At 40.3% G+C, this 72,089-nt stretch overlaps 1 protein-coding gene across 3 annotated transcripts; it reads right to left on the bottom strand.

The window, feature by feature from the left end:
- Nucleotides 1-16,501: 16,501 nt before the first annotated feature.
- ntf3 (neurotrophin 3) lies at nucleotides 16,502-70,182 on the bottom strand. Of its 3 annotated transcripts, XM_020714204.3 has the most exons (3): nucleotides 36,703-36,842; nucleotides 36,354-36,469; nucleotides 16,502-18,194 (listed from the first exon to the last, which is right to left on the bottom strand). In XM_020714204.3, the coding sequence occupies exon 3, from the start codon at nucleotides 18,171-18,173 to the stop codon at nucleotides 17,358-17,360; it is 816 nt and encodes a 271-aa protein (XP_020569863.1). In that variant the 5' UTR covers nucleotides 18,174-18,194; nucleotides 36,354-36,469; nucleotides 36,703-36,842; the 3' UTR covers nucleotides 16,502-17,357. The 3 variants fall into 3 exon arrangements, with proteins under 3 accessions (XP_020569863.1, XP_011489177.1, XP_020569862.1); XM_011490875.4 differs by lacking the exons at nucleotides 36,354-36,469; nucleotides 36,703-36,842 and adding an exon at nucleotides 69,797-70,182; XM_020714203.3 differs by lacking the exon at nucleotides 36,354-36,469 and having other exon boundaries at nucleotides 36,703-36,818.
- Between the last annotated feature and the right edge of the window lie 1,907 nt (nucleotides 70,183-72,089).

Raw genomic sequence — 72,089 nt, 5'->3', positions numbered from 1 at the left:
ATAGTCATAATTATGCAATTTTTAGCCAAAATAAAAAGAAATTTGTGTTATTTTCCTGCACTACTCACTACCTAGTGCACTATATATAGTGGGTTCGCCATTTCGTAGTGCTATCCGAATCTAGAATTCCAAAATTTCCCAGGAGTCTCTGTGAAAAACTAGGGTGCATCGATGCTCACTAGATTGGCGAATATAAATTCGAATTCAAATTAATTTTATTTATAAAGCACCTTTCATGTCAAACAGACAGCTCAAGGTGCTTTCCATAGTAGACCATGATGCATTCCGTCTGAACAATTTTTGCCCAAAAAATGTATTTAAATGTATTTTTTTAATAAACCATCAACATTTTTATCTTCAGAAGACAGTAAACTCATAAATAATCATTGCAAAACGCTCACATTAATTAGGTTTTAACTTCGTGAAATCGATGATGTCATATTCGTTTAAAACAAACAAACAAAAAAGTGGTGAGCGTGGTGTCTGATTTGCTCAGACACCACGGTGGATGCATCAGAATAGAGCAGAGCAGGGAGCGTGAGGCCTGCCTTTACGTCACATCTACAAGCCTTTTCAAACTGCATTTTTTTCGTCTGCTCTTGATTTCCAATGATTTAAATAAATAAAAACTCCGAAATGTAAAGTGAAGTTTAAATTTCTTTATTATTCACGTCCTCCATCATCAGAAAACGGCTACAAGAACATCTTTGAACCATAGAGACTTCAGTGCGTTAGTCATTTTTAATTTAAAGCCAACAACATTAGAATGTATTGTTGTTGAAATCTGTATGACAACAGTAGAGTATTACCATCAGGACTGGAGCTTTCCAAAATCTCTTTGTCTTTATTCTTTTTTTCAATGAAGGTGTTTAGTGAGGAGCTTTACAGACTCAAAACATCTGTATTATACTGATTATTCATGGAGCGCATCCCCAGCGATAAACAAAGAAAAACGTTCGTTTTTACAACTTTATGCACTCTTTCTATATTTATGTTGTTTTAAATACATTTTTGTATTAGCTTTAAGCAATATGAGATACTAAAAATGTTGTATTTATATTCTACATTGACATAAATCTTCCCAATGTGTCTGGTAGCCAAAACTCAGTGATTGATGCTGCCACTGCTGTGTGAACTGAAGCTGAATGAATGCCTGTTTCTGCTGTCATCCATCTGTCCCGGGACCCACGTTGTCATTTTGTGTTACTCAGAGATAAACACAAAGTTTTTAGGACCAATACCGGGGCATCCACGCTATGAGAGAGTCCAGCGAGGTGCTATTTACAGCCCCCGGGGTTATGGCTCCGCTCTATCAGGGCCTGAAATAACATTATGTCAGAGACTTGTGGGAACAGGGCTCAGCCTCCGTGCAGCAGCCGAGCGCCGACGTTCCCGCCGAGGGTCCTGTGTGAGGCGGGAAAACCACGTGGGAAAAAGGCCCACTCGTGCAGGACTTGATCCAGCAAACATGAACTCAAGGTTTTTCATGTTTGACAGGTTCTCAGCAGCAGAGATTTAAAAACAACACGGCCATCAATCTCCAGGTTTCAACGAGGTAAAACACACGATGTCCTTGGGGTGATGGATGGTGAAACCCTTGTTTAAACAATGTCATGTTTTCTTACCATGGATGAATCAGCACCAACAGTTTTAGAGATGCCACATAAATGAACCCTTTTAAAGCAACTTTAACAGAAAAAAAGTGTTAAAATAATCAGCATTGCTGTGTTTAAGAGGAAATACCCAATAAAGGTCCTCATTTGGAAAGAAATCCAATGACAGCTGAGTCTTTTAGCTGCCAGTCATAACTCTGTTAACTGTTTTCAAGCAAAACTACTCAATATTATTAAAGAACTGTGGTTTTGTTGAACAAATGAGAGTTCTTTTGACAATACAGACTGCATCTGAACTACTTCAGTTGTTAAAAAAAAGTCTTCTTAATCGCATTTTTAATTAAAAAAGGCATCAAATAAAAAACACACAGTATGAAAAATCAGAACCGGTTTTGTTCAAACCTGTAGAATCCCCCCCCCCCCCCCCCAAACTGTTTTGTTTTAGGTTGTTTTTCAAGACACAGTTACGATGTAATGGAGCCTTAAAAAGCTTTGCAGAGAAACAGAAGCTGTGACTACAAATCTAAATATTGTTGCCTCCATCTTTCAGAGATCGGAGCGAAATCCAGCCGTTTCACGTTTCTTCCTTTCACAAGGTCCGCAGCCCCAAGCCGTGAATTACTCATAAAAAAACAAACTCAAACTAGACACAACGGGACTTGAAAACATCCTCACATTTCGCTTTTTAAACATCACGAATAGCTGCTTTCATATATTTGCCCCCTGCACTAATCTTTTCTGAAAAAGAGTATTTAAAGCTGCTCTAGAATCACTGCTGGGTTTTTCTGGTGAAAACGCTTTACTTCTCACTGAAGCTTTAATATCTGGTTCCAGCTGACTATATTTACCACAGAAACATCTGGAAACAGACTTGTAGTTCTTCATTTTATTTGAACTTATCAAAGTATATTTTTATGGGAAAATGAAACAAACATGTTTACATAAAATACTGGATCCTACCTGTAAATACACCTATAAAAACTAAAGAAAAACAATCGTTCATTCATTCTCAAAGACCCACTCGTATAAACATTGTGGTTTTTGGTGTTTTTAGCATGTTCTTATAGTGTTTTTCTGATGATGGCGGAGATTAATTAAGAACATGAAGCTAAAAATGGCGTGTCTGAGAATTTCTTTAGTCAAATTGTTCAGGAGCAGAAACAGAAATGTCGTCTGAAAAAAGAGCTCATTTGCGACGTGGAAAAGACGGTGGGTGGACCACCAGCTCCCTGCTCTGCTCCATTCTGATGCATCCACGTATTATGTAGAAAAAATATACAATTGAAAAACGTTTCGATGTTTTATGGAGGAAAAACATGGGCAATCTCTGTTTAGGCCAACAAGCCATGATAAGTTCAGGAAGCCTCCAAACCAAAATGTGAGATCAGACGATTTTTAAACTCACACTTAAGACCCACGCTATCATGATGCTGTTTTTAGCTCAAATAAAAGAATCCTGTGTCGTTTTCCAGGACATAGTTTCTACAGAAATGCACCTCTGATGTGTTGGCGGCTGTTGGCAAGAAGTAAGCCCACCCACACTTCCCATCATCCATATGACAAGAGAGAGATGATTTTACCACATCTTCAGATTTTAGACCATCTCACTGTGAGAAACCTGGGCGTACTTTTTGACTCTGAGCTTAAGTTTTTTCCTCAAATCCAAACTGTCGTTATGACAGGATTTCACCATCTTGAAAACATTGCTAGAGCCTGTTCCTCTCTCTTGCCAGCACAGATGTAGGTGCCCAGAATTAACTTTGTTTTTTTTTTGGTTATTTTTTGTTTATGCTTTGATAGGTTTGATTTGTTGATCGCTTTATACTCTTTTTTGGCTTTTTTTGATTCTTTGTTTTTTCTCTTTTTGATCACAATATAATAAGTTGATTTAACAACCTTCTTTTTTCATTATTAAAACTTCAAATCACAAACTTCGTTATGCTTCATGGTTTTTTTGAGCACGTCATTCAATCCCTGGACCCAGCATCAGCCTCTCAGCGACTGTTTGGTTTTGAAGTCGCTACAACAGAGATGCTAATGTATGCTTTTATTATTAGTGGTTTAGCTTATTGTAATGCCCCGCTCTCTGGTTTACCCAAAGAGTCTCTTTCAAATTTCCCACTTCTACAGAACTTGTCGGCACGACTTCTGACGAGGGCGGGAACACATTACACCCACCACCACCACCACCCAGAACTCCTGGGGGGCTGGAGCTGCTCTCCTGGCGGTCCTGCTGGCCCTGGCCTGGGTGGCGGATGTGATTGCCCGGGGGGCGCCTGTTCTCTATCTGCTACCGTGTGGGTGTTGGGGGGTCTCGGTGTGGGGATGACTGGGCACTCTCCATCCTTCTTTTCACATTCCATCATCCACCTTAGAAGAACAGAAACACTCACTCGAGGACATGTGCTGTCTGACCTTTGCACAGGTGGTTGGTGTGACTGAATGAGATGTTTCACATGTGTTGGTCTGAAGGCTCAAGTATGCATGTGTGAGCATCGGTTGTATGGTGTACATGTTGCCATGTCTTGTATGTGAACATTTTTGGAGCCAACAGGTTTGTTTGTAACATTTGAGTGTGTGTGTGGACAGGCCCCGCCCCCTTTTAGACTTGTATGAAATCTGAACCTGGCTGTAATGATTGTGAACATTCAGCAACTTGTTGCTTAATTCCGGTGTGTGAGAAGATTCATAACCCGTACTGTAACAGTAAAATATGTCTAACAAAAGAGGCTTTCAGCTCTCATCTGTATGCTCAGCTGTTGGACAGGACAAGTAGAAAATAAATGATTAATAAAAAAAAAACATTGCAGCCTCACGGCTTTGATATGGACCCCTTGCTCTCCTGGTTTGGGCGGGAGGGCACTGTGGCCATGTTCTTACGGCCGAGCTGCTCCTGGTATGAAGAGATTCTCAAATACAGTTTCCTCACAGCAGAGTCAAGCCTTCAATTTCTGTTAGTAGTTACTTTTATCAGCATTCATTGATTGTGGGGTCATGGGTCGTATGTTTTAACGGAGCGGAGTGGGTGAAGGATGGGTTGGGTTTTTATTGTAATATTGTAATTTTTTTTCTAAATGTTTTTTTAGTGTTGAAGCGTTTTGTTGCGCAATGTATGAGAAGCACTTTTGTTTTTATATATAAAGTTTGATTTTTTTTTTTTTTAAGGATGGGTAGTTTATATAGCGTTTCATCTCTGCCATAAAGTGAAATAGCGTAAAGACAACTGAGCGGACGTATTCAGGAACTGAGTGGGCGAAACTCACAACCGCGCAGGCGCAATTCTAACCGAGCGACCCCGCATTTTACAACTGCACGCCTGCAATCCTAACTGAGCCGTGATCCCGCGCGGTCAGTTCTCCGTTGCGCCCTCACCAGGATTTGCGCACAGTGTTTAGGGGGCGTTTCTGTCACTTGGGGGGGACGGTATTCAGGGGTGTGTTTGTCACTTGGGGGCAGTAACCTTTCTGGTTGATCTGATTGGCCGAAATTTGAATGACTTATCTGATGGGGTAGGGGGCGGGACTTTCATTTTTCAGAGCAGGGGGGGGATAACAGGCGGCTCTTGAGCTGCATGCAGCTCTTTGCCTTATATCATATTTTCTATATACAGTACTTTCACGTTAACAAATGTGATTTTTTACATATAAAAATCACTAACTCACGTTTTTTTTGTGCTATAGGTTTTTCTCTTGCATGATTTATGCCTTTATGCGTCAAAAAAAACTGCTGCACTTTCCTACATTGGTCTTGGGTCATTGGTTAAGGTTTTAATATATTGCTTATAACGTTATATATATAGGACACAAGCCTTTTTGTTTCAATAAATTGGAATAGTTAAAAACATGAATCGTAATAACGTTACAGTTAGGTAAGAAATATCTTTGAAAATGATCTTTTCATTCTGCTTAATCTGCATTTATTGATTCCTTTTCCAAACTTTTTGGGCTGGAGGAAACCTCAGCATTTAAGCTTTTCTTTTTGGTCAGATGCATTGTTTTGTTTGATTTTTAAAATAAAGCATTATTTTACGTTGTGTATTATTGCAATGTCTTACTGTTATTGATAGGTATTATTAGACTGTGCTCCATGTAGGTGAATGCACACAGAGATGCCTGCAGAGATGTAATTGAAATATTTACAATCTTTATGCCTTTATGCTTCCTGTCACACATTTTGACCAAGAGAAGTCTCCCAGGTTACACCCTCATTCATATCTAATACTGGATGAATTGGTCTACATGAGCTGCCTTTTAACTCACCAGCGGTATCTTGTTGAATGACAGCCAGGGAGTGGAGGCAGCATGAAGATGGATCTTGGTTGCTCCTTTGTTATGCAACAGCTGCACAAAAGTGCTTTTGAATCCCGGCTCTGCTGTTTGCTGTCTCAGGTCGTGACCTCCTTGCTCTTTCAAAACGCAGCTGAATGTAAAGCAGGCGAGATGAGAACCAGCACCTTCAAGTTTCTCTCCAACAGAAGTGGAACACACTCTCTACGTGAAGGAATGAGCCTTTAGACCTGGTGGAGGAGCTTAAGTTTCTGAGTGTTTTGATCACAAGGGAGAGAGGGGCAGGGCGTGTCACCGACTGATGGATTGGTGTCGGATCTGCAGTAATGCAGATTGCAAATCAGTTCCTCAGATGATGAGGAGTTAGAAGGCGAACCTCTCAATTAACCTCACAGTTTGCGTCCTGGCCTCATCTTTGGCCTTGAACTGTAAAGCTATGTGCACACTGGGCATTCGTTTAGCCCATGTTGTTCACACTGGACAGGCAGGGAGGGGCTTTTTCTTCTTTTTGTTTTTGTTTTTACTGTTTACCAGCGCATATCCACCACCTACAGTTGGAAGAGGCTTGAAGTGAAATGTCAAAGTGATGCAAATCTGGTGAATCTAGCTCCTGTTTTTTTCTTTGCCAGCTCTATTCCGATACATGAAAGACTTTGTGTCATAGAATTACAGTCGGGCACAAAACGCAATTATTCATTTCTCCTCCATGATTTATTTTCAAACGGTTGGTACTTCCGTGAATTAAAACAGAAGTCATCGATATGTCACTACCCAATCCGAGTCCCTGTTTGGTCAAAGTTCGACCTGGTTTAACTTTCAATGCGCGTTCAATCGCCACGCGTTTTGTACTTAGAACCCGAAAACTGTTGAAAAAAACTTGAACGCTGGAGTTTTGAATGCAGAAGCCCCAAACGTGCGTATTCATTGGAAGTGGTGGCTTGAGCGCACGTTGCTGAGGCCGGTGTGCACGTGGCCTTAGAAAAAAAACATCAAAGGTAGAAGCGATGTCTTGTTTGTGGCCTTGGAAGCAGTGGTGTACTTTTTCTCCCTGTTTCCCCAACATTTTTTCCTCTCATTTTTTGCCGGTAACCACGTCCATGGAGCTGCTGTGATGGACTGTCCCTCGGGTAGGTAAGTTAAAAACTTGTTATGCAGTTGCAGACCTTTGCAGAGAGACGGGGGATTCTCTCAGAGATGGGTTCTACATAGCAGCAATGCAGAAGGATCTCAGGAAAGAGCTGTTACTCTTCTCCACTGACAGGATAGAGTTGTAGTCACTGGACTTGTGCCACACTGCCACTGAAACGCTTGTTAGTGAGGTGTAACTGCCATGAAGGAGACCCCAGTGAAGATGGAGAGATTATATCTTAGATCAGGAATAAGGAAAAGTCTGGGAATCTTTGCTGTTGCCCCCATGATCCAAACCCAGACAAGTGGGAGGTTATGGATTGATGGATAGTCAGTGGCGACCTGGCAGGGTGTAGCCCGTCTTTGCCTTACAGTAGCTGGGATAAACTCTGGTGACCCTGAAAGGGATTAAACGAGTTTAGAAATGGATGAATTGATGAATAAATATACACAGAGAGAGTCATGACGGGTTCATAGGTGTTCGAAGTTCAAAAGTGAGATGATGCTAAATGGTCATCTAACAACAAGCGACGGATGAGTCATAGTTTGTCTAGAAACCTCTTGATCTGCATCTACCATGTTTCCACATAGATTTTCTCCAATTCTTTTTGGTTGTAGCTCATAAATCGGATGGTTTTCTTATTTATTTTTTTTACATTGGGCCTTCTAGTAGAAACTGTCCATATGATAGATTCGACTGCCCAATGACCCTACACATATCTCTTCCCAGTAAACCTTGAGTTCTTTCCAGTTGCAGAGACCCATGATCAAAAGCTAAATAAAAATCTTGAAATAACACATGTGGACTGCAGCAAAGTTTATTCGATTAGATGGGCTTTACGTCTGGATTCACATTGGTCCATTTGACTTTGATTTAACAGTTCAACGTTGCAACACAAAGCCAGATTTCATAAAGGGAAAACTAGGGAGTGTATATTTGTGTTTGACTGTGTGTACACACACCCTTCCTGCAGTAAGAGCTCATTATGACAGAAACAATGTTTCCTATGTAGTCAATGTGCTCTGAGAACAGAGCAAACACACATATGCACAGGCCAAGTGGGTGGTCAATGGTGCCTTTAGCTCCAGGTGTTCAATCGTCTGCAAAACTACCTTCACACCTCAGAACATTTCACCTGCCAATCAACCCGGCGGTGATTAACATGCCATTTCCTCTTTTTTTCATTTGTCCTTCATGTTTATCCACATCGGGAAGCTCTCACCCTCTGTCATTTCCACATGTTCTACTTTCATGTCTGAATGTGGTGCAGCCTCTTACAACCAGGGCCAACGTCAACAGCAACTGCAGTGCTGCACTTAAATCCCTTAAGACTTTGAGCTCTTTTTTTCCACCTCTAGATCTGTTCTTTGGCAGCTGCTCTCTTTTCTTCCGCCTTTCAGTGTCAGCGACCTGCTCTGCTGGACACACTTAGGAGGAAAGCCCTGCAATACTCATTTCTAACTATTACACAAAGTTATCTTTAAACTTGGCACAGGTCGTCAAAGTTTAGTCTGGTTAATTGGAAGCAGTTTAGCACCATTGTAACAGCTAACCCGAATGGGCTTTATTTAAAGTTGTCAAACATATGAAATTAGATCCTACCATCTGTTAATTAGAAGGTTTTTGGCAGGTTCTAGGTGACCTAAAAGCCTTTTAGTAGGCAACATTCCTACACCTTTCATAAATTATGATGTGTTTTTCTCATCAATGGGCTTGTCTTTAAGATAGTGCAATGTCAGTCCCTCATAAGCATTCCAAGACGGGGGGATGAGTCTGCTTATAGAGACGAGGTGGATCAGTTGACGATGTGGAGTAGGGAGAACAATCTGCTCCTCAATACCACAAAGACCAAGGAAGCATTATTGACTTCAGGAGGAAGAAAACCGCTGTTTCTCCACTGTTTATCAGCGGGGTCTGTGTGGAGAGAGTGCCAGACTTCCGCTTCTTGGGGGTCCACATAGAGGAGGATCTAACCTGGGGAGTAAACAACTGTGAGCTGCTAAAAGAGGCCCAGCAGAGACTGCACTTCCTAAGGGTGCTTAGGAAGAACAACATCTCCCAGAGATTGCTGGTGTCCTTTTATCGATGCTCCATTGAGAGCATCCTCACGTATTGTGTTTGTGTGTGGTTCAGCAGATGCACAGTGGCTCAGAGGAAAGCTCTCCAGAGGGTCATTAACACGGCACAGAGGATCACCGGCTGCCCTCTCCTCCCTCTTGAAGAACTCCACAGCTCGCGCTGCCTCAAAAAAGCCCAGGAGATTCTTAAGGACACTTCACACCCTAGACACTCCCTCTTTGAACTGTTGCCATCAAGGAGAAGGTTCAGGTCAATCAAAACAAGGACTGACAGATTTAAGGAAAGTTTTTATCCCGTAGCAATAACTACATTAAACGCTGCAAAGAACAAGCCATGAATGGAAATATGACAGAATGTTCACGCGTGTGTGGGTTATGTCTGCTGTTTAAGTCAGTCCGTATTTTATATTGTTTTTATACTATTTATTGTGATTTTATTTTTACTATTTGACTATTTTGCACCTTAATCTCGTTGTACAATGTTGCAATGTCAATAAAGACTATCTATCTATCTATCTACATATGCCAGACCATAATGGTGTGGTGTTCTATTGGCCCGACATGCTCAACTAACACGGGACAACCAAACCCAAAACACATGTAAGTGTCAACTAAGGACAGAGGAATAACATCTTGGCAATAAGTATGTCGTCTTTAAATCTACGTCACTCAAGATAACAATGCAGAAAGTTAAGAATCTTAGATCGTAGTGTAATCCCAGGTCTTTATATTTTTATCCAGCATGCATGATTTCCAGTTTTTTGTCTGTTGGGGGAATTTCATTCCTTTTTTTTCTATCCTCCTATAAAATAAAGATAAACATCACTTTCTGGCTGCCCTTGTGCTCACCTTTGACACAATCCCTAAGTAAAACTACCTGCAGGCGATGCTGTCATCACATCACCCATTTTAAAACATGATTTATGCTCTTTTGGAACGACCTCCAGAAACATAAACTATTGGAAAGCTGTAGCCTGCAAACAATGTTTCTAAACCCTACTTATCGTAACTTTATTGGCTGGACACAATGGTTTTTAATAGTGACAAAAAAATGTCGTATTTGTGTATGTTTGGCGCTTTATTGTAGCAGTCTCTTTCTTTATAATTAATTCAACTGTGTCCTTCATAATCAAGTACACCCAAAGCCTTTTAAATGTAAGCACCCATCTCGTCAACTCATTGGACGTGTTGCTTATCTGCTTTCCTCAGTAGCCTGACAAGTGTAAATCTGCTTTCATAATAGGGGATTATCACTCCTGATCCAGGCTTTGAGTGAGCATTTCCTTAAAACAGCTTTACACTTTGTGAAATCCCCGGGTCACTTGAAGCCACAGCCTTTCCTGATCCATTCCAGCCTTTTCCCAACACTGCCTGGCGGTAAACCAAACCCATCGGCACAGATTGGCTGTTGTATCACTTATGTGACTGAATTTATCACCATCCCCTTAGTAAAGGACAAGGATAATAGGAATAAACAGAGTGGCTTTTGAGAACCTTAATGAATTTTAAAGAGACCATCAAGTCAGTAGATAAGATCAGGAATTGTTACTGCTATCACTGCTGTCGTTGGATAAAAGACACAGGATTGTTCTGTTTATACTGTAAAAACTGATAAATAAGTCCTTAGATACTGGAAATTAGGGCTGCGGATTATTACTTATATGGTGATGCGAATTGCTTGACGTGTCAAGATCAACGATTTAAAAAATCCAGCCCGAATTCTTTCTATTTATTCTAAATATGTATGCATGGTTCCTTTCAGGCTATGTCTGTCCGTTGACTGAATGAATGGAAATTAAAATATATATCTAATCACCATCATTTATACCTTTATCTAGAACAGGAAATCAGATTTAACAAAACATTACAAATAAAAACATAAAGATTTTAAAGGAAAAGTCTCTGCTTAACAAACTATTCTTCACTTTAGAGCCATAATTACATTGCCTGAAATTTATTTTCAGTACAATATTCTATATTTATACAGATTGGAAATCCGCGATCTCCAACCTACAAAGATTCGTATTAAAATTTTCTGGAATCGATCGCAAATATTGAAACATTCAGAAACTCATTACAGACCTACCGGAGATGTTGCTGGTGACACGAAATAAAACAAGCTGATAACTCTAACTAACATACTAACTTCTCAACCGTTTTAATTTCCATGATGACATTGGATTCTGAAGCGGAGTAAAGCAGCTTTGCGCTGACATTTACGCTACAAATCAGCACAGTAGTTCTTCTAAACTCAGGATCAGTTGGAATCATGGAAATTGTGTTGAATTAAAAAAAAAACCATCAACCCCGGAGCTAGAGCTCTGAGGTTGAAGGGTTACGAAACAACCAAGAACTCTTTTAATTTCCTTTTGCAGAAGACAGGCTTGGTCTAGTTTGTCTCCTTAAACATATTGTAAATAGTGAGTAAATTGCTAACAATTAATGCATCAATACTTTCAAATGGAATTTTTGTATTTGCTGTTTGTGTTTTCTGCTCACCAAATCTTTAACAGGTTAGTCCTGCTATCACCAATCGCAGTGACCTAATTGTTACTGACCTGGACCACTGGTTCAAGTGTCAGTGGTTCACAGGACCAGCCGCATCAATCCTGGGATGGACAGAAGCTCATCAACATTTGTCCCACCCTCATTAGCCCTACTATGGTGCCCTTGAGCAAGGCCGTTGACCCCAATTGTTTCGTTGGAACTTCAGAGTGGGCACAGGTGTGTCTGTCTTGTTGTGAGTAGCTCCAAGGCGTGAGTGGGAAACTGCACACGTCAACAGTGTCCTCAATAAACACAATTTCCAAGAGGACATCCCCTGAATAAATAAAGATTTAAAAATGTGTTACAACAGTGGGTCCTAAATTACCCCAGCCGTATGGCACGAGGCCAGTCGATGCATGTGTGTTGCTAATCGGTTGGTGTAAAGACAACTTTTATGTCGTTCACATTCCACTGACTTTTACAATGCAAAAGAGCATCAATGTCAGCAAACGGGTGCTTGGCTTAAGCCCAGGTGTTTTTTGGGTGTAACTCAAGTATGCCTTGCTGCTTGTCAGGTTTAGATCCCAAAAAAGGTTTTGTGGCAGGCATTGGGTTTTTAATCAGGCTGCTTCAAGCTGGAATACTGCTAGTTGTTGTCGTTAAAATGATAGTTTTCCAGCAATAACTGGGTAGTGGGTTCTTTTAGGCAGTCTTGACTATTCCAGAATAACCTTTTGTGAAAGAGAAGTTCATATGTGTTACGAACTGCTGCGGAAACAACAAGGAATAGTGAAAAAAAAGTACTGTAAATCAAGACTTTGCCCACTGTAAGCACATTGGGGGTAAATGCACTGTAGAATTTTACTCTTTGTCATTGTTCTCTATTAGTTCTTGTTAGGATTAAACTACGTTCATTTAGTTCATGTTAGCCATACCTTATTGTTAAATAATGTGTTGTGTTGTTAGATTTTGTGTTTTTGATGCCAACACCATGAGTATGATGAGAGGGAATCTAAGACTTTACTTCAGCGTACATCTATGGTACAGCACCAGAATAGAGTACTTCGATATTTCTTAATTTTTTACATGTAAGCATTATTTACAGGTCTGAATTGTATCCAAACACAAACTTTGTTCATGTCTAGCATTGAGTGCACCCTCCCACTTCAAACTTTTCATTGACATGGCAAACATTCACATCGTACAGAGATCTAGCTGTCCTTGCTCTCACAGGGATTCCTAGTGGGGGGCCATTAGGAAGTGTGTGGCAGCCATAACTGGAGTAGATCTGGGCTGATCTTCAAGGAGCAATACAGGCTCTGACTCTTGTCGGTTCACCATCTGCAGGAGGGGCCGCAGGCTGTGTTGTAATGTGGAATCGGAAGGCAGAGGTTTCGCTGTTTCAAATTCCAGCAAATAAATGGTTGGCTGGTTTCTTCCATCCATCTTCTGGACCCGCTAAATCCTTTTTTTTTTTGGTTCGACCCAACTGCTGTTGAGAAAAGGCAGGGTAGAGTTTACCAGTGGGTTGTAGGACCACACAAACACACTCACATTCAGGGACAAATGAAATCAGTCGATTACTCTATGAGGTAGGTTTTTAGACTGTGGGGGGGAAGGCAGAGAAAACCCTCACATGCATAAAGAGAACATGCAAGTTCCACTCCGACAAGTCCCAGTTGAGAAATGAATCTGGGCCTTTTCGCTGTGAGGCAAGAGGGCTAAACACTAGCACACTAGAGCACAGAGAGGACAACTTTTGATGCAACTCTAAAATTTTATGTGAATCATGGAAAACCACAGTTTTCTCTCTCATTGTATTAGCAGCATCAGACTATAACTCCATCATGCTGCAACTGAAGTGTAAAAAGTCTGTCCAGGAAGCAAAATAAATGATTATTGATTCACCATCTAATTAGTTATTGCTGTTGTGTCAAACACTGAACATACCATTGAGTCCCAGGCAGAGTTACACTTCCTACTTTGGTAATCCTTGTGCTATCCTAGGCACTTTAACATTGGGAGTTGGGTCATCTAGACCCACTAGACAGTCCTCTGAACCTTTTTTCTTCAATGATTTGTGATCTTCACTGGTGTCCATGGATTACATGAAATCTTTCCACCTTTATCCACCTTTGTCATGGTAGGGAGAACACGTCAATGCAAGGGTGGGGTCATCTAAGATAGCACAAGGGTTAAAAGAGCTCAAGGAAGGTTGGTCAGTGTTGCCAGATAGAGTCACAGCTTTCCAGCCCAAAAGTCATCTGAAAACCACCAGACCCAGCCAAAACCACCCAACGGGGTGGGGGGTGGGCACACACACGCACATATTTATATATAAAACGGGATCTAACTGGACTGCTTTAGCACCCGATCTGGTGATTTTTCAAAATAAAAGATTTCTCAAAATAAAAGATATTTCAGACTAATAATAAAAGCAGTACAGTATTGTATATTTCTTCAGCGGACCGGCCTTCTTCCATTCATTTTCTTAACCCGCTCTAACCTGCGTGCGGCTCTTTCATCCTTGTGCTGCTGCGCTTGCGCCAGAGCGCCCCGACTATCGTGTCAACCTGCTGCTATCATGACTGTATTTTGCACTCTCTGTGTGGAAAACACTGAGGAGCGCGGGGGAAAACAACTCTCAAGTGCAGAGGAAATGAACAACAGGTGAACAGGTAGAGAGGAAAAACAGGTAGGCTTCAAACTCTGCAGAGATGGAAACACGGGCGTCAGATTCAGACGCAGCTTTCACTGGGGGAGTTGAAGCAGAGACTTTCTCTGGGATGATTTAATGAACTCAAACATGGAAACATGATTAACAAATAGAACTCTTCAAAATAATAAACCTGATCTCTCCACATTCTCCGTGTCTACTATGCATTGAAATACACAGACACCTCTCCATGTAGCGATCACACGATAACTTTAGCTGGTAGCTCCGCCCACACGCGGCCGCTGTATCAATCTTTAAAGAACACAATTTTTAAGAGACGGGGCGTTGCACACCCCCAACAACAGGTCAGATGACAGAGCAGGAAGCAACAAAGCAACACAAAGGCAAAATATTGGATCTGGTGGCAGTAGAAAACACTTACTGGGGTAAATAGAGCCCCCCTCTCACCCAAAAAACAAACAAACAAAAAAAACAATGGAAGATGATTATTGTACCAAAAAAAATACATTAAAGTTATTCCAAAAAGGCCTACCAAAATCAAGACCGCCATGGGTTTATGTTGGATAAAAAATGTCATTATTCAAAGTGATATTCATTTAATATTCATTTAATACAGATAACTGGACAGTCGTTGTTTTGTAATTTGTTTGTCTAGATTGTCCCATGTAATCATCCTTATTTATTTGATTAATTCAGTTGTGCCACCATCCAATGCACACGTTCATCAAGCTCACTGACATTATAGTAGGAGAGGAAGAAAAAATACTGATGCACTATCCTCCCATATCATTGAGGTAAAGGTTTTTGCCAAATGTTGAGTTCTGGTTCCTTTGGCTAATGGAACCTTATGCATCTGCGAAATAAGAGTACGCCTGTGGGTAAACCTTTACTTAGGTCGGTTGACAACAATTTCTCATTTACAGGTGCAGAGATAGAGCTGCCAACCTCTGATGGGAAGATTGCAGATTCGGTTCCCGACTTGCCTGCCCATGTGTTGAAGTGTCCAAGACCCCATATTGCTTCCTGGTGGTAATAGGTCGGCACCTGTGTCAGGCAATGTAACCGCCATCAGTGTGTGTGCGCATAGGTGAAGAAGACTTTGACCGTAAAGCGCTTCTAAGGCGGTAGTTCCCATAGTTGAATCTTGCTCTCGACTTTTTCTGCACCACATTCAATACCAACATATGAAAGACTTGGTGTCATATCACTGGCGTCGGACACAAACTGTAACTATTGGTTGGTACTTCTGTGTTTTGTATAGGACGCTACTCATACGTAACTATCCAATCAGATTCTTTGATTAGTCAAAGTTCAACTGGTTTAACTTTTCTTACGCTTTCAATGGCGGCACTTTTGTATGTAGAGCCCAAAAATGGAAAAAAAATCATATACTCGTATATGTACAGACTTTATAGGAAGCAGGCAGAACGCGCATTGTGTGAACGTAACATGAGACATAAGTTTATTTGACCACAAAAGAAAAGCAAGCTTACGTCAGTGGGTCAGTCCTAATGTACTTTTACAAAAAATGTTGTTTACATCCTTGGATTTTACATTTATGCCAACTGTAAACAGGAATTTATTTTTCTCTGCTATTCTGTTTTATCTTATAATTGTCTAAAAAATGACCCACTAACTTTAGGTATGGTCTTTTAATTGACATGTTACAGATTTTCACATATTTGGCGTTACCCATCAACTGCAAGGTTAAGTTAAGTCATCTATTTATACATTTTTCAAAAGCATTGGTTGTATATGTGGCCAAGATGGCAAATGTCTCCTGCTAAAGTAAGAAACTGGTTTCAAATCAGCCCCTCATATGGTCATGTGACCGCATACAAACATCCATTTATCGTTGAGTCATGTTTCTGATTTTTTGTGTCAGCTTGGAGATAGTAGTCCATACTAGTCTTTTGATAGAACAAAGAAACTAAACATAGCAGATCAACATTGTTTTGGACAATGGGTTGCCCATAACTTGTCATAAACTTGATTCTTTTGAATTAGTTTGCATTCGGCCCGCCCCCTGAGGGAGCCATGGGCTACAATGGCCACAGCTGTTCCATTTGGGGTTATGACCCCCAATCCAGCCCTTTCATGTTGAACTTTGACTGAGAAGTCTTTGGGTTTACTTCTTCAGTGTTTGGGATGACACGGCCATTGATTTGAGCTGGCTACCAATGCACAAAATCCTTAACATTTGAAATAGTATTAGATTAAATTAGTTCCACTTTATGAAATAGAGATTTTTATTAGAAGGAAGAAACAAAAATAGCTCATGACAATAGGTGAAAGTAATAGGACAAATCCAGGCGGTGAATGGAATAATCAAAGAATGGCGTTTTCCTGAAATCCACCGGTCACCAGCAAATAACTCCACAAGAGGAATTTTATTTGGATTGGTTTGGTCAGCCCTGCCTCCCAATGGAAGGAAAGCGACTCTGCGTAACACAATAAAGCTGTCGTCAGCTGTGAAAACGGTGAAATTGCATAGCAAGACAGTTTTTGCATTTGGTGGTACAAGTCTGGCAACATTCTATCCAGTCCCACGTCTTTTTAATGCTTGGGATTTGGGCTTGATATTTGACAAAGGAACACTTTTTAGGTTCACTACCACAACATTTATGGCAACAGTTTTTCTTACCATACTCTTGCTCTGCAACCTTACCACTTAAGGCACATGTAAAGTTGAACTGTGAAGCACCTTTGCGTTGCGGTCTGTTTCATTAAGTTTGTCTCATTCCTTTTTCTAAACATCTGTCCTTTGGAAGACATGTTATTTCAATAAATAACACAAATATACATCCTATATAGATTGATAAACATGTATAAACTACATGCATTTCATATAATTTAAATAATTTATATGTACACTTCTCCCTCACATGCTCAGCCCCTCGCAGGTCAGTTCTTCCTCAACAGCCTTTTAACAGAAAATTGAAATGGACCCAAGGTTATTTTAGCAGCACTGTTGTAGCAGAGTGTCGCCGTTAACCACACTGTCCTGTACATTGAACAGGAAATGGAATTCCTAACAGGAAGTCCAACCACAAACTGGTAGTCCGTGTCACAGTCTGTACCGGTCCTTTATGTCTTGCGACGTTTCTTTGACAATGCACAGACACAAGAAGTATTGATGCGTATCCAAGTCCAGCTTGGTCTGTTATTAGTCTGTGTGAATGCTCGGACATATGTCTGTGTGGTCTTGCACTTTGAGTTCCAGTTCTTGTTATCAATGCCTCTGCACACATTGTGCTTGGAAGGGTTACAGTACGTCTCATAAAAATACTGACTGAAAACCTTTCCTTTAGGGCCTGTAAAAGTGCGTAGAACAGTTACACGGTTTCCTTTATCGTCCACGGCGTCAGTTTTATTTTTCACCCACTCGCTTTTGCTGTCACAAACAGAAAACTCGGCACTGTAGCTCCTATGTTTGATGTCACGTTTCTTTCGCGCCTTGTTAGATGACGGACTCCTGTCCATAACCCCACTCACAAAGTCATCCGAGGGGTACAGAGGCGGCGGGTGCAGTGGTGGGTGTTCGCTCAGCAGAACCCGAGATGAACTGTACCGCCTCTGCTTCCTGAAGAGTTCTGAGTTCAACAGCATCACCAGCTGGTCATCGTTCTCCAACGTCTCCACATCGACGCGCTCCTCTGAGGGGAAGTTTTCGTCCTGCAGGTGAGGTAGAGTATCTCTCAAACCCATTTCTCTGCTTCTCTCCTGCTGGCTCTGGTTGACCCTGGTCTTCCCTCGGGTCAGATCTGCCTGCAGCAGCTGGGTGATGAGAGAGTTTACAGGGTCGGGACTCGACTGCTGCTGCTCCTGCCGACTGCTGTCCATGTTGGTTGCCTGGATACCATATAGGTATACTAGGACCATCACATAGAGCAGGATGGACATCACTAGATTCACCTGTAGGATCTGGAAAGACAGACACACAGAGACATTTAGGGTTTCAGCACAAGTTTTTTTATGATTCAATCTCAAGAAAATCTCATTCCGATCATCTTTTGATCTATTTTCAAACGGTTCCCAGTGGTCTTTTAATTATGGTTATGCTGTTTTTAGGCAAATTTAAAATGACAAATGACTGTTTCGTTTTCTAAGACAGTTTCTGCAGAGCTGGAGTAGCTCAATAGAAACTTGCCTCTGAGTAACTTCCCGTCATCTCTTTTAGGGTTGGGCGATGTCCCCTAATTTGGCCGTTGACGATGTTTGCTGTCAACCATCGGGATGGACGATGACATCGTCGGGGGGGGGGGGGGGGGGGGGGGGTATTTTTACATTTTTCTTTCTTATATAACTGCTATTCGTTATTTTGCTTTTTTCATTTTATTTCCCAACTAATGGTTAATCCGCGATGATCCAGTATAAACTGAGGGAAGTGACTTTAACAGAAAAAGTAACAAGCAAAATAGAAAAGAAGTGGTCCGCTCCCGCACTTAACTAGCGAAGTGGACCGGCGGAGGGCGGAGTTACAGCTTTATGTTTGATGGGAAGGGGGGGGGGGTACATGAGCGGTATGTGTGGGAGATTTAAGACTGCGATCCGTCCCGCAGCTCTAGGGGTACGAGCTATCAAACTCAGAACCGGGTCTAAACGTGTGTCTGAGCACAGCTCGGATCGTCAGCAGACACACAGCGGTTTGAGCTTCAAAGCAGAAATTTCGCTCAGTCCTTAGAAAACATTCAATCAATCACGTGGATTTGTGTTTCCAGTCGTGTCCCGACTAAATAAAGGCTGATGTTATTCACAGGATGCAGCGCCACCCAAAGCTAATGTTGTTAGCCCGTGTTAGCATACTGCTAATCCTGGCTACGTTCAGAAAAAGCACTGACCACACGGATTAAAATTCAAATGATGAGCGAACAGGTGTTTCATAATAACCGTAACATTATTAAAAGCATGTTTAGAAGGTCATCTTGTATTTTACCGAGCTGACATGTCAATGTATATAGCTGCTCGGTGCTGTTATCGTTTTGTATTGAATTGTTACCTTCAATAAAGTTTGGAAAAAAAGCCGCTCGGCGGAAGTTGTATCCTCTTCCGGTTTTCAAACTGCGCATGTGCGAATACAGCGCGTGTGCGAATGATTTATTCCGACCGAAATTGTGACCTTAGTGAACGTTTTTATATTCTGAAAACATTTTTCTGGGCCCATGTACACGGTTGGATTCTAATCCGACCATTGATCCCATCAAGATATTTTGTACATGTAACCGCGGCTTATGGTGTCGACGCGCAACGTGGCGGGGGCGTGGCATCACGATGGTGGTCTCTCCATCGGGATGTCAGTCACCCATCACGATGGACGATGATATCGTCCATCGGCACAACCCTAATCTCTTTGTTTATATGCTCTCCCGCTAGCTTACAGCCCCCTCACAACCCCAACCTAACATTAGCGGTGCAACAAAAATGACAAGCAACGTTGGAGCTATCCAGCCGTACAGTTTAGATCTGGATTCCAGCTCAGACGAGGAAAACTAAGATGTTAATGGATCTATTTGTCTGCAGATGAATCAATCAGAATGGAGCAGAGCAGGGACCTTGAGGTCCAACAATTAGACCACCCACGTAGAAAATAAGATCGATTTCATCATCAGAACAGCATGTTTAAAAAAAAACAAAAAAAAACAACCATTTTCATTAATGTGTTTTTTTTAATGACTACCACTAAGTGATTGTTTTGTGTAAATTCACCAAAATTCTGAAAAATACTCCTTGAAAAAGTTGCAACAAACACATATTGTGATTTTTGAAAATGTTTCTGGTTATGGCATGACAAATGCGTCCTTAAATAATGACCGGGGGTTTAAGGGTACCAAAGTGTCCTACTTTGAAGCTCTTAATCCCTTAACCTATTGTGAGGGAGAACTTTGAAAACACGATGTAAATACCTGCAGTTCTTCTCCTGTCTGAGACCCAACATGCACTTTTATGAACTAACAAGTTGGAGCTCGAACAACATACCTTTCTTCCAGAGAAGACCAATGGCTCTACAAGTTTCAAACTGTCTGAGAGACATCGGTGACACGAACACTTTCCTGTTCTCTACAACTTGTTGACACTGTTGGTTTCACTGTTTTAACAACTCTGAGAGCTTCTCGTCCCTGGGGGCTGTTTACCATCCTGCCTTCACCCTGCAGTCATTCAACTCTTCTCCAGAAATGCATTTTTAAAGTATTACAATTCATTTTCCCTACCTTTTTTTTCTGATGGCATAAATTTGAATAATAAAACTCTTATGGCTTGCAATCAAAAATGATGTGCTTGCAATGGTTTTGTCCCTCCAAAATAAACATTCTTTAATATTTTGATGTATCTTTACAGAGTCCTCTTATCTGCAGACAAATGCTGTTTTGCATGCTTGCACAAGTCAGGGTGTTCCTGAGAAACGCACACCCTTCTTTCACTGCACGATTAGCTCAATTAAAAGGACACATAAGTTGCCATTTTCTATTGATGCTTTACTAAAGATTTAATAGGCTTATGAATAACTGGGAATTTTTGCTCCTTGAAACCAGTTTTAAAATAAAAAAGACAGATTTTCTAAGATGCAGACAAAGGTCAATAACTTCTCTGTACCCTTTTTACGTTTTAGCCACATTGTTCAATCACTCCAGTCCTGTTTGGTCGTATTGAAATAATATTGATCATTTTTTATGTATTTCTATATGCATATTTTGTAAACCAATTCAATGTAACATTTGTTAAAATGCAAATCAAACTTCAGGAAGCTATAGCATATTACAAAGCCTTAACCCCTGAACACTTGGCGTCCACATGTGTGGATATCACATTTTGGGTTATAGAACCAAAGTAGACCTACATTATTTTTTGAAGTATACGTTTTTTTTATTGCATAGTTTGACCAAGGGTGTAACTTATACTCATAAGGGACTTATTTCTGATGATTTTTACATAAATAGGCCCATATATTCATCTTTTTCACATTAAACACCAGTCGCCCTTTAGCGGTTGTTTCCCACTAACAACCACTAGAGGGCACTGTAGGTGTGTGTATCAGTATTTGCTACTGACTGCAATGCAGAACAAGAGACGCCGTCAAAAACAAACAGGATTGAGAATTTGATCGTTCTCCTCCTGAACCTTATGATATTTTTCGTATTTGCGTCGAGACATTATTATTATTAAGTAAGCCATCAAACTGGGTCAAAGAGAGATAGAAGTACCGCTGAAAGCGCCGTCATTCAGATGCAACTCCTGCACTACAAAGTAAAAGATCGCATTAAAATCAAGTTTGAATGATGTCATGGAGACGTGATTACTGGTGTTTTTGTAGAGCTCTTCAAAATACATAAACCTCATCTCTCACCATCATCCATGTCTGCCATGCATTGCAAATGCGATATACAGTCAATCCTACCGTGTGGTGATGAGGCTAAAAGCTTGAAAGTAGCTTCTTCCCCAATTGATGAGTGCATCTAGTTCATGAACAGATTTTTGGTCAAGGGTTGAACATTGAATTTGAGTGTGTCAAAAGGGGTAGCGGACATGAATTAGACATGTGAATCGTGTTTGGTGAGAACGTAACATTACGCCGGGCTTGGCAGATTTGTTCAGAAGCATCGACCTTTTCTCCTAAAAGTGCTACTTATAATCTTATTTATGTTATTTTTTTCTTCTTTGTTATGCATTTTCTGGCTCCTGCGATTTATACTCCAGTACGACTTTTACTCCAGAAATACGTGTGTTCAGGGTTAGCTCAACTATTACCTCGGGTCTTAACACATTAAAGAAAAAAGTGAGCAAAAAATGTATTTCTATGTAGAATTTAACGGCAATTTGATCCTTTCATTGTGTTTGGAGAAAAGGTAGCCATTCCCTAAACGTCATCTTAAGAGACAATTAGTTTCTCCACTCTCGCTGTGATAACCAGCCATTTATTTATGTCAGTCTGGAAAGATAAGACAGTGTGGCCAAACAATTTTTACAAGAGTGTTTCAAACTGTTTTTATTGAGCGTTGCCCTGTAATTACTTGTATTATCCAAGGAAATTGCCAACTTGAAAAGACCTTTTCTTCACACTGTTGTTTTAAAAGAGAGGCTCAGATTCAGGAATGTACTTGTAATTGGTCAATAACTAACTCATCTCTATGGTTTCCACATGATATGACTGGGTGGTCATTAAACTGTCAGATATCACGACTGATTGACAGATGTCAAAGTTTTCTCTTCTCTACTTTGGTTTGTTAGATTTGCCTCTAGGCAATCTATTAAGCTGTCACAGTAGAAGTTATTAGCAAAACTCAAAATGTGAAAGAGTCCATCATCAGAGTCTTAGAACTGATGTCAGGAAGGTTTTCTAGGATGTTATGCAGGAAAAACGAAGAAGTGTCCGTTCTGATGTTTATGTGTATTTATACTAAACTTTATGCACACATTTACTGGTGGCTTAAAAATATATTAGGTGAAAATGTTGACGTATGCCACATTTAGACCTATCTGTAAACAACAGATACCCAATGACTTTGGAGGAATAATTTGTAAATTCGGGTTTCGTTATACCCCAGAATTATGTAATGTGAGGGTTTTTTTTTTTGGTCACAGATGCACACGGGGTTTTCTGCTGGTTACCAGGACTGCTCTAGCTCTTGTTTATTTTCTTAAAAGCAAGTAATGCATGTTAAAAAGGTTAAAATAAAGTAGATCTAATAGTTTAGTGGTGCATTTTTAATTTAATTTGCACTAAAATGAGCTCTGGGTGCCTAATTATGAGCTCCAATGGCAGCTGCTACAGACAGATTCTCTCCACCTCCATATGCACCACAATGCAATCAGTGTGGGGATGACTGGGCTCTCCTTCTTTTTACATTGCATCATCCACCCCAGAAGAACAGAAACACTCACTCGAGCACAGGTGCCATCTCACCTTTGCACAAATAGTTTTTGTGACTGAATGAAATGTTTCACATGCGCTGGTCTGAATGCATAAATATGAGTGTTTGAACGTAGTTGTATTATGTCCATGTCTACCCGTTTGAATATGATTTTAAAGATTTGAAAGAAACTGAATTGCCACAGCAGGATCTCATCTGGATATCTGTCTTCAATCTTTTTATGATGACTGTTTCTCATCTTAATGAGGGAAATCCTGCCCCAAACCATTATACTGCCACCTTCGTACCACTTCTCTACCGGTGCAACAGTCAGCACTATGTTCTCATGCTCCAAGCTGTAGACAGTCAGGTTTCACTCTCAGAGCCTGGAGGTACCAAAAGCTCAAAACAAGAGCCAATAGCAACAGTAAAAACAGACGTTTGACTGAAACAGATCCGCCCTGTGTTTCTCACAGATGGTAAACGGCGTATACTTATATAACAGCAAATTGCTTTACGGTCCTAGTCCCATTCACCCGTTCACACACACATTCCCACACTTATGGCAGCGTCACTGCCACCAGCCCTTAGCCACCAGGAGCAATGTGGGGTTCAGTGTCTTGCCCAAAGACACTTTGACACATGGACAGACAAGGTGGAAACCGAACCTGTGATTTTCCAATCAGAGGTTGACCACTGTACCTCTACACCACGACCACCCAAATGTAAGTCACACCCCCAAAAAGGGAAACAATTAGACCTTATGATAAGCTTTCAGCCAAGAAACACAACATATTTGACACTTTGGTCCTCTTGGAGTGTCATAAAGTGTTTTCTGTGGTGTTACCCTCTAATGATGTTTTTATAAGACTCCCCAAGCGATGTCATGCCCAAAAAGAAATCAGAAGGCTTCAATAACAAAACAGCAGGTTACAGGTGAAGTTAAAAGGGAAAAATTCACTTCGTGGCTGCAGTTCAGGGTCTTGCCACTGTCAGGACTGACAGACATAAATTTATAAACAGTCTTATATGCCAACGATGTCAGAGCCAGTTCTCACCACTCCGAGGCTTTGTTGTGACAATGATCAAAGTGTTGGCTTTGACTCAAAGCTCGCTAGCTACCTTCAGGAGTAACGGCTCTGTTGCTCGAAGAGTAAGTCATTACGCGAGCAGGTCAGGGCAAGACAAACATCCAAAGCCTCGGGGAGCCACCAAGAGCTTCCTTATGCTCATCTATGTGAGTCACAAGGTACGCTTGGCCCTTTTCTATGGGACAGGAAATTGTCAACTCTTGTTAGGCCTAATTAAAGTCATTACGGAATTTGACATCAACGTGTTTACAACAATCTCACAGTGTGCCTCCAATCACTGTTCTTTATGCATAACTGGATTCAAGGAAAATGTGCTTCTCATGTGATGTCATGACGTGAATTTTTATGAGCTTCGTCACACAGAAAAATGCCGCACATGACCAGGTTTAATGTGACGCTCCATGTCATCTAGAATTCTTTGTTCCTGTTAAACATGACTTACAACAGTATTAGTAATTGTTTGAGGAAATTAATAAAACCACAAGTTTAACTGACATAATTTCATGAAAATGTCATACAATCAACACACTCCCAAAAGTATTTTCTATATGTACACATCTGTAAAGAAAATTCAGATTTGTCAGTTTTTTGTAGCAAATATCTCTTAATTTTATGCGAAGTTCACACCGCTTCCTACGAAAAGTCTATGGAAACACGCGTATGTGTGCTTTTCGAGCTTCTTAAACGCATTCAGGCATCGCTACGCAAGTTTTTAAGTCAGTTTTGGCAACAAGTTCTCACCCCAATTCATCAAAAATTGACGCACGGGTAGGGATTTCCCCCTTTGCGTCACATACTGATGGTTTGGGCGGGCCCCGACTATTGTTTTCCTTGTGCTGCCGGCTCCAATTAAATCACTTCGGTAAAGTTTCACAACTTTTGACTTCCGCCTAATTAGTAATGATAATAGTGAAAATAAAAAGAAAAGAAAAATAACCTTTTTCAACGTATAGTTTGAAAGTAGCACTTGATGCGTTGTTTCCACTTAAAATAGCTTTTTTTTTGGAATATAAAACAGAAATTAAATTAAAACTAATTTAATGGTTGAAAACGAAAATCAACCACTAGCGTTTCGAGATTTTTAGCACATTGAAAAACGACGAGTTGTGCTCACCCTAAGCATCAGTATGTGACACAGAGGGGTCCCTACCCATGCATATGTGACGAGCTGGGAGGACAATATGTTGGTTTTGGGCACTATATGTTTTTTTTTCTCTGGAATTCTATGATACCAAGTCTTTCATAAATTGGAATTGAGCTGTGAAAGAAAGCAAGATTCACTTCATATGCTGAAAGTGTGTTGAAAAACCCATGCTCAGCGCGTTCTTGAATGTGCCACGGTGTGTTCTTAGTAAAAAAGGCAACACTTGGAATCACTTTCTCACACCTTATCGATCTACTTCAAACACACGTCTCTATGACCATCACTGACAACAAAGTCTTTAAACCTAAAGCAGATTTTACATCATCAGTGTAGGTAAAAGAGAACCTGCGTTAAAAAGGGCAATCCAAGCAAACGTAGAAAAACTCCTATCAATCCAGTTCTGACGTTTTCACGATCATTGGAGGTCAGAAACTATAGACGTGTTTTGTCCTATATGCAACTTGAGCCAGAACTTTACAGGAAGTGGCCAAAGCTTCCTAAATATAGCTTCTCTTTGACACAGCTCCATTTACAAAATGCTCCTTCAGATGCAAAACATTTCTGCTGCCAAACGGTAACTATTAGAGTAACTTTGGTTGAGCGTGTCTTGACAGAGATCTTTTTGACCTAGTTAAAGTCTCCAAAGGTCAACTTTAAGCCAGACAAACTGATGAAAAAGGGTCATAAGTGACTCATTCACCACAAAGACGTCAGAAAAAACACATCTAAATCAAATGTGTTGGCAAGCAAACCCCAAAAACCAGTAAAGATGATATGACTCTTCATTTTAAGCTCACCAAAAACATATGCCTACAGTAAAAGTAAACTTGGTACTGAGTTCACACCTGATATCATATTTTGGTTTAAAAATAGGAACTTTTACTTTAAAAAAATATATATAAGTAGTAGGCTATACATTAGTTATACGTTGTGGGTGTGAATACATTCTTGCAACACGGTAGTTTGTCTTTCAAAAAAAAGTAAAATTAAAGCCGCAAGCGGCGTTGTACGGTCCGCAGACGCAACCCGCCTTTCACGGCCAACTCAATGCGCAACTGCCGCCCTCACCGCCCACCTTTGATCAAGGCTAGTCAAAGCTGCAAATGCTATTGATGCTAACAATGCTAATTATGCTATTGTGCCTAAAAGTGCTAGCATTGTGATCAGCATCATCAACTCACTCAGAAAATCACAGTGCTCCATTGGTGAGAGCTATATGTCATAAGTTGATAAAAAATAAATAAAAAAAATTTCAAAATAGCGGCTTCTCTGTTGATTTTATCTCCATAGCAACCATTTTATGTTTTGGTCGCCTCGGGATGATGAACAGATCGACGTCAGTTTCAGACGTATCGGCAGAAGTCAACTTTTTGTTGTCCTTAGCAACAGTGTTTTTTTTCTAACCACGCCCACATTATTTATATGTCCATATCCAGTGTTTTTCATTACGTTCAGTACCTGACATGGATTCATGCATTCACTTTTTACAGTATTCCATTGAAAAATAGAAGTCATAACAGTGTGCCACTTTTGCTAGCTCGCCACGCGCACGCCGTTCAATATCTACAACTTCTAATTGCAACATTTTGTCCACATCACCTTGCTATGAATGCCTGAGAATTTACGAGACAATCGCAAAAAATCCCTAAGACATGTTTTCGTTTGTATGTGGCGCTAGAGGGGCTTTTTAAAAAAAATGCAAGATGGCGGCCTTCTCCCAAGGTCAAAGGTCAACGACACTTCTGCGGTGTTTGTAGACTGGAGCTGGCAGGAAGTGTGAGCAATTTCGTGAAAATCGATCACACAAAAGTGTTGTTCTCCCATTTCGGGGAAAAACACAAAAATTGCCAATTCTCAGAGTTTGGCACAAAATGGCCGCCAAGCCGTAGGTAGTGTGGCCGTCCCATTATGATTTCAAAACTTCTGTGGGATATCCCCAACACGTGTGTTTTACATTTGTAACTGTATTTTGAAGTAAAAAATGTCGGCCTTTTTCGGCCCATAATTTTTTTTTGACGGGATCGCTGGCCGTGATGTCATCGTCTTCAGGGCGGTGACGTTGACTTTGTGGAAAATTCATTTTCAATTTATCCGAGGTGTGTGCACATTTTGGTGACTTTTCGAGTATGCGGCGGGGGTCAGATTTTTGCTGAAAGGCGCCGAAATGTGGTCCTTGCAGTCGGTGAATGCTGCTGCGGGCCAAAATAAGGTATTTTCAGTCACTTTACCGCACATACACGACTTTTAATCTGAACTGTAACCTCATAAAATTTGCATACCAACTGTCTAGGGAAGCTTACAAAATAAAATACTCCGACAAACTCAGCTGTCATGTCACATGTTCATGTGGTTTGTTTTGCTTTTACACTGAGTGGACTGAATCCAGGCCGAACAAAACAGGCAGTGACGGCAGGTTCTTCAATGTTTTTGCTCATCTTTTGTCCTCCGAAAATTTGAAAGTAAAAATGAGTTTAAAGTCCAAGTCCAACTATACTTTTATCAATTGTAAAGACCCAGTGGTCTTTAATTCATTATTATGCCATTTTAAGCCAAATTCTAAAAGCCTGTGTTGTTTTTTTTAAGACATAGTTTCTGCTGAGCGGCAGGAGTTTATCAGAAATTGGGTGGGAAATGTGAGCAGGACTGTTGGCACGGTGTAGGTACCAAAACTATTCGGCCTGCAATAACCCTTCGGGGTCCTTCGGGGTCATGGGACTAGTCCTGACGTAACATTATGTGATTGGCTGTCTGTTGGTCCGATGACGTGTCAGATAGTGATTGGTCTGGACAAATGACGATACCACCACAGAAGAAGATATTCTGCTGTCCGTTGTAAACAAACAGAGCTCCAACATAGAGCAAGATTATCTTCATAATGTGCTATTATTATTAATATTAACTTCATGTTCGCTTGTTGTTTTTTAACTGTGCGCCCAGTGCTTTATTATTGGCAGAACAGAACCGGAGGAAGGATTAGGATAAGGTTAATATGTGCTAACAACATTTTAGTGCAGGTGAACTTAAACTGGAATAACATCAGCCTTTATTTTGTCTGGACCCGACTGGAAACACAAATTCACATGACAGTTTGCACGGTTTCTCAGGACTGTTCATTCAAAAGCCGCCTCCACTAACGCACACACCATCACAAAGCTTTTTCTCTGCTTGGAGATACAAATCTCCCGGGAGACACGGTTCTCCTGAGTCTGGCAGCTCGCTCACACAGAGCAACTGTACGGACTGCGGTCCGAACCCTTGTCCTGATCGCACACTATAACAAAGCCCCAAGACACGGTTCGCTCGTGTGGAGCAGCAGGTTCATTCTAACAGCCACAAATCTTTTTACAAAGTGGGTTGTGGCAAAATCTCTCTGTAAATATTACAAAGAATAATGTCAGACACAACTTATGAGGGAAAAGAACTTTGGGTTACAAAAGGAAACGTGAAATGAAAATATGTAGAGCCCGCGCAGATCTCCACGTTACGTAGTTTGTCCAAGTGGGGCCACCGTAGTGTGACGTTACCCTCAGTTTAAAGGACCCCGAACGGTTGTTGCAGGCCGAATGGTTTTGGTATCTACAGCGGAAGTAACTCTCCGCTAATATCCCATCATCCCTTTGTTAACACTAACACCCCTAACCTAACATTAGTGGTGCAACAAAAATGGTGAGGAATATCGGAGCTATCCATCAGTACAGTTTAGATCCAGATTCCAGCTCAGACGAGGACAACTAAGATGTTCATGGATCCGTTTGTCTGCAGGTGGAGGATCAGAATGGAGGGAGAATTTGCTGTGTTCATCTGCTCCAGATTCCACCAGGACTTGGATAAAGAAATATTTTGAAATGCAGATTTAATCCTTAATTATTTTAGTAATGCCCTCCATCATAAAAGAAATGCTACAAGACCATGTTAAAACACGATTTTCCTCAAAATGAGTCTTTAAATGTTCGGTTTGTTCCAGCATGGAGAGCTCCTTTGACCGCATGTTGTCTGTTCACAGCAAAATCATCAAAATGCAAGCACGAGTCCTCTAATCAACTCCAGGCCTTTTATCTGCTTCACTCATAGTGACATAACAAGGGAATTGCCCACACCTGCCCATGCAATAGCATGGAAGTCAATTGTCCAATTACTTATGAGCCCATGAAATGCTCTAAACTAAAGCACAAAAAAGCTTTAGTTTTTCACATTTTTATGCTATCTTTTTGTTCAACCCATGGAACAAAAGCTGTAAGTCTGCACTTCAATGGCATTTGAGTTGTTTTATTTAAAATCCACTGTGGTAATGTACAGAATCAAAATTAGAAATAAATTAAATGTGTCTGTCATAATATTTATGGTCCTGACTGTATATATTTTATTGTATCTTTTTCTCATCACATTAAAGAAATACTATGATATGCTAAATCAGCTCCAGCTACAACAAGAAAAAAAAATCATTTTTTCATGAGTCATTTTATTTAGAATAAAATCTAAAAGGATTCATCCAGACCAATGGACCAATCAAACGTTTTTGCTTCCTTTTTTTCCACCATGTTTCAGATCCAATTAACCTGGAATTACCAAATGCAGCAGATCCTCAAAGAACCACTCAAGGTCTGGGAGTCATTTCTCAGTAACTCTTAAGCTAAAACGTCATCTTTTACACAAAATGCATTTAATCCAGAGGATTAAATGAAGTAGCTCCGGCATAACTAACTTCAACTGAGCTGAAACTTCATGAACCATTTTTATCTTCTTTTGGACTCAAACCTTTTAATGGGAAGACTGTAAAAATAGACTGGAATAAGGAGTCATTTGAAAAAAAAAACCTTCACAATGAGAAGCTGTGTAAATGTTTTCAATGGTTTTGTTGAATCCTCAAAATTGTAAGAGGTGAATCAAACGTTTAAACTCTTTCAAAAGGAGTCATAGTGTTGAAACTGAAGAATGAGGTCAAACTTTGAGAACGTTGAGAATTTTTCTTTCTGCAGAAAATTCTAAACATGGATGCTTTTGGCATTATGAATTCCTTATAAAATGAGCAAAGATCAGGTCAAAGGCAAGAATAGAAAGAGGGAGAAAGCCTTTTCATGCAGCTTTAACCCTTGTGCTATCCTAGGCACTTTAACATTGGGAGTTAGTTGGGTCATCTAGACCCACTAGACAGTGCACTGAACCTTTTTTCTTCAATGATTTGTGATCTTCACTGGTGTCCATGGATTACATGAAATCGTTCCGCCTTTATCCACCTTTGTCATGGTAGGGAGAACACGTCAATGGTCATCTTGACCCCATAGGATAGCACAAGGGTTAAGAAAAGTAAAATATAGCTTCTGTAAACTTTCACTTTCAGTCACATCTGTCAAAAATGTGGTTTTAATTTTACCTTGAAAGGAGAAAACAGGAAGTGATCATGTTTAGTCAGGCTTTGCCCACCCAGTTTTTGAGTCAATATTAGTATAATTATTGATAAAGATTAGGAAATCATCAATAAAAGCTTCTTGAAGCATTGCAAAAAAAAAAAAAAAAAAAAAATATATATATATATATATATATATATATATATATTTATAAATGTGTCAAAACATTAAGGTGATATTTAAAATACCGGTACACTTTCACATAATTACTGGTGTGGATTCAGTTCTAAATATTGTTGCAATGCAAAAACATTTAACTGAAGCTGTGGATGACTCATTTTGTTGACTGTTTTGACCTCTTTGGAGCAACTTTTTCTCTGTGCTTAGTTTTGTTTCTTGGTTCAAAACTGCACCTTTGGCATGTACATTAATGAGATATTTAAGGGACTGAAATTATACAAGTTTGTATTATTTGTAGATGACACCAATATATTTTACCGTGATGTACATTTTAAAAATCTTATTGGCACTATCAATAATGAACTAGATATTATAAAAAAAAATGTTTTTTGGATTGCAAACAGTTATTAAATATAAATAAAACGAAACTCAATTACTTTTTGGTAAATATAAGGAAAATTTCAAGCAACAGTTAAGAATAACACTAATTTAAAAATTAAAAGACAATAAGTTTTTAGGACTAATCAATGCTAAACCTTCTTGGCAAACACTCATCAGACATATAAAAGTAAAAATCTCAGAAGATCTTTCATTAATAAATAAAGTAAAACCTTTTGCTTGATTGCAATTCACGACTAATATTGTATAGCTGCTTGGTGCTTCCCTACCTTAACCACTGCCACGAAATTTGAGGGAATAACCATAAATCTTCATTAAAGACATTTTACATATTACAAAAAGTCAGAAATATTCACAAAGTAGGATATTTGGAGCATACTAATCCAGTATTTTTTACAGTCAAAATTACTAAAATGACAGGACTTAGTTTAAAATCAAACATTAAAAATACTATGTAAAACATATAGTAATGCGTTGCCAAATAATATACATAAAAAATATTCATAGTAAGAGACACTTTCAAAAATTAAGAAGAACCGAAAAATTCCAACTTCCGATGAACAACACGCAGAAGATTTTGTGTCCGTGTACGGAGTAAAACGGTGGAATCATTTAGGGCTGGAATCTAAATATGTTTCAAACTTGTTATAAGCGGTATGGACAAATGATAAGAATGTATAATTTTTCTGACTGTAAATTCTTTGGGAATTAGCAGCAATGCATTATGGGTTAGAAGCTACCATTGTATGTAGAGGATGATGGTAATTACTATATGATCTGAGTACAGTATTGTAATCGGTACCTAAGGGGCAGGCTTATTCTCTTTCAAACGTGATATTTCTGTATTGGTTTTTTTTTGTTTGTTATTTTAACCCGCCCAGTCCAACAGCTGAGCAAACAGATGAGAGATGAAAGCCTCTGTGTTGGACTTATTTGACTTTTACTTTGTATTGTATTGTTGCTATTGTTATTGATGTCATTGTCTGACCTACCGTGTGAGACTGATTGTTGCTGTTCTTTTAGACAAGTTAAAACAAGTTGATCGCATAAACAGTCAAACACTTACAGTAGTTCAAAGAGCGTTTGTTGCTCTGGAATTCACCTGCAAAATCTCCGATTGTTAAAGGGTTAAACAAGGTCGCATTTGGTCTTGGTGCTTATCAGCAGTCCTCCCCTGCATAGAATCTTTGAGAGGATTGAGTTTACATCTTCTGAGCTTATCACACCTGAGGGATTGATGCAGGTAATCCGCATCTTAACAGGAACGCACACAGGTGGCTGCACTCCATGTGTCAACACGGCGTCATCACACCAAAGTCCGGCATGGTTTGATGTCTTCAAGGTGTTCATGCGTTCGTCCAGAGGTGGATGGAGGTGTGCAGACAGAGACACATGCGTCATGCGTCATGTCCAGTGACCAGCAAATGGTAGCGGGAGGTTTTTTAGTTATTTCTATTTTCTACCCTTCAAAGAGAAGATCATCGGACGCGCGCAGCTGCTCTCTGAGTGGCGTCTGTGGCAACAAGACGTCATGGCACATTGACTTGTCTGTTTTTTTGTTTGCTTTCTCTGTAATCTGCCTGGTTTTAGTTCTGTGTGTCAAGTACCTGCGAGGCAGAGCCAAGATAACCAAACTGTGGTAAACAGATGAGCTGCTGTTTGTTTTGGGCTCTAATGCATGTGAATGCGTGGCTGCATGTCACTGGATGTTTGTGTGTGCTCACTGGATTAGCACTAACATGCAGCACGACTGCTGGCCAACTTCAACAAACGGGAAACTGGAACTCCAGCCATGATGCTGAGAGGGAAGCTGCCAGCACTCGAACCGTTCACATGACCACAGCAACACAAAAGACACACAGTTGGGTCATGACAGAGGACATTTGCTGCTTTAAGTTGGCATGTGAACTATGAAAGAAAATAAACACTTGATTTAAACAGTACATGTGAATGTATAGAGAGTGGCTGGACAGCTAAACATTTTATAGAACCATTAAATTCAAATTATACACTTTTTTTGAGTAAAAAACTTTAAAAAAACACATCTTCTTATTGTACATTTAAATTGTAAAGTCTTTCTGAAAATATTAATTATATTATATTTTGGAGGCCGTGTAAAATAAGGAAAAGTTATTCAGCGAGCAAAAAGAAGAAAACAAACAAAAAAAAAACAGGTTGCTTGATATAAAGTGTTTGAGGTCAAATCTTTTGATCAAACATTCGAGCGCCACATGTTCTTGTGGCATTTTTCTCTGGTGATGGAAGACTATTAAGGCTGCATTTTGTTTAGTTTTTTTCTTTTTTTTTGTGTATTTATGTTTAACAGAGTGGGACTTAAGGATCTTTGTGTGTCGGTCTCTGATTACATTCAGGCGTGGTGCTGGAAAGGGTTTGGCTCCCATTGGACCCAAGATGATGGAGGCAGCCTGTAACCCTTGTGCTATCCTAGGCACTTTAACATTGGGAGTGGGGTCATCTAGACCCACTAGACAGTGCTCTGAACCTTTTTTCTTTAATGATTTGTGATCTTCACTGGTGTCCATGGATTACATGAAATCTTTCCACCTGTATCCACCTTTGTCATGGTAGGGGGAACACGTCAATGGAAGGGGGGGGTCATCTAAGATAGCACAAGGGTTAAAAGCACCGTGTGGACCTCCAGCCTGCGAGAGGGGAGCTTTCCTTCATCCTGTCTCCACTGCCGCTTGGTGCTCTTCTCCACCTTCCTATGTAGTCTGAGTTGCACTTTGTAGTTCTTCAACCATTGACCCATGTGCGTCTCTGTTGTACTCTGAGCTGGTATCTGGATCGAAACTCTTCGGCTCAATAGCTTTAATATTGCTCGCCATTTTTAAGTTAGGATGGGGGTGGGAGGGGCTGTAAACTAGTGGGAGAGTGTTTACAAAGAAGGGAAGTGGGGGCGGGGTTGCTCTACCCAATAGTCCACAACTCAGATGAGAATTTCTAAGGAACTGTGTCCTAGAAAACGACACAGGTTTCTTAATTTTTTGGCTAAAATCTGCAAAATAATAATCAAAAAGGCACTGGAAACACTTTTGACAACAAATCAAAGGATGATTGGAGTGGAATTTTAAAAGTAGGTCAAATTGCACCCTAAATATTTGGAGATTTAGTGCCTCAACACAAAATATCAATTTTTGAAGATAAAACTACCTAAACTGCATGTAGAAACATCAAAATGCTCTCACAACACATATGAATACTATTTATATCATAATTTTTGCAAAAGGTCAGGTCAGATTAAGATCAATGACATTGTGCATATGACAGACAGGTGCTGCAGGTCATTGTCGATGCTGTCCCATTGCCTCCTTTTACACTGTAACTGATATGAATTCAGTTCAGCTAAATCCATTTCAACCAAAACCTCAGTCTAGTTACAAAACTCGGCACAAACCAGAATATTTTCTTTTTCAAATTGCACTTTGTTTGGCCGTCTGCCATTTTTGACGTGTTGCTGGAGTGGGCGGAGCTAACGCCACTCAAAGCACAGATTTCAACTTCAGCCCAACTTTTGGAGAATCAAGTGGTGTCACTCCAAACTGAAGTCACTTCAGTTTAGGTTGGTGCCAAAAAACTGTTCAATTAGTTGGTAATTAATTTGAATTAAAATGCATAAATTAGATGATTAACTTATATTGCCTCATTAATGACTTGTATAAATCTTGTACATTTAAGTACATTGGATACTACAGACCAATTTTAAAGGTTTATTTGAACAGAAATGTACTTTTCAATTAAATTAAAATTGTTTAACAGAATATTATATAGCCAACCACAGTTCACAAAAATGGACAAAACTGTGTGACTATATCAGAAATATTATACAAGCAAATTCATGCAGCATAGAACAGACTGATTAGAAATCAAGACACAACAAAAGATTTATTCAATACTTGCAAAATAAGTGCGGCTGATGTAAAAAAGACATATGTGCTGAACTGCGTTCACTGCATAGGATGTTTTGAATGCTTTAGTAGGACACTTTTCCTGAAAACTTTCAACTGTTTTGTTTCATGGTTATTTATCATGTGTCTAATTGTGCAGCTTTTATTTAGAATTTGACCAATTACGACAAAAGAAAGTTCATCAACACGCTGACTGTGTGTATTCCCACTGTGGTTGCTCATTAGTGAGCAACCACACTGCAGAATAAAAAATACTGCAGAATAAAAATAAAAAAAACAAAAAAGGTTTGAAAGTAAGGCTTGAACTTTGGTGTTAAAGTTGTAGTTGTTGTTTACCTTTCGGCTAAGGGGTCACCACAGCAAATCAGCTTTCACCGAGTCACACAGGTTCTTTTGATAGAGATTTTTGCGCCAGATGCCCTTCCCTATACAACCCTGTGTTCTATCCAGCAGGGGACCGGCACAGAGAGACCCAGACTTGGGCCCCCTTGTGGCTACATAGTTTGACAGTAGCGGAGAGAGTCTTGCCCAAAGACCAACACTGGAAGAAGCTCATCCTCAGTGATGCAAACCCTGGTTTTCCAGGTCCTACACTCAGCCAACTGAGCCACCCAGCCGCTCGTCAAACTTTGATGTTAAAGTACACTTCATAAATGCTCATTTTTATCTTCAAAAACAATTACAAAATTCTTGAATTAGATTCAAGACCGAAACCTTTCAGGGATAAAATGGAAGTCCGGTTTTTGCCTGATGTGATCTTTCTGAAGCATTTTTCTCAAACTCCTTCTCAGCCAACAGCTATTTAAAACAAGTTCAATAACAGATGTAGCCACAACTCCAGGCTCTTTCTGTCTCCTGTCTGACATTTCAATTAAATAAGAGTCAACAAAATGCCAAGCCGGTTTGACACACATCCCATCTGACAGACCTCTCCGAGGATATGCTAAGATCAGGACATAAAGTCATCACAAAACAACAGGCTTGGTTATATCAGGATAAAGAGCTAATTAACTCGTGACACTGAGGTAATGGCATTACAGAGCAATTTTAAGTATGGCTGCTCAATAAGAACAAGTAAAAGAGGATTAAGGGATTTCAAGATGGATGAAAAGAACTGGGACCAAGAAAACACTTTAATTCCCAGCCAACCTGGCAGTGTCCTGTCAGCCTGCACCGGTGTCTGTGACGGCTGATGCCGAGAGTGCCATCTACTGCCAGGCTGCACCAGTCTACGGCAAGATCTTCATGGTTTTTAGGCTCCAAACCTAAATCAAATAAAAACTACTTGATGGATCGGTGCCAGAAATGTGCGTTTTATATATTGTAGAGAGAAAGGAACAGGCAATGTTAGGCATTATTTCTACAGTTTTCTTCGTGAACTTGAAAAAAAACCTTCTTTTTTTTTGTGGAAAAGGAAAGCTTCACAACATGATTAAAGCAGCAAGCGGCGTGGTATGGCCCATAGGACCGCCCTCGCCATTGCCCCCTTTTTACCTACCCTCACTGGCTGAGCTGCTGCTTCAGGCCTGTCGCTCTGCCTCTATACATGTGACAAATCCATGAAAAAATAGTTTTTTCAAAATGGCAGCAGTTTTTCTGTTGGTTTATCTCCATAGCAACCATTCCACGTTTGGTTCCCTGGAGGTCACAAACATGTCGATGTAATTTTCAGAAGAATCAGCAAAAGAAAAAATTTGGATTTCCTTAGCAACCAAGGTTTTTTAACCATACCCACACTCCTGATAGGTTCATTTTTTATGTTATATCGTTATTTCATTGAGCTTGACCCAACAGTTTATCTATTACAGTTTCACAGTATCCTAGTAAAAACTGTGCGAGCAACAGGGGAACACCAATTTCGCGCTAATGGCTAATTCCAACATATTTTCCTAGGAAGCTACCCAACAATGCTGATGGAGTTAGGAGGTGATAGATTAAAAGTCCTAAGAGAAGTTTTAATTTCTAGCCGATACTAAAGATGATTCATTTTTGGGAAATTCAAAAAAGCGCCCACTTCCCGAGGTCAAAGTTTGACTCAGGTTGAAGATTTAACTTTGTGGTTTGTGTGTGAAATTTTGTTAAGTTCTCTTTGACAAAAGTTTTTATTTCTCATATTGTATGAAAATGTGAAAATCGGCTAATTTCAAACTTTGGAACAAAAGGGCTGCCAAGCAACAGGTCCTGTGGGCAAAACTTCCTTGAGAAATCCCCGACACATGTCTTTTGGTTTCATTGGTGGATTTTAAACTATTTTTTTGAGTCCCATAAGAGATTTTAGCCCTCATGCACTACGATGACAATGATTTCTCCTTTTTAGATTATTTTTTACAACTTAATTATACAACTTGGTTTGATTCTTATAGATGCCAGGTTGGTTTAAAAAAAAAACTACATGTTTGCACCGTTTACCCTGTTTTAAAGGCGTGTCACACAGCCACAACGTACGTTTTGTACATTTTCCACATTTTCCACTTATGAAAGTTTATTCTTTCGAGATAAACAATGTTCGTCATTTGTAGATGTGCACAGATGTCTGTCGAGGTTTTTCGGCCAGCGGGTCTTTACGTGAATTCGGTTTTGAGCCAAAATTCTCGATCGGTTGAGAATTAGGCAGTTTACGCATATTTTATGTAGTTTACATGGAATCATTACATTAATTTTTTTTCGATTCTGCAAGATGCATATGTAAATTTGATGGCTTTCCACAACCATTTCATGGATGTTCAACGGACCTATCGTACATGAACCATTGATATATACCTTTCATATCACGTATACGGCGCACATATTACATAAAGTAAGGTTTAATGGCCTACGAAGTACGCATTATCACCTTTTTCTTCCCCCTGTTGGACGGTTGCTCCCGCGAAGTGCGTTAAAAAGTGATTATGCACACTTCGAAAGCTATTAACCTGCTTATACCATGGTCACTTACAAAATAAATAAATAATAACCACTTTTTAGTCCTTAATTCTTGTTTTTATTCTATTTTGGATCGCTTTTTTCACAAATAGCGGACTTTTTCACACGTGGTGCAGCGCCTTGTCATGGTAACGTGACAAGGAGTCAAGATTCTGCGATATAAAGCGATATATATATATACATATATATGTATATATGTATATATATATACATACATATGTATATATGTATATATATATATATATATATATATATATATATATATATATATATATATATATATATATATATATATATATATATATATATATATATATATACATGCTGATTGTCCCAATGGGTTGAATAAAGCATCCGTTCAGAGAAAAAGTTCACGTCTTACCGCTTGTTTTTGTCCAGATGATGAAGCTAAATGTTGTTTTAAAGAAGCCAGCACAGTGATACAGAAGATTTAAGATAGGTGACCGGAACTTCTTTTTGGGGCGTGCGGTTATCACTGTGTGTTATCACTTTTTAATGCACAACCAGCAGCCAATCAGAATCGAGTATTTACCCGGCCCATGGTGTAAAGTCACGTAATTGACGCACAAATCACTAATGAATTGCGTATAAACGGCACTAAACAGCAATAATCACACACAGTTCTACCCTGATTTTTGCATTCTTTGCATGGTTCATCTGTGATGCATCTATGAAAATTTCACGTACAGACGACAACCTTTCTCACTTTTTCCACGTATATTCACATATGACCAATTTTCATCTGTTCAATATGCGCAAAATGTTTATTGTGGCTGTGTGATACGGCCTTTAATCTTTCATTTAATATTTCTTACATTTAAACTTGGGACCACATAAATGTCTCTTCAAATTCTAAAGTCTTTCTGAGTTGCATCAAACGTTGTTAGTTGTGTTTATAATGTTAGTTGAAAAAAAACTCACAAATAGCAGGAAAGCCGGAGTCCAACAGAGTCATCATGGCTGGAAAGAATGTTGAAGGCACACTAACTTAAATTCCACGTCTTAGAGACCTGACATTTCCTTCCTGATAAAAATGTTCTGTATGTCACAAGCTGCTTTTATGGTCTGTGTCACATTCAGATGTTTGACTGTTTTGAATTTAGATGTGAAAGTTCTCCAACCAGATTCCAGAGCAGGAATGTATAATATGTTCCTGTAAGTGTTTTCTCACTTACCTCTCTGTTTTATCATACATGAACAGTTATTTTAAGAACACCTACAATAACTGACTTTGTGTAACCTTACTTACACAGACACAGCCAGGTAAATACTGTCATATCTACGTATGTATGCATATGTCTACACTCAACCGGCCAGTTTATTAGGTACACCTTGCTAGTACCGGGTTGGACCCATTTATGCTTTCAGAACTGCCTTAATTCTCGGTGGCATAGATTCAACAAAGTTCTTGAATTATTCCGCAGAGAGTTTGTCCATATTGACTTGACAGCATCACACATTTGCAGCAGATTTGTCGGCTGCAAATCCATGATGCTGATCTCCTGTTCCATCACATCCCAAAGGTTCTCTATTGGGTTGAGATCTGGTGACTGCTGGTATCCTGCTGGAAGTAGCCATCAGAAGATGGTACACTGTGGTCAGAAATGGATGGACATGGTCAGCAACAATACTCAGGTAGGTTGTGGCATTGGAACCATGCTCAACTGGTACTAAGCCGGAACTGTTGATACAAGGCAGGATGGATCCATGCTTTCATATTGCTGACGCCAAATTCTCCAGGTTGGACGTGTTGCGCATTCAGAGATTCTCTTTTGCAGAATTTGGTTGTAACCTGTGGTTGAGTTCATGTTGTCTTTCTATCAGCTGGAACCAGTTAATCTCCTCTGACCTCTGGCATCAACAAGGCATTTCACATCAACTATGCATTCTCACTGGATAGTTTCTGTTTTTCTGATCATTCCCTGTGAACTGTAGAGATGGTTGTGGGAGAAAATCCCAGTAGATCAATTGTTTTTGAAATCCTCAGACAATGCCACATTCAAAGTCACTTCCATCACCTTTCTTCCCTGTTCTGATGCTCGGTTTGAACTGCAGCAGATCATCTTCACCATGTCTGCACGCCTAAATGCGTTGAGTTGCTACCATGTAATTAGCTAATTAGACATTTGCATCAACGAGCAGTTGATTGAGATAATGTATGTATCTGATCTGTAAGACTACAGCAGAACGGTGCACAGGTACCTTAGCAGCTAAAGTTCAACACCCTCCGGAAGTTGATCATTTTTTTAAGCACTGAAATGCTGCTATGGAAGCACCAACATTACATTTGTTTTACCGGTAATCTGTCAGTTAAAAAGGGTTTTTATGAGGCTCCAAATGAAAAAAATGTCATTTAACAGAAAAACTTTACTGGGCCAAGTCGCTCCTCTTTATTCCCAACCAATATTGATATTATTGAAAATAACCACATGTTTACCCCATTCATTTCTCCCCTGTTTGAGACCAAAAATAAAAAAATAACTACACCAAAGTGAGACTTTGAGAAGTTTCATAGAAACCAGAGTGGTAAAGCGCTCGGGGGGGGGGGGGGGGGGGGGGGGGGGGCGCTTAGTGACAGGCTTAGTGGAGCAGTGTGCCAAACCGGCAAATCCTCTAGAGGGATTTTCGCCCAGTAATGTCTGAGCCTTAATGCTGTCAAATTGAATCCAGATGTTTCAGGAGAGGCCGAGTAAGACATCCAGATAAGGGTGAACAGTTTTTAGTCAAATGTCTGAATTTGATTTATTTACACACCAACAACAAAAACATCAGAGTACGGGTTTTTTCCAAGTTCTAGGTCTATGCACTGGACTGTTATAGGACGAGTGTGACGTTAGCTATATGCTAAACATGCGGCCCCTTTGTGGTCCACAAATGTGTGGAAAAGTTTGTGTTTTGTTCAGAGACGTCAAAGAAAAAAGGAGGAGAAAGTGTTCAGTGTTCACCATCTGGCAAAGAGGACCTGCCTGCAGACAACAAGATGGCGCCGAGACATCATCGGCCATAACTGGGCTCGTATCTGAATTCCTTCACTACTCACAACATAATGCACTATATAGGGGCTGAATCTACAATTCTAGAATCGAGTGCCCAAGAAATCTGCCAGAAGTCTCTACAAAAACCAGTGTGCATCGATGCTCACGAGATTGGGACAAATATAGACCACAATGCATTGGGTTTGAACAATTATTGTGAAAAAATTATATAAATGTATTTTTTTTATAAACCATCCACGTTTTCGTCAGCAGAACACAGAAGAGTCATACATAGTCTACATGAAACGCTTGTGTTGATTAGTTTTGTTAAAAAAAAAGTAGTGAGCATGCTGTCCGAATTGCATATAAGTTACAGGGCACTAAATTGGTCAGCACTTTATAGTTTTTTTAGCATTTAGGGGGTAAGTGAGAAAATTTGGTCATAGCCTGAGAGTCCTTAACTTCCTCCCCCCTAGAAAAAAAAACGTAACTTTAACTGGCGACTCTTAACAGTTACGGTTTTTACTGCTTCAAGCTTTAATAAAAGTTTTTACTTTTATCAATGTCAAATTCGGAAGGAACATAATGTTTATTGTTTTTGCCCCATTTTAAGCGAACCCTGCTCACTTAAACTTTATTTTGTACTGACGACCCCAACAGTTACCATTGATTCACATTTTTAAGCCTTTGACAAAGGGTGTTACAATTCTGGAAACTTTTTCATGTTAACTATGGCATTTAAAATCTAAACCTTGACATTTAATTGGACATATATGGTAAATAACCTTGGAAATAAAAAGCTGTTTATGTATATTCAGTGTATTCATCGTTTTCCTGCATTATTTGAAAAACTAGAACTCGTCTGATAATTATTTGGCTGCCTTATTCTTAACTTCTGAAAAATAAATAAAATATTTGAACAGAAAAACATAAACCTTGGCCTAAAGTTGTACAATTTCCACTTGATGCCAGGCGCCATCTTGTTGTCTGCAGCTGTCCTTCTTTACCCGGTAAGCCGCAGAGGGTGCACAGGTTGCCCACCCATAATGCCTTGTGATGCTCTGTAATTTTCTAGAACTAGACTTCATAAAGCAAAGATAAAGAAATTTTCTTTGCGATCTAAGTTGCTCAGTTTTGCTATAGTGTAAATGAATGGAAGTTGAAACCCACAGGTACGTTTATCCAGAGTTTGGGGAAAGAGGGTTTGTCGTCTCCAGCCTGTCTTTCAACCCCTGCAGGTGTCAGAGGAGGGAAGGGCAGAATTCCAGTAATGACAGTGAGTAACCCTCTGAGTACTTCTGCGCCTCGAGCTCGGTGACTCATTTGTATTCAGCGCCATGATTGCTTGAGAAAATTAGTTTATTGCCCATCGATGCATTGAAAGAAAGGTATGCGGCTGCAATGGGGACACAAGGTGAAGAGGGTGAAGTAACGAAGGTTTGGAAGCGTGTATGGACACATGTCTGGCTCTGAGCCAAACCACATTATACTGAAAAGACACTGACCTTAACAGTGCGTCAAAGAATTCCAAACATTTTACAGTGTGCAGGACGGGTAAAGGAAAAAGAAACGAGCAGGGTGCAGACGGAGTGGAACTACAGAGTTCCTGACTTCTGTTTTGTGTCCATTAGTAAAACCTCCATTAGCAGAACCCCAACAGTAGAGAGTGACAGCCCAACACGGAATTTTTCATAAACATCACAGACAAAAACACAAATAATCATCAGCCATTTTTTCCCTGAAATGGTCTTCTTCACAGTGAACCCTGTTTAAATGATTCAACCTGTAAAGAACAACAATCAAAGCAGGTTTGTGCTTCCAATGTATGACTTTGATATCAGTCAAATGTGTCGAAACACTGACCCTAACAGGAAAATAATTACAGGTTTAGCATGGAGGCCCCTTCAGGGCCCGTGCTGGAGATGAATGGTTTCATGCCTGTGGAGAACACATTCCTGTCTGCACCTCGACACAGATGTAATGATGTGTAGAATCCAAAGAGTCTGTCGTCTCTGGACTGGAGTGTCTCAAGCCCAGGAAAGCTCGCTGGTCTCATGGCAGAATCCTGTGGTCATAAACCGTCACCACAGCAACAAAAAACACTGACTGTTGCTGAAATGTGCTGTGCCGATGCAGACGTGAAGTTACAGAGTCCACAGTGACACCAGTGCACTGGTTTTTCAGGCTCATGTTATTGCATGAGCCTGCATCAAATCCTAAGGCACACCATCAATGAATGGTCTGTTTGGGAACTTATGTCATGCATAAGGCGCACTGAACTGTAGAGCGCATTAAGCGAGACAAAAGAGTCAGAAATGAGTTCATCAATCAGTCAGATTTATTAACTGCGTTCACAGTAACTCTAGAAATAGTTTATAACACTTAGCGTAATCACAATACCTGTAACTCCCAACCTTGTTTCCTACACGCAAAAAAACAGACGGTTACCGCTAAAACGAACATTAATGTGACTACCCTAACTCCCAACCTTGTTAGCAACGCACAAAATAAAATAAAAAGCACAGAAAAAAAAAAAAAAATAGATGTAATACAAAATAAATGTGATCAAACCCCCCCAAAAAAAAAAAAAAAAAAAAAAAAGCACAGTCCAACACCATTACATGTTAGCCACGTTGGCGTATTTACAAAAACGCCCAACCTTGTTTGGAATGCGTTAAAAAAAAGACTGATACCACCAAATCAAACTTTACCGTGACAAACTACCAACTTAGTCCCCAACACTTAAAATACAGTCTGGCCCCACTACATTTTATCCATGTTAGCTTAATGACACCCAACCTTGTTTGTAACATGTGAAAAAACAGACTGATACTGCTTAAATAAACTTAACTGTGACTACGCTAACTCTCAAGCAACACATAAAAAAAGCAAAGTCCAACCCCGCCACAAGTCAGCTACATTAGGGTAGTTACAATAACGTCCAACCTTGTTTGTAACGCGTTAAAACTACAGTCTCACACCTCTACACTTCAGCTGGGTTAGTGCATACAATAACACCCAACCGTCTCTGCAACACATAAAATAGCAGACTGATACCGCTAATGCAAACATTACTGTGACTACGCTAACTTGGATGTAACACGTGACACAAACACAGTCTGACACCGCTATGCATTGGCCATGTCAGCGTATTTAAAATAACACCCAACTACATTTTTACAGAGCGTCTTGTTCCCCTCAAAATAGTTTTAACATCAGTAAACAACAAGAAATATACCATGGTTTGGGTGAATTCTCGATTCTGATTGGCTGCTGGGTGTGGATTAAAAAGTGATAAAACCTGCTTCTTTGAAACAAACGTTTGCTTTAAGATCTGGACAGAAACAAGCGGTAAGAGGTGATCTTTCTCTCTGAACTGATGCTTTATTTAACCCATCCTGATGATCAGCATATTTATCGCTTTCCTTTGCCGCTGCAGTCTAGATCGGAGGTTCGTAACAAATAGTCCTCTTTTTTGGAGAAAAGCGATCCAAACCCAAAAAATAAAACGAGTAAAGGACTAAAAACCGATTGAATGTTTAAATGTTTTGTAAGTGACCATGGTATAAGCGGGTTAATGGCCTTGGAAGTGTGCATGATCAGAATTAACGCACGTCCCCATCTTCTCAATGCAAAGAGAATGTAAACATTCTGTGGATGCACAACACATGAAAGTCATTTAGACTATGCAGTCAAAGACCACAACACTTGATTAGAGTATTTCCCATTCACAGGAAAAATGTTGTTTTTTCTGATTAACGGCTGTAATCAGCGTTCCCTTTAAACTCTGCTTTCAAGCGGACTGACTCTAATTCTTCCTAATGAATGTAAATGGGTGGAGTTTTGCCTCCACCTCTGCTCTCCTGACAGGATACGAGTTTCTAAACTTTGGCCTTAATTTTGCAGATAGGTAGAAAAAGCCTGGAGTAACTGGAATGTGGCCAGAGCATCTCACAATGACCAGTAAGTCAAAAACCAAAGAAAGCAAAAAAAAGATCCTGTGTTTGTGTGCTTCTATAGGTCAAATGGGAAAGAAAATACTTTGCTGGGGCACTGTCGAGGGTCCCTCCGGGAAATAATGCAGAGGAGCCAAGGTGAGAGTGTTCTTTCCTTCCATCAAGAACTTTGAGCACCACAATTGCTCCACGCAGGGCACAACAGGTCTTGCCACCTCCATCTCTCTCTCTATTTCCCTTCCTGTGACACTTCCTTTTAACCCATAAGCCCCTCCTACTGGGCGTTGATCTCCATTAGTCCACAGGTAAGGTCACAGGAAACAGTCTTATACATAAAGTAAATAAACGATGTGGGCCCCACCACCAGCTGACGGTGGTACACCGTCACAGGCACAGAAAACGGTTACATTGCTGTCTTTTTCTAAACGTTTATGTCATTGGAAGTGGCTCCAACTGCTGTTTTTTAAGGAGCCCCAAACTGGACTTTGGAGTTCCCAGTCATGAGACATCTGACACAAATGTACGAATTAGAGAAGAATTTGTGTTTTTTCACGAAACATCCTCTGTCCTCTGAAACATCCTCACCCTGATTGCAGTTGCTTCCACATGTACACAAATGCAGCACACGTGAGGTGAGACATGAATGCCCGCAGAACGTCCACACAAACTGCACTCGGATTTTCTAATTGCCTCATTTCAGCCTTGGCAACATTTTGTTTCCTTTTTTTGAGTTGAAATATTTGGTTCAGCTTCATTTTACCACTCTTTTACAGCTTTTACTTTTCTGAAAATCTTTCTCTTTTCCCCCTGCTTGAGAATCTTTGGTATTCTTGGTTTCCCCGACCAGCATCTTTTATAAGGCGCCGACAGGAGTTTTAATCACAGCTGTCTCTTCTTCCGTGAGCAGGGGGAGCTGCTCATCCAAACACGCCAGGAAAAAACGGCCTCCGCTCTGCAGCCTCTGCGCCGTTAAAATCGGTTCTGGAATTAAAGGTCCGATCCAGTCTTGTCCAAAAACAAGTCACCACTGGCAGCTAGGGCAAGGTCGCTTCTCTGTGGTACATTCCATTCCTGTCTTTGTCTCAGAGGCTTTACGTTTATGTGCGGATGGTGACACGACAGGAAATAGCATTTTTCTTTTTTTGGAAAAAGAAATGCACTCTTTTGAAAAGAAACTTGATTTAATGTGGCTCAGATTACGAAGAAATCTGCGGATTTTTGTTGACGTGAATCAGATCAGCAAATCTATCAAAAAACAATGAATTATGATCTTTAATTCGGCTATAAATTCTTCCTTAAAAAATAAATGAAAACTACAGTTTGAATGTATAATTATTCCAGGGTATAATAGACAACCTTATGATAAAAAATGATCTAAATAAAATCAAAACGTTTGCAAAATTCATAATAATCCAGACCTTTGGAACAGGAAATCATTTCTGAAAAGTATATTTTTCCTTTGTAGCTTTTGGCTGGTTTTGTTAATCTGAGATTTATCTCTTTGTGAAAGTTTATTTTCAAAGAGCTTGATGTGAAAAACCAATATTCAACATCATATTAAATGTTTTTTTAAACAAAAACCATAAGGTCACAATTAGGTCAATGTTATAAAAGGCAGCTATTTTGGGAATTCTCATTTATCCACAAACCTAAAGTAAAGATAAAGAAAACACATCTTAGTCATGTCCTTCTGCAGGGTTTGGTTGAAGATTGTTTTTTACATCTTGTAAATTGAAACTCAAATCTCAGAAACAAAGAAAATGCTCTTAAATATTATAATAACTGTTGGCAAATTAAAAGCGTAAAACAGAACAACAGAAAATTTTTAGTCTCAGATTATTCAGTCGCCATTGTTTCGCATTATTTTTCGCATAATTAATCTATTTTCAAAAGAGGTTTGGGACAAAGCACAGCTAGGGCTTTGCTGGGTCCACCCACCTGCCAATCAAAGGCAGAAGGCACAATGATTCACAAACTGAAGCTTGCATGAAAATAAAAACATTTGATTAAGAAAACATTCCAGTTGCCATGATAAAAAAAGTAAATAAATAAATAAATAACGTTTTTGACAGGAGGAGAAACACAAGTTCACTTCAGGTGTAAAGTTTGAGCTCTAAACACAGGGGTCAATGGGAAATCCCAATTAATTTCCAGCATTTATTGGAGGAAGTGCAACATTTAGTATACCCTGAGGCAGAAAGAATTGCCCGTCATCAAGAAGCGATATGAAGGGACCCACAGTAAAAGGGCAAGAAGAAAGAGTGCTGGACTTACTGAGACTTACCACTGCATCTGCAAAAACACTTTATGACCTAGAAAATATATATAAACTTATTAAATATACTGTATTCTGTAAAACTTTACAGATAAGTTCATGGAATTATTTTTAACACTGTTGAGTTTTTATTTGTTTAGTTTTTTTGGATTTGTAGTTATCAATTGATATCTTGTGATTCTGTGCCCTTTAATTAAAGTTTTTTTAAATTGAAAGTCCCACTCCGCTCATCTTTTGATCTATTTTTAAAGCATTTCCAGTGGTCTATTAAGTATGACTATGCCGTTTTTAGAAAAAAATTAAAAAACAGTGTCATTTTCTAAGACATAGTTTCTGCAGAGCGACAGTGTTACGGTTTGCGTGTCTTTGCTTTTGAGTTTTGTTCTCTTTTTGTTCTGTCATGTTTTTAGTTTCGGTTTCCTGGGGGGTATTCCAGGAAGCATGTTTAAACTAGCCTGACTTTAACCCTGAACTCTGGCTGAAATCCGCCTGAACTTGCTTACTCTGGGTATGTCGGTTCCAAAAGACCGGGTATGAGTTAGCGTAATTACGCTCGACTTGGTAACCCTGAGTTAACGCACGTGCACAGCAGGTACATAAAGACATTCTCAATGGATCGCTGATTTCTGGAGTCACCATGGAAACGCGTGGAGAAAAAAAAAGAAAGCGCGACACTTGAGACGGAAGTGAGACGGAGTCTGATGAGATTTTAATGACGCCGTATGAAGATTATAAGTCCATCAAAAAAGTAACACGGCTGCATCATCAAAAAAAGAGTTTCTGCTTGGAGAAAAATAACAGGCAAAGTAAACGCACGAGTTTCTGATCTTGTTTAGCCACCTTTTTGACGCATATATATATATATATATATATATATATATATATATATATATATATATATATATATATATATATATATATATATATATATATAAACTTAAATAAATTACTTCTATTGGTAACAAATAATTTAGTTAAATTTATTCAACTTAATTTCTTACGTCTATAAAACTCAATAATTGTTTATACAACTAAAATTTACGTATTTATCTAACTTAATGTCATATTACTCCATTAATCTTTTTTCCATCTTAATTACTTATATCTCTTGAACTCTCATGTCTATGTTTGAGCCGGCAGATATGCTCATTTTTATAACAATAAAAAGGACGGGGAAAAAAATGCACAAAGTGCAAAACTTCATTGAAGAATTTTCCATTATTGTAATAACAACATGTACATGTAGGGGTGCTATATAAACTCATCATCCTCTCCTTCACTCTCACTCATGGTGCAGAGACGTAAGCAAAGTAGGACAAAATAACTCGGCAAAACACAGTAAAACAGCTAAACAACTAAACACATTTGGTCAAAAAGCCACACTTAAACCCAAATCCGTCCAGACAGGCAAAGGGAATGATATCCCAGAATCCCTTGCGGTGCCGATCTAACAGCAGCACCAAAGTTACACCTACTTAATTGAATCAATTTGAATGACAGCAAAATAACTGTCTGAAAACTACGTGTTATTTTTAAACTGAATTACCAAAAAAAATGATTTATTTTAACTGAAGCAAATAATTAAGTTAGATCAAAGTAAAAAAGTCTTTCTATCTTTCCAACATCCATATGTGGTCTTATCACCCTCTCACGGTGGAAAAAGTATTATCTGAGCTTCTTCATCCACTAAATTATCTTCAAATGGACACGCCATGCTGCTTCACCTCTCTGTAAACAAACTAACCTTCAACTAAACCTGCTCAAGACCAGGTTATGTTCAGAGCATGAGTTGCTATGGTAACTTGACATACCCTGAAACATACCTCCATTTCTGGAACAGAAAGCTGAGGTTATCAACTTCCTTAGCCTCAAACTTACCGTGGGAGCTAGCATAACCTGCTTTCTGGAATACCCCCCTGTTTCATCTTGAAAGGTTTCCTGTTTTGTTTTGGTATCGAACTTTACTTTGAACCCCAACTGCCCTCATTGTTGTCACCTGTGTCTTGTTTGTCTGTATGTATTTAAGTCCCGTCTTTCCCTTCCTCCTGTGCTGGGGGGGTATTCCAAAAAGCAGGTTATGCCAGTGATAGTTCATCAGACATTTGCCTCTGAGTAGTGGGAGGTCTGTTGGCATGGAAGTAAGCCTCCTCTGCTTTCCCACCATCCCTTTGTTTACACTCCAGCTTACAGGTCCTCACAACCCCAAGCTAACACTACCAGAAAAACAAAAAGTGAGCAATATTGGAGCTATCCAGCCGTACAGTCTTGAACCACATGGCAGGAAAAGGAAGCCGTTAATGGATCTATTAGTCTGCAAGTGGATGTATCGGAATGGAGCAGAGCAGGGAGCTTGTGGCCCACCCATTTCAGTTTCTACATCACAACTGAGAGCTTTTTCAAACAGAATTATTCTTTTGTCTGCTTCCAAATTAATACAATAAAGAAATGCTCAGAAATCCAATTTGAATCCTAAATTTCTTCATATACATCCTCCATCATGCTACAAGAACATGTTAAAAACACCATTTTCATTGGAGTGAGTCTTTAAAGTCACAAAACAACTTGTTTTTTAAAGCAATTTAAATAATAACAATGACAAAGAGCATTAAACCAAGCAGCAAGATTTTGCACTTTTCATTTCTGGATAACAACGACCACTTGCTTTCATCATTATGCTCTCATAAACAATGCAAGAAAAGGCCCCATAGAAATTATTGCAAAATTCTGATCCCAATGGTAGATTTCTTTCAAATTAGCCACGCACACACAAAAAAATCTGCCAATGGGGTTGTTTCTTGAAACAATCTTTTTTTCTTTTTTCTTAAGATTCAGTTTTTGCCGTTTTGAAGCTCAAAGAGATGATTTTCATTTGTAATCTGGAAGAAACTGGGGATTTTCTGTTTTATTCTGGGTCACTGACAGTCGTTTTTAATGTGGAATTTTGTTTATCATGGTTCACAATTAAATCGGGGAACTCATAAGTTGCTTTTTCTGGTGGAAAAATGCGGTGAATTTGCTCTGTGGGAAAGCTTTGTCTCAAGCTTCTTCCTCATGTCTCTGGCTGGTTTTCAAACCGGCGTCTTAATTGCATAAACGACCGTGAACATGACTATCACACATGGATCTGGACAAGAATGGGATGTTTTTGCTGAAAGCCTGATGTCCTGAGCTTAAGATACACACTCCATCATAGAGAGAATTTTTAACTTTACTAAAATTCTGAGAGATTTAGTGTTTTCTGGGGCTGACAGGTGAGTTTTCATTCGTTTACAGAGAGCAGCTGACTGGAGAACAGGTCATCTGCTCACTCTGAGGGGTAAACAGTCGTGGCTTTTGGACTTTAGAGGAGGATGGAGGCATCAGCAGGCCGTGAGTCTGCTGACTCGCAGTGGTGAAAGCTCGCCTCTGCCAGATCTGCAGGGCAAACAAACACACTGCAAGGTGTAAAGAACGTCCTGCCACTTCTTCTGAAAAGAAAACAGGTCCAGTACATCAGTAGAACTCTGCTGAACAAATGATTGAGCTCCAGCTTTTGTCGTTTCTTGTACGTCTCGTTGGCTGCAGAGACTCTTTGGTTACATTTCCATCTCGTGTTACCACCGGTACGTCCTTTAGTGACGGGGAGTTTGTAAAAAGAACGTTTGCTTAAAGTAGCTGACATATCCCAGAGCAAAAGAAAAAGCAGACTCCTGGGGCCTCATTTATAAAACTTTGCGTAGGATTTGCGTCAGAAGTGGCGTACGGATGAAACATAGGACGTGCGTACGCACAGAAATATTCGGATTTATAAAACCGTGCGCACGCACATCCTACGCATCTTTCCCTTTATAAATCACAACCGATTCTAAATGCAGCGCAGCTTTTGCGGCTACATGACACGCCCATAGTTGCCCATAAATAGTCCGTGAAACGCCCACAAATTAATATTCATGGCTTGCAAAATCATGGCAAACACAGAGGGGAAATCAAAAAAACGTAACTTCACTCAATGTGAAGTAGAAGTTATCGTTGGCGAGGTGGAAAAGAGGAGAAAAGTGTTGTTTGGGGCACAGTGTGGGCATTACTAATGCCAAAAAGGCACGTGAGCGGCAAGCGGTGGCAGACGCCGTAAATGCTGTAGCCTCACAACCTCGGACGTGGCCGAAATAAAAAAGAAATGAAAGAAATGATCGGACATCAAAGTCGAGGCAAAAAAACGTCTAGCGCTGCATCGGCAGAGTGTGTCCGCTACGTAGGGGGGGGGGGGGGGGGGGGGGGGGGACCGGAGCTGACCCCTCTTGATGAGAAACTGGCCGCTATTATTGGGGAATCCCTATTAAGTCCCCCTTATCGGCGTCCTCCTCCGCCTCAGTCACCTGACTGAGACGGAGGGGACGCCGACGCGCCAGGGTCAGGCTGACACAGGTAAGAGAAATAATTAAAATGAATGCAGTCAAGTCACATGTATGCAGGCTACACAATTACAGATTATTAATATAGAAAATTTTTATTTTAGTTGCTGGGTGTTCCAGCGGGGCCAGTGGTTACGATGCTGCAGCTGAGCAGCCGTCTGGCCCCAGCGTCTCCACGGCACGCGGCTCTCAACCCTCCAGCAGTGGACGCGTCCTCACCGATGCAGTCCTTGAAATGCAGAGGGAAGTCAGTAGTTCAATCAGAGAGGTGGCCGAAAATTGGGCGAAAATTGAAAGTTGGGCGAAATCAAGATCGCCCTGACTGAAATAAACTGCACGATGAGGGAATTCTTAAATAAATAATATTTTCCACACCTCTTTTTCTTTACAAGCGACGCATCACTTCCAAACGCTGGCGCACAGCAGCAGCAAATGGCTCAAATGCGTGGGGATGGGGTTCAGGGTCGGGGCCAACACAGCAATCAGCGCCAGGGGGTAGAGGCACGTTTTTAAGCTGTGCCACATTGTGTAGCACAGCACATGCCAGCACGATTTGGCACACACTGTCACTTTCACGTGTTTCTTCCATCTGCCGACGGTGTCGCCATTTCTCATTTCACCCGTTTTTGTGCGTACGCCTGGGTCAGAGCTTGCGTGAAGGACCGCACATTTTCCCGTCAAGTTTGCTTTTTATAAATCTCAACTATTGCGTAGAGAGTGGCGTACGCCTTCTTTTGTGCGTACGCAACGTTTATAAATGAGGCCCCTGATGTTTTCTGATTTAAAGTCATTGTTTTTGGTAAAAATGAACTAGAATGGGTTTGATTTCTTGTTATGCTGAACCACATCCAGCACCAAACCTGATCTCCGCCTCCAAGCGTTCACCAACCTATCCACTGGAACTGACAGATCTGAATAGCACGCATTTTTAAAACAGTTTCTCATGTAAATGCCCAAAGAGCTGCGTTTTGGCCTTGTCTGATGATTAGATACAAATAGTGGAAGTGAAGAAATGAGGTAGTTTGTTCAACCGGCCGCTGAGAAATGATATCCGGCCCGCCAGATCTTTTTACATTTTTTACATCAATGACCCCATGAAATTTTACAGTGGTAATATATTTTATTAACATTAGATTAAGGAGGCTAAGAGATCAGTTATCATGAACTCTGGCTCTATTTTTGCACCTTACATTTGTTCACAAGGGGCTTGTGATCATCCTGTCCCTCCCTCTCACTCATGGTGCAGAAATAAACATAACAGGAATAATTTGTCCCAATGTTTCTGTGACCATTCTCTACAATATTAGCTACACATCCTATCATGCAGTGCATCCGGTGCCGTGCCAAACACCATTGTTGCCAGAGTGGGTGATGTCCTGCCCAATTGGGGGGGTTTGGATTCTAAATTTGCGGGCAAAAACAGCGTCGGGTGGGTTTGGTTCTATAGTGCCTTATTGAAACCCGTCACAGCAGGGACATGTGGTCAGGAGAGGCAGGTGAGCCAGTGCCTCACCTGTAAACGATCCTCTCCATCGTTCTTGTGTGTGTGCGCATGTGTGTGTGTGTGTGCGCGCGTGTGTGCCAGTGCCTCTTGGCCAGGTCCTTCTCGACTTCCTGGTAAAATTATGACAGAGTTTTAGGGCCACCAAAAAAAAAAAAGCTAAAACAAACTATGTACTGGTTTTTTCTAATAAATTTACAAGATTTAAAGTGTAAGTGAGCGTTCAGAGCAGCAGGTGAACGCTGTGCAGCAGCAGAGCAGATCAACTAAATTTAGTACAGGTTTAGCTGAATGTTTATTGATAACGTTCCAAATGTTTGGAAGCTCATTTGTTTGATTTACGATTTATGAATGTTTTATTCATTGATTGGCGGCTTTCAGGATCTCTGCAGCCCGTTGATGAAGACGTCGGTGTCCGTGCAGATGTCCACTTCCATCCTTTCTTCCTCCATGAAAGACCAGATCTATACGTCTGTGTGACGCTTCCATCTGTGGAGGAGCACTGTTTGTCATTTTCAACGTTCTAATGCTTATATAACAGACTATTTTCATTCCTCTTTGTTGTTTTATGTTGAAATGGGACGTTTCATCTGGAGGAGGGGGCGTATGGAACTGTTTACACATTGGTGTTCTGCACATTGTCAGGTTCATGACGTAATGAGACAAATGGACTTCTGAGTATGTGAATGAACAGGAGAATAAAGTATTGGTCCTCTACACCCAAACGTGTCTCCGAGCTCCTTATTTTACAGATGACACTCCGCTTTACCGACACAGAACCCCGGAAAGACGGCTACACTGACAATAATCTGGTTTTGAGTCGTCAAAAAAAACCTATCCGGAAATAAAGCTTCACAAAATGCTCCACATCTTTTATCTTCAAGCTTGGTTCCGATAAATAGAAAACTTTGGTGTAAGGGGTTAAATCGATTTCGACTTTAATCTCGACATTTTTTTTCGAAACTTCATGTCGACTTTATTCTTTTTTTCTTGTTAGTTAGGAACAAGACAAAAAAATTATCCTCCCGAACTTTTTTGCTCACCGTGGCCCTAAAACTCCATTGTATAAAATAAAGGTTAAATAAAATGGTAAATTGTGAATAGCTATAATAAACACGCCAACCAGAAATGAACTTGATGCTAAAAGGCGAGACCAGTTCTGATAAAATGACACAAGAACAAAGAAAACGATTGATTTGATTTGTTTTTGCTGAAAAACAACATTTTTATTTTATTTCCAGCCTTTTTTTTTGTTCGACAGGATGTTTATATTTGTATAGTTCTGACAGTATATATTTTATGAAGAGAAAAAAATTGAAGGTTAAGTTTAAGTTGATTTATTCTGGAAAAATATTTCTGTCTGTTCTGTTATTCATATTTATGTTGGGTTTTACAAGTTTTAAAGTTTAAAAATGTGTTTTAAGTTTTTACAGTACATGTTTATCCTGTTCGGGCCGCCACCTAGGGGGTGTTTTGGAGTCTGGCCCCCTGTGCGATTGAGTTTGACACCCCTGTTGTAATCCTAAAGGTTCAACATGACCAAAATGAACGTCGTAGATGTATTTCACAATTATGTTTTTATGTACAAAATATTAACCCTTGTGCTATCTTAGATGACCCCCCCCCCTTCCATTGATGTGTTCTCCCTACCATGACAAAGGTGGATAAAGGTGGAAAGATTTCATGTAATCCATGGACACCAGTGAAGATCACAAATCATTGAAGAAAAAAGGTTCAGAGTACTGTTTAGTGGGTCTAGATGACCCCACTCCCAATGGTAAAGTGCCTATGATAGCACAAGGGTTACGACACTGCAAAAACTCAATCTTAGAGTAAAAAGACCCTAAATTTTTTTTTTGAAAAATGTCTTATTTTCTGTCTTGCAAGAAGAAAGTTTTCCAAAAGCAAAATAATCTTATTTTAAGAAAACACGTCTTTTCTCAAATTAAGAATTGTTGGTGAGAGCATTTTTCTGACCCCATTGGCAGATTTTTTGTGTGATTAAAAAAGAAAATCTGCCAATGGTGGGAAGATTTTTTGGCACTTCTTTCTCAGGGACATGTTTCTGCAGGGAAAGCATTTGAAAACATCCATGTTTAAAAGCTTCTGCTGCTCTTAGATGGGTTCAGGTCTCTCACAAACATATTGAAAATGTTAAAAATGCAAAAAAAGAAAAAAAAAGAGTTTTCAGCTCAAGTTGCAAATAAAGAATGCTAAAAAATGATTGGTGAAGAACGAATCTTTACTTTTTATCAAATGTAGAGGACGATCTGACAGCGTGGATTGAGTTTTGCCTTTGACAGCAACAGCAGCGGCTTTCCACCTTGAATAATCAACGCTGAGCCTTTCTACACATTCCTCCTTAACTTGCTGTTCAGAGAGATTAAGAAACAGTTCAGGCCAAAGGAAATTTTTCCATATTTTTCCAAATTACTTCAGTTAATGATTTGAAGTTTCTGGCTGGAAGCTGCTCTTCCGTGCGGCTTATGGTCAGAATGATCCGTTTGGCCTTAAAGTCTGTTTATGGTTTGGAAACATGGAGCATTTTGTAAATCAGCTCAAAAAGGCACATCTTGTACTCCAAATAACACTGAAATGTGTTTAGCTTGTAACAATCTGCTGATTATTGGGTCAAATATGAAGACGCTATCAGATGAAACCTATGCCAGTCGGAACTTGTTTACGTTGGGTGCTGAGGGAAACAGAATCCTTTTGCCTGCTGGACAGTCATTTGATACCAGAGGGGATGCTGGGTAAGCTCTTTTTCATTACTCTCTCTTTTTAACCAACAGGAGAAAATATCAGTTCAAATCCTATAACCTGGTTGTCAGCAGTTTTCTGTGAAATGTTCTGTTGTTAAGAAAAAAAACTGGTAAACTTTTGTCTCCACTTCTTTTTTTTAGCTAGATTCAATAAAAGCATTTCAAATGTCAACCGTTTTGCCTGCGTCTGCACACAAACTAATACTATTTACACTGTAATTGGTATTAAGAGACAGAGACAGGTATCTGATTAATGCGGCTTAACTGATGTGATTTATGTTTCCTTTGATGCCCGAAACCCAACGGTCAGAAATCAGCTGAGCAACGAGAAAGCCCCGAGATCTGATCAGGAAACGCAGAAAAAGGAAACTTGAGTCCAGTCTGAGGTAAGTGGAGCAGTCATATTAGATCATAGGAGAAATGACCCGAAAAAAGCCGCTGTGGAGGAGACCGGAGAGTGTGTAACGCCATTCTCTTCAGGTGCCTGATGCAAAAACAACACACACACAAGGGAATTAAAGACCCGCTCCAATTTTGACCCAGGGATGATGTGAAATACAACTTTTACAACTACATCCTTTCCATTTGACTGCAATCCTTTTATTAGACTAAAAGTCTGTAGATCTCTAATAAAATGATTTTTTTGTTGATTTCGTCTGTGGGTTCACTCACTATTCAGCTGTAAAGTTCTACCATCCGTTTCGATTCTCTTTGTTCTGTTATTGTAGTCACCTGGTTTTGGTTGTTCTTGTTTACTTCCTGGTTCCTTGGGAGCACTTCCAGGTCATCCAGTGGACCCACCCATTCATTTGGGTTTGATTGACAGGTCTGTATTAAATTGAAAGCATTCACTTTTTGTTTTGTGTTTTATTATTATTTGGGTTTTTTGTTTGTTTTCGGCACCCTTGTTACAGCTAAAATACATCTGAATGTTTTAGCTTCTTTATTTTGTTTAGGTTTGAATTTAATTAGGAATTTGGTTGCTTCGGAAAAGGGGGCGGAGCCAACCACAAATAAAAAAGGGACCTTTGACATTTTTGCGGGGACAGTGTAAACTAGGCCTGCACAATATACCGCAAATTTATCGTTATCGCAATATCCAGTTCTGCAATATGCATATCGCAAAAGACAGTTAAAATCGCAATAAATCATAAACCTTAAATGTGTTAAAACAACCTTATGGCAGCTTGAAGCATTTAACGAATCAAATAAATCCCTTTATGCATTTGACCAATCAGATGGACGCCTTCACCTTGTTGACCAATCGGATGGAGGGCTATTATGTTAGATGTTTGTCTCCTATGTCAACGAGGGTCATTTGGAGTATAATTTTTAAACTGTTGCAATTAAATGGGAATGATGTTTTTGTTTATTTTTTTATTTGTTTATATACCGCAAATTATACCGTTATCGCAATATTAATCTTAAATATCGCATATTGCGAGTTTACCTCATATCGTGCAGCCCTAGTGTAGACTTTTCCTTCTGACAGTCAACACAACTTAAACGTTCAGAGTGGGTCATCTGGACCCCACAAGATAGCACAATGAAGCATATCAATGAAGTAATCCAGTTATAGAGGTAATTCCTCGTTATAATTCAGCGGTAAACATGGTCGCTCTGCAAACTTCTGCACCTGCGGAAGAATAAACAAACTGTCGAAGGAGAAAAAAAAGAACCAGAAATATCCAAAGTTAGGCTGCATTAAGTCCTCATGACACAAATTTGATCCATCATGTCGATGTGGAGACAGAAAAATGATGGTCGTAAATACTTTACTTGGAAATAAAAGCCCCACTGAAGACATTCCTGCACGGATGCTTCTCCTGACAGACGTTCGGTGGGCGGGGGCGCAGAGGGTTAGGCTCCAGGCTACAGATTAAAGTTAGGATAAGTATTACGCTGGGCTCAGGGATCAGCCCAATGCGTGAGCCGGTGCTGAACCTTTGTTTGTGGTGTGTTTAGGACACCAGGCAACGGGTTGGTTGGGCCTCCGGGTCATCTGAACATCTGTCAGCTCAAGTATCAAAGGTGGCCACATCAGTCCACCCACAAGCCCCCAACAGGCGGAAAACACACAAACATTTGAAACTATAATTTCCCCCAGATAAAGTATTTTTCGATTGTTTGTGGTGTGAAGGTAAAACAAAGGCAACATTGTCCAGGTTTCTCTTAACATCCTTAATGGGATCTCTAAGAACTTCAGATGAAGAGTTCCAAACCCGATTAGACTTTTGGTGACTCCCACTGGGAGACGATCATCCCACCAACACCAAAAGGTCCCTGAATTGAAGCTGATCTACTCGCAAAATGTAATCCTCTGGCAAATTGGATTAGTGGGACTCAGATGGCAAAGCTAATGGAACATTGTGGTTTGGAGAAAGAAAAAACACTTCAATAGATTCGATTTACATTGGGGCCAAATCAGAGGGTAAGCAAACTCATCTTTTTACATAATGAGGGCAAATCTTCTGGTCATGTTGAAAGAAGTCAGGGGGAAGTGAGAAAAAAAGGCCTGACTTTGGAGGAAAACTCGCATTGTAGATGACAGAGAAAAAGAAAATCATTAATGAACTTACATAGCGGTACCACTGCATTACAGCCTTAGTCTTGGGTTTTTAGGCTGTTTGGGCCTGTAGAGGGCCGCAGAGAGGATCAGGCCCCGCACGGGTTTGCCCATTTTTTCACCCGTAAGGACTGTTGTGACTATGGCTTAAGTTGATCCCAGAGGGATTCTAAAAAAACAGAATTAATCAAATATGATTCATTTCTAAAGAAAAGTAGGATTCTTTGGTGTTGCTTTTACTTAAAGAAACTCCTTAAAATGTAAGAAGGAAAAGGTCCAAACAGAGCAGAACACACCATGCTGTCAATTCTCCTATTCCTTTCTTCTATCGGTAAAATATGAATACAAAAAACTGTTATTCATTAATGTAGAACAGTATTTATTTTGCCTAACGGCACCTTCATTCTAGTGATTAATGAATCTTTTTTGATGTGATACGCGCAACACCTGTTTTCTTTCAGAAGACTCTTGGAAGTTAGAACACTCCATGATATGAATCCAGTTTAGTTCATGCAATATTCCTTTATAAATTAGCACAAACAATCATAACTTTAATAGACAAACAAACTTCATCCAACTGCTAAAACAAACAAAAAAAAGCCTTTGGGAAGAAGAAACTAGTTTGTTCACTTTCTTGGCCAAAATTCCTCTCCTTGTGGTGTTCCTCACACCAAGCAGCACAGCAGACGCACTAACAAATGTCACCGCATATAAACGGATCCCTGCAGATCCACCAGTCCTCTGTGGACTGCTGAGTTCTTCAGTCTGACATGTCTTCACAATCAGAAGCACGGATCTTCCTCCAGTAGAAAAAAAAAAAGCCAAATTCATTTCAGGATGTTAGAAGGGAGAGCAGATGTTGCAAAGTCATAACTGCAAAATGTTGACCTCAGGACTATTTTATTGAAAGTAAACACGACCAAATCAAGACATTTAGCTAAAATTAAGTCTGACGATCCACATAAAGACGTGTGTGACTGGAGGCTTGGGTTGGAATGTTAGAACAAGTCCTTTTTACAAACTGTTACAGAACAGATGTGCTGAAGCCCATTGAATGGAAAGTGCAAAGAATGTCAAACATTTCCAGGCTTTTGACTTGAAGTACAGATGTAACTCACGTAAGGACTGCTGTTCTTACCAACCGGGCATTCACTGTGTGACGAGTCTGTTACGCAAAACACATTTCTCATTGATTTCTGCAGGGAATGATGTGTTCTGTTCAACTGAGCCGCAGAAATCAAGGAAACTAGGAGAAAACTAAGACTTTTTACTGGAAAATTAAACCTTTCCTTTAGCTGACATGTGGCTTGTTACGTGATGCAAGTTCAGTTTGCATCGTTCACAATGGCGTCCCCTGTGTCGGTTGGCTTTGAGGTTATTGCACGTCACTTAAATGTTAGCTAGCGTTTTGCAGAAATCCTTCATGCAACATCTATGTAGTTTGATTCTAGGTGCATTTTTCATAAAAATGCTTTGTATTTCGGTTATTTTCGGATCGGCTGTACTTACTTTTCACTTTGTACGTTTTTCCTTATAGTTGGATTAATTGTGGTTGTGTTTACTGATGTCAAAGCGCTCTGTAAAAATCTTTGGTGGGATGCTATTGTAAGTACGCTAACGCCGCTACTGTGTTGCACTGTCGGACTGCTTTATTTATTTTTTTATTTACAAGTTTTGGAGTTCACAGTGTTGGGTACAGCAAGCGTCACAATTTCAAGTTGTTCAGAATCTCTAATATCCAAACATTGAAACAAATATTCTTTTCTTCTTTTTTTTGTGGAATATAGAAACATTGAACTATTGGGAGTGACCAGTATTTATTTATTTGTATTTCTTTTAAATAAAATGTGGTATATGTTAATTGACGGGTCGTAACAAGGTTGGGAGCTAGCGTAGTCACAATAACGTTTGTTTAAGCGGTATCGGTCTGTAACGATGCTAACTTGGCTAATGTGTAGCGTGCTACAAACAAGGTCTGGAATTAACTTTGACTGCAGATAACAAAGTCTGACTGACAGACTTTTCTCTGACTCTTACGTCTCGATTAATTAATGCGCCTTATACTGTAGTTCAGTGCGTCTTATGTGACATAAGTTCAAAAATAGACCATTCATTGACAGCGCGCCTTGTAGTGGAGTAATTATGGTGTGTTGCTGTATTTTATAACATGGTCTTTCAAAACTAACAAGTCTTCACCTCTGCAACAGCTTCACAGGTTCCACCAACCATCAGGCTTGTTTTTCCTGCTTGTTGGTCCACTTCCAGAAGGGGAGGGGCTTAGGGACATCATTTCCTCCCAACAGGGCAGCAGAAAATCCAGCTGTTCGCTTGTTGCAGCTGGCTTTAGCCGTAGCTACCTGACTTTGAACCGCTGTTGAGTAGAAACGTGTGACGATGAGGAGAGCTCCATGAGATTACATCTGTTTACAAACAGAACAGCGCAGAGGAACATGCAGTCCCAGAACACAGAAGTCATCACTTTCTCGCCTCTGGATGACTTTTAACTTGGAAAAACGTAACATCAGAACTTCCAGTGGACAAAAACAGGAGTCCTCTGACTTGCCGTAGCCGTGTCGGGTGTTTGGGTTGCCTGACTCACCGTCTAAGAGTTTGGGTTGGGGGTAAACATCTCTGCCTGGATCACTGCTTTACTGCCACCTCTAAACCAGGCGAGATTTTGCTGCTGCAGAGGATGAGACGAATCTGATAGAAACAGTTCTGCACGGTGAGCTACCAGCTGGACCTCCTGATGCTCACGCTGCCTTTTATATGATGGAAAAACATTTGAACACCTAGAAAGAGAAGAAGAGAAGCTTTCTCCTCTTCTTTAATGGAGAAATCATCAAAATGTCTTTTAACAAGAGCAATGTTTTAAATTTGCTTCCCCTCAACAAACCACAACCAGAATCATGGCCAGACCCAGAGAGCATCGACGCTGTGAAGCGACTAGAAGAACCACAGACAGAACGGGTCTTCTGACCTCCTTAACCCTTTAATACCAGAATTTTAGCTTCAGTGTTGACATTCTTTTGTCTACCGTTCCCCTTCAACTGTTGACGCAATTATTTCAACGGACTCTGAAGCGGACAAAGCAGCTATGTGCTGATATGCTACAGTGGTGAAGTGTCTACGCAATCGGAGGAAAGCGGTGTCGGGTTGTTATGCAACACTTTATGTTAGTAAACGAACGCAATGACACTTTTCTCTGCGCCAGAATCAACGGAATCGTGTTGATCGCATAAATGGCAACGACACGTCCAACATCGTGTGTTATTAAGGTGTCGCCGGTGCCATCACCAATGTTGAAGGGTCAAAGAGCCATTCCGATAAAAAGGCTGTAAGAAGAAATGTTAGGTTGGGGATGTGTGGGGCTGTGAGCTAGTGCAGTGGTCCCCAACCACCGGGCCGCGGACCGGTGCCGGGCCGCAGGAAATTTTGGCACCGGGACGCACAGAAAGAAAAAAGGATTCCCGTTTTATTGTTTTTTTCGAAAAAAACGTTTTTTTTAAAAAAGTGACCGATTCTCTCTGTTACATCCGTCACACTTAACGCACGTCAAAGTCGCGACACCAAACATCACGTGATACACCCCCATGTTGCTCATGTGATGTTCTGTTGTTGGTGTGACGTTACGAGGACGCCGCTAATAAAGTTGCACCTCAACACCCCCCCCCCCCCCCCCCGGTCCGCGGTAAACGTTTTTTGCGTTGTACCGGTCAGCGGTGACAAAAAGGTTGGGGACCACTGAGCTAGTGCGTAAACAGAGAGTTCTCTGTAACGGGGAGGGGAAGAGGGGCGGGCTTGCTCTGCACCAACAGTCCTACCAAAAACTCAAAGGGGAATTTCTAATGAACTCCAGCCGCTCTGCAGAAACTATGTCCTAGAAAACGACGGATTCTTAAAAACATGGCAAAAAACAGTTCAATCAAACTGAAGACGCTATTCCATAAAGATAAAAAGATGATCGGAAAGGAACTTAACAGTAACAGACCTTTCAGCATTTTCCTGTTTGTACCTTTATGTCTTCAAAATGCAATGAACTTAGAACTCCAGTAGCTTCAAAACTGCTATTATTTTGCCAATAACCTAAAATGTACGAGTTGTTTCCCTCAGTAGAGACCCACAGCTACAGGGCTCTGATCTAACGAAGGAAGTCTTATGTGAAAGTTTAAAGAGGCTGATATGATGTGAGAGTGTTCAAAGAGGCTCGCTGTCGCTCTCAGGTTGCACCGACAGCCACACCCAAAACATGTCTGGAGGCGTGGCCCAAAAAAAATCTGCTGCCGACCTCAGTAGCTCCACCGGGCTCTCATTCTGCCGTTTCCCTGAAGCTCACATCCATCAGATTTTCTTCAAACATGCTTTCTGGACATGTTCATCACGATGGTATGGAAGCTCTGACGAGGCAGCTTGGTGGGGGTCAGCACCTTTCTCTAATTTACACCTACAAGAACACACAGACATCCAGTGTGTCTCCAGATGCTGGAATTTTCCATGATTGTATTTGCAGATTAAAGATCACATGTTCCTAGGTTAATGACAGGGGGATTCTTTTCCAATTTACACTTCTATTTAAGTCTATTTTCCATCCTAAAGTTCCAGCTTCTAAAGGTTTTACGCACATTTTTGGGTTTTGCTTTTATGACAGTGTCAGCAGGGCGGTGCAACGCTCGGCATGCTGGATCCCAGCTGCTAAACACTGTTATTCGGGATAGACCCTCCTTCAAAATAAAATGAATGCAACCCATTAAAAAAAAGTGGATAATCTGAGATTACCAATGTGATCAGTAGATATGGATCTAGAGGTCATTGTGGTCTTCACTTCCAGAATCAGACAAGGAAATAGCAGGAATGTTTGCTGCGGTTCCACCAAACACAGGGAATCAAACGTCTTTCTCTCCGCAAACATAACGTTGTCTGTTGCATTTGTCCTGATTTATGGCTGGAATTCTTGAATGAAAGATGAAAATTGTGTTTTTTGAGGTTTTTAACATGCTCTTGTAGCATTTTTCTCATGATGGAGGACACATATAAAGAAGATTTAGCTCAGAATATGATTTTGAAGTATTTCTTTGTTTAAAATGCTGTAAATAAGGAACAGACGGAAAAGATGCTGTTTGAAAAGGATAGTATTTGTGTGGTATATGCTACAATGCCAATGCGTCTTCGTTTTCCTCGTCTGAGCTGGAGTCTGTTCTGCTGGATTGCTCGTTGCTGCTAGTTGGAGAGTGTGTAGACAGATGGATGATGGGAAGCGCACCAACAGTCCAGTCCACAACTTAGAGGGGAATTTCTAATGAATTTATGCAGCTCTTCAGAAACGATGTTCTAGAAAAAAAGCGTTTTTTTGGTTTTGGGCTAAAAAATTGCCTCATTTTAATAAAAAGACCACCAGAAACGCTTTTAAAATAGGTCTAGAGAATGTAGTCCATCTGGTTAGCAGCGGTCCCAGCATGGATGGAGAAACGTCGCTAACTTTCAATGACTCTTTGTTTTCTTCCCAGACTTGCACTTATAGATCTACAGGATCTAGAAAAGCTTGTGACGGGGTGAATCATGCCTTCTAAGGGAATTTGTTCCAGCTATCGGAGACGGACTGATCAGACCATCCTCTGGAGGTCACGGTGTCTCTTGTTTTTTATGTTGAAACGGAGAGTAAAAGGAGAAAAACAGGCTGGGATGGAAAGTTGGATGTAAATAGAGCAAAGGGGAGGAAATGAGCAGCATAAAGATCCAGACGGCGGATATGAGGGAGATAAAGAAAATCGCTGAGACAGGGTGGCCGAGCGGACAGGGAGAAGACGGCTTGAACTGTCATGTGACCGAGCTGCCGGGAAAGCTCACCTTGAAACCGCATGATCTTTATCTCCTCTGCCCCACAACGGGGAGACGAGCAGGGAAGCTTTTAGTTACAGTTCTGCCCAGAAGGTGTTTGTCTCAAGGAAAGCCTATGGTCACACGTTAAAGAAGACCCCTATGAACTCTTCGGCGGGTATTTGTCCACATGAGCTGTTTCCTCTTAGTTCTGCTCAGCGGGGTGATCTGTCCACACATCTGCAGTGGGTTTCCTCTCACCAGCCATAAGAATGTGCTCGATGTAAACACCGTGCACGGCGTATAAACCATTTCCAAGCAGCTGAAGCTGTGAATCTGCAGCTTTCAGAGGAACCAACGGAAAGATGGAAACCACACTTCCTTCTTTCTCCGCCCCCAACTTCAGTTTTGACTCCCTTCTTCAACAGAACTTGCCAAAACATGCTCAGCGTTCAAGCACTTGACCCAAATGGCCTCACTGTACCAGTCTTACCAAAATCCTTCAGCAAAGTACTTGTGCGCCACTTGACTTTCATTTCAAAACGTTCGGTGGATCAGATTTACCCTCTTGAGTTTTGTCTTTTTTTTAAAATCCACCAAAAAACACAATTCCAAGAGTTCCTCCCATTCACAGTTGGTGTCATTCAAAAGTCCCAAATGTCCCCTAAATACCCAAAGGAATTTATTCAGTAGGATTCAGAGTTTGGGAAATATTTGAATTTAGAAATGTCCTCTGCAGACGACAAATTTGGATCGCTGGTAGTCAGAGGGATATTTGATATTTTATATTTATTTGTCATTTTTTCTGCCGTTTTTGTTCTTACAACGGTTGTTTTCTTTAATATAATTTAATTTACTTGGTCATGGAAGTTACAGATGTTCTTTTGTTCTTTTCAAATGTTGCACTGTTCTGAATGTCACTTTTGCAGCTGCAGACAAAAGAATTCCATCCATCCATCCATCCATCCTGGAGTAGTAACTAAAGCGAAGATGTTATGATTTTTTGTTTTTTTTGCTCTTTCTATTCTCAAAATAGCTTGACCTATCAGCGTGTTTGCACAACATAGAAAAAGTGAACTAATTATTTTCTCCTTGATTTTTTCAGATTTATTCTTAATTTTAAATCTAAATAACTGTTAGCAAAGAAGTAGCACACTTTAAGTGTTTTTTTCTTTACTATTCCTTGAGGAAAAGTATAGCTAAGTGTACCACAGACCAGTGGTACCCCTGTCACCCCTGGCCCGGTACCACTGCACAGTTGATAACAAACCGCAGAGGGAAAAAACCACAACCTACATTTTCCATTTTATTTCTAATCTGATTCTGAAGGAAGTTTTATTTTGAAAAACAACTGGATTCTCCACTCCATCCGACTCCTCAAGTCGCTCGGTCACGTGCTGAAAATCCATCTGCTACTTTCTTAAAGTGGCACTAAATTGAAACCACTGAAGCCAGCCATGTCAACAAAAAACAAAGATATTTGGAAAGTTTGTTTAGGCGGAAAAGAGGCAGGAAACAGAAGAAGAATTTGACTTCAAAGTAAATGAAAACTGCCTTTAACAGACAGCAACCAGGTGTCTTTACTCTAAATGTGGTTTTATTGTGACAGTCGTTCTCACAGACCATAATGATGATGCTGAATCTTTAGCTGTCTGATGTTACCAGGATGCTGCTAATCAAGTTGTTAGTATAGAAAATACCAGTTTAGTGGCCTTCTTTAATGCATTTATCTTTTGCACCTTAAAAGTCTGACGACTTGGCGTCTGAATGTTTAGCTTCCACTTTGACAGTTATGAGTTAAGAGAAAATCTAACGTTCCTACAGGAAATCTAGTGAAAAGACAAAGTTTAAAGCAGCTGCAGGTGTTTTCCATGAGGATGAAAATAAACTTCCAGATAAACCGTCAAACGTTAAAGGAACATAGAGCCTCAAAAATTGAAACCCATGATTTTTCTGACCTTAAACAGATCCGTGGGCTGAAAAATGTTGGGGAGCACTGCTATAGACCATTTAGTGAAGGAAGTATACTGACTGAATACTTCTTCAGACTAAATTGGAGCATTTTAAGGTTACAATGTAATACATAAAAAGAAAATTTCAAGTACTTCCTCACTATTTGTATGGACTAAGGGATGATAAAACTCTGGAGTTCAAAACTCAACATCAGTTGATCATAGTTCACAGTCAAATATTTCATATTGGAAATGGAAATGATGACCTTCTTCCATCTCTCAGAACTCTTGCTTCCTGCTTCCTTGTGCTTTCGATGATGAATTAAATTATGGAGCGGCAAGAGCAAACGGACACAAACGTTCATGAAAATTCCTGCAGCCGTGTTGGAGCCTGAAATCTGAGCAGAGTTTCAGCTTCTGGACCTCCAAGAAAAACGCTCAAATCATTTGAAATTCTGCGGAAACCATGGAAATGAAACAGGGGATGAGAGTGAAGGCCCGTGTTTGGATGGTTTTCTCCACACAGTTAAGGCCAGTGACTATCCTTTTTTTTATATTGATCTACTTCTTCATCACTGAAAAATGCTGCTTGAGTTTAAACTAAACATGGGGAGGATTTTCAGCCAGAAAAAGGGAAAGTTCCTGTCATAAATTCTCATCGTAATCTGGAGGTTTCATTAAAGTTTTTGGAGGAAGGAGGTTTATAGACCACGCTGGCTTTGTTCTCCAGATGCTGGAGTCTCCTTTAGAGATGATGTGAGGAGCTCGGTCAAGCAGGAGGCCCTCGGAGTAAAACCTGCTGCTCCTGGAGGTTAAGAGGAGCTGGCCGAGGCGGGTTTTTTCCCCCCATCTGGTCATAATTCCTCCCAGGTGTCTTCTTCCTCTGAGGTGTTAAGGTGAACTGGGATGAGGCCCCATGGCAGAGCCAAGACCTGCTGGAGAGATTCTGTCCCTCAGCTGACCTCAGAGCCCCTCCTGTGTCCCTGCTGGGGGAGGTGGTGGTGCACAGGGAGGACCTCCTTCCTTCATTTGCCGCCACCACATTTTTCTGTTGAAAATTGGACTTTTACAAACATTTAACAGCTTTTTCACTAAATGATGAAAGTAAAGTTCCTCCACATCAAACAGGAAGTCCAGTCTTCATCTCGATTGGATCCACATTATTCAGATTGGTCTCTTTATGTTCACTTTGGGATGTTTGGAAGAGGAGACATACAACTTTTTTGCTCTCCAACTGCTTTGAGACCAGACCTGCTGTGTGGTTTTCAGAATTTTAGTGATGCAAAAAGCTCCAACTGGGCTATGGAGAACTTTTTAGTGGGATGCAGCCTTTATGGCCCATTCAGGTACGCCACAGACGCCTTCCTCCATTCAGACTTTCACATCATCTCTGAAGCAGTGCTCCTGCGCTGAACATAGATGTTAAGTCTATTTGGCTACATTCCTCTAACCAAACCACATTAATTTACACAAAAAGGATCAGGATCAGGATTTATGCATGAAATTTAGAGACAGCATCCTTGATTTTCCAAACAAAACACATTTGTGGCATCTAGAAGTTATCGTAAAAGTTGTGATCTTACGCTGCCTAGAAGTCATACATGCATGTTTTTACTTCATCAACTTAACATTTATTGTTCCTTAAACTCATATGAATTAAGTTTTTTTTTATTGGGTTTCCCTTCGGTATGTAATGCAGCTTCAGCAGCAGGGATTTTCCTGTTGGGTCAAACTGGTTGATTAAACCCATTTCTTCTCAGATAACAGCACAACAACTGGCCTCATGTGTCAATTTGGAATTGATTTTGCATCAGGCCACACTATGAGCTAATGAGACAGGATTATACGGTCAACCAATCAGAGATGCCCCCAACTCACGCGTGTTTGAAGATTAATCTGGGTGCAAAAAGTTGAAATTTTAGATTTTTTCTGGGAAAAGAAAACAAACTTTTTTCCAGATTTGTCAGAAAAAAAAATGTCAGAGTTTGCTAAAGTTCTTCCTGCAGCTCAGGAAGCGTCAGAATGAATCATCAGAGATGGGACAAAAGCTCCTTCCCTCAGTCTGGCTGATCCACCGCCATGAATCAACACAACAAAATAAAGCGAACTCACATGATTGCGCGCAAACTACTGACACTGCCAACTCCATCAACTCGACAAACACACCTGCAGGCGTCAAAGCGAAGCCGTGACCACTTGGAACAAACAGGACTTTAGCTGGAAAGACGTTTACTCTGATCGGACATGTGGGGTTTGATCAGGTGGATTTGGGCTTCTCAAACTACTGATTTTTCAAATTAAACATAATTAAAAGGAAACATATGATGCGCGTGTGTGTTATGGACACGTGGCGGCCTAGTCTCCACAAACTAGAATTAACGCAGTCGGTGCGTTTTCTACAGGTTCTTCCTCCTGTTGCGCACAAACAGCTCCTCGTCGCCTCGTAAACAGTCGAAAGAGGACGTCGCCAGCTCCAGTGCGCTCCGTACCTTCAGTTTACGCGCCTGCATGCCAGCCAGATGTTCTGCGCTCAATCCTGAGCCGCAACAGCTGCAGCGGGAACTCATCCACCGAATGCCAAGACGCCCACTGATGCGCGCGTTTACGCCGAACGCGCTGTCGCGTCACGCAGCCCCACAGCTTCACTTCGAGCCACACAAGCGCGTGCTCCCTCTGCGGCTCTTTATCAAACCTTGCTGATTGAGGAAGGAACCAGAACTGAACCACAAAACCCACATACTAGTATGCATACACTTTGCAAACTTTATATTAACATTTTTTTAATCCAGAATTAACTTTAGGGTCATCCAGGTCTCAGTCAGGAGCTCTGCGCGCGAACAGACGTCCTCTCAGCCAGGAGTGTGTGCAGTGACCACGCGCACCAGGCGTGAGGAGCGCGCGGGGAGGAAGACAACTTCCACATTTATGCATGGTCTGTCTTTGTTTTGAGATTCATCAGTGAAATGTCTGATTTCACTGCCACAATCCGAGCACTAAGGCGCAATTCACAAGGGAAACCCCGGAGACGCGTCGCCCCCGTGCGCACTGTGGCCAGATCTGCCACTTCACGCGCAGCACGCGCCGGCTCTGAGCGCAGAAAGTGGCTTTTAAAGGCAGCAGTCCCTGTTCCTGTCTGTGGGACACATTCTTAACTACCTGTTGCTGCTGTCTCCAAGTTTGCTTCCACATTTTCTTCTTTATTATTATTTATTTTTATTTTATTTTTTGCTTCTACCAAAAAAACCCAAAACGAACTCAACCCTAAATCCCAGTTTGCTGCAGGTGACAGCAGCTTCTGTCTGTCTGAAACTCCGCCAGGCTGTTGCTCCTCGGGTCCTAAACCTGCTGCAGAGTTTGTTTGTCCTCTCGACCCCCCCCCCCCCCCCCCTGGCTGGACCGGAGACCTTTCAGCCGCAGAGCCGGGCTCCGGCTGAGGGCAGGTAAAGGGAGCTCTTACCGTAATAAAGGTAACCATAGCATCGGCGGGTTAGTATCCAACACAGTCGACATGAAGGTGATTAATTTTGACGTGGAATCCTTTGGCGAAAAGTTCCGACTTTCCGAGTGCTGCCGCCCGTCTGTGCGCTCCACTGGTCCTGCGTGGAGAGGATCAGGGCGTGCGTAAATCCCCCGCCCCCCTCTCCCTCTCCCTCTCTTCTGCTCTTTCCGCGGCGGGACAGATGGCTGTTGTCGCAGCAAAGACCTGCAAACATGCGGCTGCTGTCAAACGGCGCAGGAAGCCTGCTGACATGAATTAGGACAGCGAATTAAGAGCATGTGCGTGAGGACGCGCGTGTCTAATGCCGCCAGTGGAGCTCCCGCGTTACTGACTCGAGAACATCTAAATCAAATGGAAGGTTTACTTTTAAAATCCTGAACGACCACCTTCTGTTTCCTTTTTTTCGTTTTTAGTGAAGAAGCTCCATCAAAAAATCTGTAACTTTCCATATATGTGAAAATAATAAAGAACTAAAAACTAATAAAAGTGCACTAAAGTGATAAATTCGTTCATTTCTGGCTCTTTTCTGACAGCAATTCACATTTTAATCTTTTTTTTATGGTCCTTTGAGGCTTTTGGAACATCAAACATCCCCTAAACCAGGAGTTTGCAACTTTCAAGGCTATTTGCTCCAGTTTCTTACAGACCAAACCAGTGAGAACCACAGAGTTTTTGTGACCAATAAGCCATTATTTAATCAAACGTACCATTTACATTTTTACAATATTTAAATTGTTATAATTTTCTTGATTTTATCTTACTAGTACTCTACTCTTGAGCAACACATACAAGGTTCCTTTAAAATAAAACGAAGTAATAAAGTCCTCCTGCTGTCTTTTATTTATTTAATTTGAAATACGTTTTTAATCAATTTATTTATTCAAAATGTATTTGAAATAAAAATGCAAAAAAGTTCAATCAAACATTTTCTTTTTACTATTTAAAATAAACATGACAACAGTGTTGTAGAATCCACTTTTTTAGCCCAATATTTAGCACACGCCTTTCTAAGATCCACACTTTTTTAAAACCCCCACTTGGTCCATGTTTTCTGCCCTGTAGTTCCTCATCATACCACTAGGGGCGGTAGAAGGGCTTTTCTTGTTCATTTCGAAATGGCTGCTTCAATAAAAAAGTTCATTTCTAATTTTCTCATTTTGTAGAGAGAATAACTCATCTATTATTTATTTTTCAAATGACCGCCTGCTGTATTGAGAAAAAAAGTCAAATTAGTGGATAATGATTAAAATCTAATTACACCATGTTTAAGATGTGTGGATCAAATTTTTCCATGAACACTCATGTAAATATTTGTTTTATCTTAAACTAACATCATTGTGAGCAAAAACATAAATCACACAAATAAATTATAATTGATATTATCTATATCTCATTTAAACAAATACATTTTCAATTTTTTTGCAGATTTCATCAAAGTAAAAAAAAATCTTAATTATTTTTTTAAATCAGTGAATTGTTTGATGTAGTGGACTTTACAGGGTTAAATAAATCTATATGTGCTTTAAGCTTATTCTAATAATAAACCATTCTTACCATTCATTTTCTGACTTATCTGTCATGTTAAAATTATAAAAAGAAATGATGACACTTTTAAAAATATCAATACAAACCCCTCACTCACTGAAATCGTTAGCCTTTTTCTTCACAGCCAAAGAGTCACAATGGAGGGATGAAGGAGCCGCGTTGGCTCCACAGCCTCAGGTTGCAGATCCCTGGCCTAAAACCACCCTCTGTGAGCCAGTTCTTACTCACTTTCACCTTTTTACCCCCGCATTCACGTGGCAGGACGCCTGCGCTGAGCCAGTTCTGTCAGGATCTGAGGCTGATGGAGAAACCAAATGCAGATCACGGCGTTTGTCTCAAGCATGAATGAAAAAAGTTCAACTTTAAACCAAAACCTGTACTTGGCCAAACGAATCCATCATAAAAGACCACATTATAATAAATTCATCCATGATGAATGCAAAGGGACAGAATCTATGAAAACAGAGCAAAACAAACTAAAAAACAGTTCAGATCCGGACATTTTTCTTGAACATTTTCCATTTTATAAAATCCTTTTGTCGTTTCTTTTTTTTTCAAACAACCTGTGAAGCTGCGTCTCGACAAACAGCAGGAACTCTTGTTTTGATCTTCTGCATGTAACAACACGTAGACAGTCTTACCAACACTGTTGTGCAAGTTACTTCCAAACTCTAACACATTACAGATTACTTGTAATTGTGGTTCA

This window comes from Oryzias latipes, chromosome 23, assembly GCF_053564925.1.
Source record: "Oryzias latipes strain Hd-rR chromosome 23, Olatipes_Hd-rR_3.1".
Classification (NCBI taxonomy): domain Eukaryota; kingdom Metazoa; phylum Chordata; class Actinopteri; order Beloniformes; family Adrianichthyidae; genus Oryzias; species Oryzias latipes.
The sequence above is the reverse complement of the archived record's forward strand: the minus strand, read 5'-3'. Positions and strand labels throughout refer to the sequence as shown.